The sequence below is a fragment of the Eretmochelys imbricata genome, chromosome 13 (assembly GCF_965152235.1).
Source record: "Eretmochelys imbricata isolate rEreImb1 chromosome 13, rEreImb1.hap1, whole genome shotgun sequence".
In the NCBI taxonomy this organism is placed as follows: domain Eukaryota; kingdom Metazoa; phylum Chordata; order Testudines; family Cheloniidae; genus Eretmochelys; species Eretmochelys imbricata.
Genome location: NC_135584.1, coordinates 14410606 through 14482694, shown reverse-complemented (window position 1 = coordinate 14482694; position 72089 = coordinate 14410606). Strand labels below are relative to the sequence as shown.

The 72089-nt window shown below is 38.6% G+C and overlaps 1 protein-coding gene across 3 annotated transcripts; it reads right to left on the bottom strand.

The window, feature by feature from the left end:
• Window positions 1–16424: 16424 nt before the first annotated feature.
• Window positions 16425–53198, bottom strand: ZNF217 (zinc finger protein 217). 3 transcript variants are annotated; one of them, XM_077832097.1, is made up of 6 exons: window positions 53074–53198; window positions 34014–35801; window positions 28315–28440; window positions 25818–27413; window positions 20083–20211; window positions 16425–18585 (listed from the first exon to the last, which is right to left on the bottom strand). In XM_077832097.1, exons 2-5 carry the CDS (start codon window positions 35422–35424, stop codon window positions 20102–20104), a joined length of 3243 nt encoding a protein of 1080 aa, XP_077688223.1. In that variant the 5' UTR covers window positions 35425–35801; window positions 53074–53198; the 3' UTR covers window positions 16425–18585; window positions 20083–20101. The 3 variants fall into 3 exon arrangements, with proteins under 3 accessions (XP_077688223.1, XP_077688224.1, XP_077688225.1); XM_077832098.1 differs by lacking the exon at window positions 53074–53198 and adding an exon at window positions 52277–52394; XM_077832099.1 differs by lacking the exon at window positions 28315–28440.
• Between the last annotated feature and the right edge of the window lie 18891 nt (window positions 53199–72089).

Here is a 72089-nt window from a genome sequence, read left to right as displayed (position 1 = left end):
ATGACGGATGTGGCCAGCACTGCTCTAGTGATCTAGAGTGCTGGAGATATTAATACCTACCTAGAGCCCAAACTTCCCATTCCTATGACAAAACTATACCATCTCAAGGAGTAAAAGATCCCAAGGCTACTCTGGAACCTCTCTCCCCCTTGTGCTGCAGTGCAAAGTGCAGCCACAAAAACCTGGCCAGTAAGTCATCTTTTCAAAATATATATCTAAGGATAATAGTATAATTTTATATGTAATTGGTAATCCTGTTATTTGGTGAAATTGCCTCGGAATGATACAGTTGAAAAATTAAGTTCTGTATCATTCCGAGGCAATTTCATATAGGTGTAGATTATTAAAATAACAAATGACTCATTGAACTTGGAGATGGAAAAGGACTATTAGATCATTCAGTTCATCTTGCTGTCTACCTATACAGGAGTGTTCCCTATAGAACAGTCCCCATGGCTTTGTCTAGCCTTTACTCCAGCAGTGGGGCTTCTGTGTCACTTAACTTGAAAAACTACTTCCAAGTCTTATGGTTTACAAACACAGAGCTGTAGCTGTTATTCAGGTGAGATTCCCATTGAAGTTAATGGGAGTGTCACCAGTATATGAACTAAACTATAGGGTTTGACCCAACGTATTTTGTACGGATTCTATGAAAAGAAAGAACCTCCTACAGGCTAACCTACTGCCATGTTCTCCATTTGTAGACCAAGAGACGAATTGTGTTCTCCACCCGCAAAGCATGTGGGGTGCCACAAGTGTAAGTGTGTCACAAGAACCCCTACACTGCTTCTCTGAGTCCTGCTGCAAGGCTGCATGTCAGGGTTAGCCCAGGGACAGCAGGAGTCTATGTAGCACACGCTGCTATAGAGTCTGGATTACTCCAAACTGTAGAGCAGCCCATAAGCCGCCATTGGAAGCCTGCTGCAAACTAGAGCACTGTGGAGGCAGCTCTAATCTATATTAGGAGTCTCAAAAGTTGCTTAAAACCACCTTTGCACCCCCTCCCCTTAGGCTGTTCCTCCTGACATCTCAGACAGCATCTCTTCCCCCTGGTTCTATAAAAAAGAAAGAAAAAAGTAGTTAAGAAATTCAGACATGTTGGCAAAAATATTGCTCCAAAATAAAATGTTTCAAACCATCATTTCTAGAAGATGCTATTAAAGTTTCATCAGGTGACAACTAACAAGGTTTCATAGTTTCAGTTCGTGGCCATTAGTATAGGGTGGCCTTACAGCATATTTCCCAGTTCCCTTCACTAAAAGTGTAAAATATCAGGTTGGAAGGTATAAAGAAAACCTTTATTTTTATTCACGTGACTTCCTTTTTAATGGGGATGGCCTAAAGTTTATAACACCAAAAATATCTGACATCTTCGTTTAATAACTTTTTTGCTTCTTTGAGCTAAAAACTTGAATGGAGCTATTATTATACTTTCTCATTTAATTTATAAACATTACATCATTTCCTCCTGAATATATTTAAAAAGAAAATTATGAGTCACATTTTCAAGTATCCAGTAATACTGGGTGTCTTCACTGTTAATGGCTCTACCTGAGCCAACCAGGACCTGATTTTCCAAGATGTTGAGTAATGGGAGTTGTGGTGCTCAGCTTTTCTGAAAATCGAGCAACACATGAGGCACACAAAACACTGAGACACTCGATGTCAGAGAATTTTTTTAAAAAATGTTGGTGAATGCCAATACATTGAGCAAGAGCAGAAGAAATCGATTTGTCCCATAAATTCAACAATATTCATAATCTACTCTTCCCCACTTCCTGAGGCAAAAGTCTGAGAGGATAGATCCTGGGCCTTGCAGCCATTCCATAAAGTTCAACAAGTTCAACAATATCCAAATTTGCTTCAACAGGAAACAACCCATTTCCAACCCAGGTATACAAAGATAGAGATTGTTTGCAACAGCAATCCAATTGACCTCAAGAAGAGCTGTAGTCAAGACCAAACCGTCTAAATATATATTCTGGACCAAATTTTTGAAAACTGAATACCTGAAAAAATATATGTGCACCCACAAAACGCAACAGCCAGTTGTGGGGTCAAACCAGCCCCAGTCAATTTGCACCTGCGTGTCTACTCATTTAAGTATTTGCACCTTTTGTGACCATACTTGAAAATTTGGCTCTTGATCAAGTTGAAATTTTATTTCTGCTTTCTGTTTAGATACTTATGATCATGTATTTAGGAAGCAATGTGTAAGCTTCACACATCCATCTAATACAGCATCCAGTGAAGTTCTTGTGTTCTTATTGACAAAAAGAGTCTAGGAAAGGCAAAAAGGTGATACACTCTTGCAATAATGTTCTAATCTGCCCCTGTATTTAAGAAATGTATTGGAGATAAGCCTGGGCAAAAGAGAAACTTGAGAACTTTGGACAACAGTTCTGCTGAAGGGCAATTTCTGAGAGAGAGTTTTTGATTGCTGGTTTTGATTTCTGTTACTCCTTAAAATTGTCTTTGTTTAATAAACGTTAAGTATTTTCTTAAGGCAATCCAGCTCGGTGTTTTGTGATTCTTCCATACACAACACTAACATTACACCAGTATTCTTATACCATGCAAGTACCCTCCCTGATTAGGGATCATTTCATTCATATCTACCTATACTGAAGGGCTTATATATTAGCCATAAAAATCTGAAGCGCAAACAAACTCCAGGCATAGCTGACAGACTGTAGAGCTCAGGGATGTCTCCAAGATCAGGGGATTGTGGATCAGTGGGTGGGAGGCCATGGAAAAGTCCATGGGACCTCTGAAGAAAGAACATTTGTCAGGCCCTTTGCCAACCTCCAAAGATGAGAATGACACCTCAAAAGATTGGGAAGTTGACATAAGCATCTGCACATATGGAAGCTAACATATGCAAACCGAATTAAACAACTGGGTGAGGTTCACCGATCCACAAGTCTTTCTTCTTCTTTGCAAACTAACTACAACATAGCAGATGCCTACACAATAAGCATGTGCATCTGGAACTAACTTCAGTAACAGCCAACAGGAAAAACATTTCCATAGGAACCATATGTGATCTGCCCTATCTAAACACAAGAGGTGAAGACTGCATCACTAATTCCAATAGTTTATAACATCTTTAGATCATGTGCAAATTTTTTTTAAAAAGAGGGGGCCAGATTGTACTTTCAGATACTCCAGTGAAACTTCACTGGACTCAAGAGCGTGAGACTTGGCTTTACATTTCACAAACCCTATTAACCAGCATTCTCTCCAGTTGCTCTGAAATTTTAACTGGATTACACAGAACAGTCATCAAGGTCTGGTAAAAAATTAGTATCCGTTCATAGCTGATGAGCGAACCACAACCTTAGAAACAGCTTGCAGCCTTGAGAGGGTTTGTGTTTTGCTGTCAAGCAGCTAGACCACTTAGTTGAAAAGATTTATGTTTGGTGGAAAACAAATTTGGGAAATAAACTCTAATCCAAAAAGGAATACAGGATGCTACTTCACTTACACTAAAATACTCCATTTATGTCCTACATTGAATCCTGTGCTGATAATTTACTGCCAAAGTACAGAGGAAGTTTTAATACAAACCAATTTTCAGTGTGTTTTACTAGATTCCACCTCCTGCCCCCAGAAGAAGAAATAACAGAGCAAGAAAAAAAGTCCAATGCCAAGTATGGAAGTTACAGTCTGCTGTGTGTTGGAACAAAGTATTACCACAAGTTTCAGTCTTTCAATGCTACGTGGAACTTCCTGCTCTTGCCCATTTGTGGGAGGTTCCTCCTTGTGGACAGAACAGAGTTTTGGGGAATGAGTCACAAGGACCTGATTTTCAGGGATGCTGCACACCCTCGCACCCTATGGGTTTTAACTGGAATTGTGGGTACTCAGCACTTTGGACTCTGCTTTTGGGCCTGCTTGTCAGCAGAACCAATTTTAGCGACAGGCTCCCTACTCTGGAATTTCCCAGTTTAGAATGAGTGGCTGGGATTTTATAGGTCACACGGTGCCTTACCCACATTGTCTTCCTGCTTCACATGCTGCTTCATAGCCAGATTATGTATCAAACAGGAGGATCATTATATATCCTCAGCAACTCAGTGAGCCATCATTTTCAACATGATGTAAGTACCTTCAGCTAAAGCAAATAAGCTTAGAAATTTAGGACAAGTGTCCCTGAAGGCTGAGCAGAGGGGCTGTGCAAATAACTTACGTGATTTTCAATTAAACTTTTGCTCCTCAGCAGTATACGCAGCACTGTACCAAACAAGGAAGATGATGTGCTTGCAGCTTCAAGGGACTTAAAAGCCTGGCCCTAACATGGGGGCATAATGTGAGAGAAGGAAATGCCCACATGGGCTAGGTACGTCCCTGCCTTGAAGAGCTCACAGACTCCCCACTGATCTGGAGGAGTGCAGTGGTGCAAAAGGGAGAGCAGGGGATTCGGCAAGGGGAGCAAGCTGGACCCCCATAAAGGGATATTGTCCCAAGTACACTCCCCACAGCGCTCCCTGGCATGGGCGCCAGGTTTGTATAATTTTTGATGGTGCCCAGAATGCATCCAAGCGAGCCATCCCATAGGACAGCCATCATAGGACAGACCGGGGCAACCGCCCCAGGCCTAGTGCTTTGCAGGGCCCCGCACTTCAGTGGGATGCAAGGTCCAGGGCAGCCTGGGAGATAAGCAGGGGGCCTCACACCGGCAGCAGTGAGAGACCCGTCCCCAGCCTGACCCACCCTGTCCTGCCAGCTCCTGGTGTTGCTTGGGGGAGGGAACAGAAGCCAGAAAGAGGCGGCGCAGGGGATTGGGGGAAAGGATGGAATAGGGGTGGGGAGGGGCAGAGCAGGGGTGGGAAGAAGCAGGAAGTGTGCGGATCAGGGGTGGGAAGAGATGGGGCGGGGCAGGGTGGAGCAGGGGTAGGAAAAGGTGGAGCAGGATGGGCTGGGTTGCTCACTGCTACCGCTGCCAGGCCCCCTGCTAACCCTCAGAACCCTCGTCTCCCTGAAGTGCAGGGCCCGGGGCGGTTGCCCCGGTCTGTCCTATGATGGGATGGCTCTGAAAATATAAGCCCAAACACTGGTGGAGCCAGGCCCACATTCCTGAATATTGGTGGAAGGCAGACACCACGGGCCCATATTACTCGCTGCCTATGGAGAGGTTTGGAGAAGCAGCCTACATCATACCACCCCTGACTCTGGGATATGCCTAAAATGCACAAGCTAATACCAAATTAGAATGGGATGATAATCTTGAGGTTAAGGAACTAAACTAGGTCTTAGGAATTTAATTCAATTCATCCACTTCTGCTACAGACTCTGTGACCTTAGGGTGGGATCCACAAAGGTACCTAGGAATGTAAGTCCCAGTTTTGGTTCCCCTGCAATCCCCTAAAATTCTAAACTCAGCGCCTAAATTTTCAGAGTAAAAGTTCTGTTGGTACCTACTCTTTTGCCTCAGGGCATGCACACGGCCCCTGCCTCACTGTAAGCATCTAGATACCTATCTTGGACCTAAGTCTGAGTGATTCACAACCCAAGGAAATACAAGCGTATTTAGTGCCTAAGCCACATGAGGGGGCCTATCTGCTGAGCGGCCTCTGTGCCATTTACCCAGGTATCCACTTAACTAGTCAATGGAAGAGATCAATAGAAAGACAGACTCTGTAGTCCAGTGCTTAGAGCATCTGTCTAGGAGGTGGAAGAATTTGGGTCCAATCATCACCATGCTCCAGTCACTCTATCATTATTTAACCAGAGTGCAACAGCTTCAATGGGAGAGGCTGAAGGGAACCCCCATGGCAGAATACCCCATAGGTCTGTAATTGAAGCAGTATTTAGAGAGGTAGGAGACCTCTGCTCAAATCCTCTCCTCTGGCAGATGGGGGGAACTGCATCACCTGTAGCCCCACTGAGTACTCTAACTACTGGGCTACAAGTTATAAGGTTGGCAGCACTACTTCCAGCCACTGCTTGTATGGAGCACCTAATGCAGCCCTGCAAGAAATGCCTAAGTCACCAAATTCCAAGCAGCAGGATTCGTGGATTGCTAAGCAAAGCTAGGTGCCTCTCTCCCTCCCCATTCATTGTATAGGGATCCTAGGCACCTAACTCGGCTTTGTGGATTGCAGTGATGTTCCTGTGATTTTCTAGGTGCCTAAATGTTAGGTGCTATGAAGCTCAGAGTTGCAATGCCCCAGTCCCTTTGAGACTTTTTACTCTCATACTCCCTCTATCCTAATTTTGCATCCCTAAAATTGAGATACTATTTCCTTTCCTCTGAACACATATTTATCTTGTCTAACTGAACTGGGGTCAATTGCCAGCTCTTCCACGGGCCTGCTGGGTGACTTTAGGCAAGTGACTTCATCCCTATGTACCTCAATTTACCCATCAGTAAAATGGATAATACTTACCTCCTTTGTGAAGCTCCTTGAGATTTACAGATGAAGGGCAACATTTTCAAACACAACTAAGTGACTTAGGAGCCTGATGCCAGGTCTACAATAGAAATTTTTGCCAGTATGGTAATGGCTGGTGGGGTGTGATTTTTTAATAACATTTCTATACCAGAAAAAAGCTCTAGTGTGGATGCATTTAGATAATCTAAATAAAATTCTTTTAGACAGCTTAGTTTATTGAATTCAGGGAAACGGCAAAAGTTATACCAAGAAAAGCCCTTTTTTGTCTGTGGAAGCTCTGTCTACGCTAGGAGCATTTGCCGGTCTAGCTAAACTATTATAGCTAAACTGGCAGTCCTTAAGCAGTGTAAACCTGGCCTTAGTTGCACTATTTATTTTTAATCCAAAAGGTACTATAAAAAGGGTATTAGTATTTAACCTCTTTGGTGCAAGGAGTATCTCCTACATGATTAGCATGCTCAGATGCTTTACGAGCTCTGTGATACACAGTCAAAAGTAATTAGACAAAACAGCAATGTCCAGACAGTATCTGGCTAATGAATCTTGCCCAGATGCTCAGGGTTTAGCTGATCGCCATATTTGGGGGCGGGAAAGAATTTTCCTCCAGGGCAGATTAGAAGAGGCCTTGGAGGTTTTTCGCTGTCCTCTGTAGCATGGGGCACGGGTCACTTGCTGGAGGATTCTCTGCTCCTTGAAGTCTTTAAACCACAATTTGAGGACTTCAATAGCACAGATATAGGTGTGAGGTTTTTTGTAGGAGTGGTGGGTGAAATTCTGTGGCCTGCGTTGTGCAGGAGGTCAGACTAGATGATGATAACGGTCCCTTCTGACCTAAATATCTATGAATGTATACACAAATCCTTTTCTTTTTTTTAAGCAGATACTTTAAAACAAGCAACACCTACATATTTATTACCATCATATTAACATTGCCATGGTTCCTCAATGAACAGGCATTAACTTAAGCAATCTGGGATTGTGTGCAAGTATCATTGATCTCTATTTTATAACATTCACAAAATATATTCTCAGACTAAATACATGGGCTGAAATCTCCAGACTTAATATTTTGAGTGCCCAGCTCAGACATATTAAAAGGGCACATGCTCTACACTCTACAGGCATCTTTCAGGTGTCAAGTTGGGAACTCAAAACTGAGGCACCGAAAATCACCTGTCAGTTTTGAAACTAATTGTAGGTCCATATTTGTAATGAGTGATTTGAAAATTCCTATTAACAATAGTCAAGCAGCATAACAAGTTGTTTGTTTGTTTAACTGATGCAGCTAAGTTTATATCAATAGGCTTGGGCATGAACACTATCATTGTGGTACTGAATGCATTTTGGTTAAATCAAATTAGAAAAGCAACAGCTTTTAGAAGAACTGCAATATGGATTAGCTGCCCATGGGAAAAGTCAGACCTTTTACATGACCCCCCTCCCCCCCCGAAAAAAAAAATCTCTTTCTTTAAACAGTTGGTGTTTTAAAGGTAATCAATCCAGGTCTTTGGAGTCAGAGAGGTAAATACCACAAATTCTTACCAGGGAAGAAACAAACTTGAGGTAGGATCTTGTCAAATTGTCGAAGCCTGAAATTTAGAGTTGATTAAAAGGATTCTTACATGCCTTCATTTGAATAGGAATGTTTTGTTCAGTTACTTTTTAAATTTTCAATTAAATACTTTCTGACAGAGGATTTGAACCCAAAACCAACAGTTTTGAGTTAATGCAAGAGAACAAATACTGGCCAGCCTAATTTTTCTGTCCACGCAGAGTGAAATGCAGAGAATAAAACCAACAGTATTAATAGTGAAAAATAAAGTACAGTTGTAAAATTGTTGCATCTCTAGTCATTTAAGGTGGCATTTTTAGTACAGGTAATAATGTTTGTTTTTCTTCATCTTCATTTCTTCAGCTTCAAACAAAGTGCACAGCTACTACTTCTGAACAGAGCCCAGAAAATAGCACACATTTACAAACATGCATAGTCCACTCCTCCTTTCTCCCCACTCAACCTTTTCGCCTCCCCTTCCAGTGATCTGGAAGTCACAAGAGAAGAGCTGGAATCATGGAAAGTGTATTTGCAAAATTTATTCAATGAAGAAAAAATGCATCACAGGTTATTTGCAGAACATTATTAGACAATCTCGACAGCTGGTTTACGAATGAAAACATTTTTTAATAATTCTTAGATTTTTTAATGTCTGAGTACACCACAATTATTACTTGCAGTTAATTTGACCAGCTCTGCCAATGAACAGGGAGAGCTTTCATTAAAATCCAGTCAGAGGGATGTGTGTCACAAAGTGATATGTATTGTTAGATAATACTTTTAATTAATCTTACATGTCTTGAACAGCCAAAAATAATGGTAGCCAGGAGCTAAATTGTGCACTAAGTGTGTTCTGCAGCAACACATTTCAGTAAATATTGAAAAGCTGAAGAGATTAAATCAGAGAACATTACTGTCTCTGCGGGCTTCCTTTTTGGTTCATCTCACTTGTAAGTGAGGGTGTCTGGTTATGTACTGTGATTCCTTTAAACACAAGTCAGTCAAATAGATCAAAAGCTGTGTGTGTATGGTATCTTCTGGGTTGGCTTTATGTTCATCTGTTTTTTACCACGACTCATGCAGCTCTCGACTAATTTAGTAACATAGCATAAGCTTGGCCTTCAGATATACAGTCCCTTCAACATTTTTAGTCCCAATCTTTCTCCATTTAGCATCTGTTCCAGATGATTACTGCATGCTAGTACTGCCACCTAATGCTCAAACACATTCTCAGCCTTTACTGGAAAACAGGAAATCCCAGTGTGTTACTTAGGGTAGCTAGGATACAACTTCAAGTGAATGAAATGAAAGGGAGAGTTCCCCTTCAGCCCTATCTACTTGACCCAGTGATTGAAATGATGTTAGCAATCATCAGTTTGTCTCCTCTCATGCTTCTACCACTAACACTGGTGAACTGCTGAATTAATGGCAGGTAATTTTTAGGAAATTTCCACACTGTAGAGAGAGCCCTAAGACATCAGACAGTTAAAAAGACTGAGCTCAGAACTGGGAAAGAACTCAAGTGTTCCCATTCTCATCTGATATTATTTCTATTATATTGTCTGTTATATTTCTATTATGGTAGGACTTGGAGGCCCCAGACAGAGATTAGGGCCCCATTGTGTTAGGTAGTATACACTTTAGAATGAAAAGATGGTCTCTGTCCCAAAGATTGGATCATTTAAGGTGGATCAACAAACAGGTGGTGATGGTACAAGGTAACAGACTACTATGTTTAGCACTTAATCTAAAGGTTTCAGAGTAGCAGCCGTGTTAGTCTGTATCCGCAAAAAGAAAAGGAGGACTTGTGGCACCTTAGAGATGAACCAATTTATCTGAGCATAAGCTTTTGTGAGCTACAGCTCACTTCATCGGATGCACCTGTAGCTCACGAAAGCTTATGCTCAAATAAATTGGTTAGTCTCTAAGGTGCCACAAGTCCTCCTTTTCTTTTTACTTAATCTAAAATAGTTTAGGCATTAGTAAAGACCCCAGGTACTAACATTGGTTTTGACAGACTTCCTTTGACAGTCAGCCAAATCATTTAGGACTGGATCATCAGGAGAAGGCCTCCAATTTTTCTGCCCTATGTATTTGTACACACCATTTAAGCCACTTTGGCATCTAAAGCGGGATTTGCAAATATGCCGAGTGTTCATCTATCCCATTGAAATTAAGAGTTTTGCTATTAACTTCTTTTGCAGCTGTTAGACTGATGCTGAGCACTTTTGAAAATCACACCCATAAATACTCTGGGGCACCACCTGCAAATAAGGTGCTTAAAAGTACAAGGAACCTAACGTAGGGGTACAAATAATTGCCAGAACAAAATTACATCTGCAGTTACTTGTGCTCACAAAAGTGGAAGCCCATTCACAGCTGGGCTGAACATCTATTGTCATTCCATTTCTGCCTGGGTGGCCCTCTTCAGGGCTAGTGATTTGCCAGACTGAGGGTGGCTGAACTGTGCACCATCCCCCCAACTATATAGAGAATCCAGCAGCTGCATTAACTCTTAACCAGAACCCCCTTCAGTCAGGAGAACCACTGCAGCCCCTCACAAGTCCCAGAGGTTGCTCCATCAGAGGAAGACCTGTCAGTCTGGCTCCACTTAAGCCACACTCAGGGATAGATCAAAACAGGTTCATTAGCCACAAGCACTCTGAGCTGAGGGCCTGGCCTCTCGTGATTGTGAGGGATCTGCAGCTTTGCCCTGTCTCATCCATGAAGGGCGGGGGGGTGGAGGCGGGGAGAGAATCACTAATGGAAGACTAGAGGAATCTAATGGAGTTTCCTGGACCAATATAGGGATTTTTCCTGCATAGGGACACCATTTGGCCCATTATTTATATAGTAACAGATGTGTACATAGATGAATAGATACATAAAACTGGCAGGTCCTTATCCCCAGGAGCTTACTGTAAATTAGCCTCAACAGCAAAGCATGACATAGATGACATGAATGGATGGTGATAGGGAAGAACACAGGTCAATCCATAATCAGGAGCTATGCCATTATTTTTAATCTACCTTTAACTCCTTTTTACAGTACTTTCATATATTATAATTTGGGGGCAGTGTTTTCAAATGGAGACCAAGGTGACAACGTACTAGGGGCTAATTCCCAGTCGTGTGCGCGGTTCAGTACACTGTGGTGCCTGTGGGGAGCATGGACATGACACTACACTAGAGGGATCCACAACTAGTGAATTAAAAAAATATTCCCCTGTTCTTTCACATTGCCCGGCCTCATTAAAAAAAAATTATGTTCAAGGCCTATGTTCCGTCGCATTAGGAATTCTCAGAGATTAAGTCTCACTAAATTTGTCAGTGAGAAACACATACATACAAAAAAATGTATAAACAATTTCACACTTAAATCACATACATCACTGCTGTGATTGCAGTGACATTACAGATTTGAAAAGTGCATACGAGCATGCCTGATTACTGTGCACTCAATTTGCATAATTGGATGTACAAATTATACATTTGCAGTGGCATTCCTGTTTGAAAATGTGGACCATATTTTCCCTAATAAAAGGATTTTACTATATATGATCCACTTTCTAAACTAATTTTTCTTAGGAGCAATGAAGTATGAATGAAGTTCACTAGTTTTTAAACCTATTTTAGTTTATTTTAATGTCATTATGCATGAATGCATTCAGAAGTAAGTGACTTTTCCCCATGAATCACCTGCAATTAAAAAAGCTGCTAATCCTAATTAAATGTAGTATGTTTAAGTGTGCACAAATTAGTGAATGAATACTTTATATCTTGGAAAGATTGAGCTGCAGTGTACTATATTGCCAATTTTCCCCATGTTTTCTTTTACTGTTAAGAAGGGGGGGGGGGGGCAAGGGTGTTAAGCTTTGTAAGTCAGTACTAAACCCTCCTAGTAAGAGAAAATGAATGTTCCTTCCTTATAATTTTAAATCAAAGAATAGAACATTTTCTTTGATTATACAATTTTATTAAAAAGCACAGGGGTGAATTTCTCCAAACAAAATATTACCATTAATGCTATCACCCAAATGATCTGACAGTTATAATTACAGTAGTGAAATCATACATTTTTGTTCTATATTCCAGCATTTTAGACATTACTCAAAGCCCTGTAATGATACTCTGCTTGTAGGTGGAACAGAACATAGTGCTTTGCATAAAAGGAAAAACAGTTACTATGAGAACTCAGAAGGCTTAATTTTGTTTACATATAAATTCTTAGTTTACACTGTGGCTAGTTTAGTGGCTAAAGCAGGAAGTCCTGAATCTAGTTCCTGTTCTCCATAGAGCCAGAAGAACTTCATAGCACGCAATAAAGCCATTCCAGATTTATCTTGGTGTAACAAATGGAGCACAGTGAACAAATCTGTTCTATTTTTGCTCCTGACTAAGGCTATATCTACATACAGCTGATGTCTGCATAACTTATATTGCTCAGGGGTGTGAATAAACCACTTGAGTGATATAAAGTTACACTGACATAAGCTCCGTTGTGGACAGTGCTATGTCCATGAGAGCTTCTTCTGCCAAAATAGCTAGCGTGGCTTGTAGGGGCTAGAGTATTTAACCCACCGGGAGAGCTCTCCCCCATCGGCATAGAACAGCTACATTAGAGAACTTACAGCAGTGCAGTTGAATCGGTGCAGCTGCATCACTGTAAACTCTCTAGTGTAGCTGCACCCATAGTGACCCTGTTCTTTACTCCTTTGCTTCCTCAGCTCTCACCTGGGATAGTGCTCACTTCTCATAGGACAGTGGAAAGGCTTAAAATAATATTGATAAAAGACCTTGGAGGTCATCAAGTAACAGTGTAAAGTAAAAATATATTAACTCACCACAGTTAAAACTGAAGGGCTTACACTGCAATATTAATAAATTCCAGAACACCAAAGATCTGGCTTTGATTTACTGTAATGATATCAAACACCCCCACACTCTCTTCTGGACCGTATTTTCCACTGCATCCCTTTAATATAAACCCTCATTCAAATGTTCCATCTTTAGAAAAAACAATTCACTAAATGAGTTGAATTGGTATGTATCAGTGGTTTGAAATCATAGGCTGCATACACTGATGTGGTCTAATTCAGTGTCTGTATGTAGAGAGCTGGTGAGAAACTGTTTTCCTGTATCATGAGACACACCTTAAAAAAAAATCCTTTATCAAAATCTGAGTCAAAAATCTGAAAAGCTTTCATGAACTAAATATCAAAATATTTCAGAATGGGTCAGTTAAAATGTTTAATCTCAAAGGGACTTTTACATTTCTATTCAAGTTTTATTAAATTTGAAAATAAAAGTTATTTAAAAAAATGTCAAAGTGGGACAATTTATTTTGAAGAAAAAACACAAAATAAGGAATTTGTCAAAACAAACCCTCTCATCCCCCCACAAGTTTCAATCAGAAGAGTCCAGGCCAGCTTTATCTGTATATTAGTACATTTCATGGACAAGAAATGCCTTAAGGACTAAAACAGTGCAGCACATACAGTATTTAAGTGCTAAAATGGATGCCTACTATATAATAATCTAGAAAAACAGTTTGAAATCTTTTCCCCAATTCAGCACATTTCTTGCCGTTTACCTTAATCACCGATTTATAATACAAAAAGCTTAACAAGGCCATTTTAAAAGGCGTGTTTATAATAGACCTGAAAATTGCACTGACATTTTTGTCCTCTTGCATATGGTATTTTCTAACCAAAATTGTACCTAGTATACATTTTATATCAGCTGGCACAATCTCACACACTTTCCGAGCCTACTCCCATCATCACTACAGTGATATTAGTCTCAGGGTCATGACAACTTTCAGTAATGGTGGAAGCAATACTTAAAAGGCTGAAAATAACTGAAAAAGTTCTTACCCGGAGAAAAAGGGTGATTTTGTGCTTAATGCACTGAACTGAGATGCAGAGTTCTAATCCCAGCTATGACATGGAGTTCATGTATGACAAAAGGTAAACCATTTAATCTCTACCTCAGTTCTATCTGAAAAATGGGGTTAATACTTCAATTTTTTCCTATTTATTAGACAAATCTTTGGAATAAGCACAGCCTATTATGTATTTTCAGTGCCTAGCTGAAGGAGCTCCTGATCTTAGTCAAGACGTCTATGTGCTCTAGTGATACAAATACATAAGCAAGCCATGGTGAATACACAAAATTAATAAGTACAGCTGCCTTGGAAAATAGTATTTTGTCAAAACTAAAATGTTTTGTGGAAACTTAATTTGACAAAGTGTGCTTGGAAGGTTTCAGGTGCAACATGGAATTTCTGAGGTGGGGAAAAGAACAGGCAAGTTCCCTAATTACTAGTCTACCAAAGTCAGTCTTCTTTCTGGTCCCATAAATATTTATTTACACAAAGTGGAGCAGCACCCACAGGAAAGACTGAGAAAAGAATGATTGGTGTCCAGTGTTTTTTCAAGAAAAAATTTGAAAGGTCTCTTTTGTTGTGTTGCCAAATGTGAAAAATTTCTATTTTTCACAAAAGGAAATTCTCGTCTGGCCAGCCCAATAAGGGTCTGATACTTATTCGATGGCAGCAGGCCCTTGCAGACCAGAAAGCAAACAAACAATTAAAGCAGTGAAACTGCATACAAGATTTGTCCAACCAGGTGCAAAGGAGAATGCATCAACATCCCTCCTCACTGTGAGTACCTGTATGTGAACAAAGAGCTCCAGTCCTTCACTGGAAAGTAGTCCCCTGAATCTGACCAGTTTAAATCCATTATATTTTTCTGGTGTGTCTCGTAAGGATTTTATCCACATCTAAAAGCAAGAGCTAGCACCCCATATAGCTGCCAGCGACAAGCACCAAAACACTAAGTGGTACCATAGCAGTCCAGTCATTTCAACTTGAGGAATGAATACATGAAAAGGTCAGAGGACCACAAACATTATTTAGGGGCAGATTCTCAGCATTGGTCCACTGCCTTTGTTCAATTCAGGTGCTACAAAGGGAATAGAAACCAGCCACAGAAATTCCCATGCTTTGATTCCCAGCAAGCATAGCTATTTCTGGTACCTCCTTCCCCACAATCCCCAGCAAAGAGGATTTAGGGTCAGGAAGGAGGAATGGTTGGTGCAGTTTTATTCACTTCACCCATAGCTGGTGTCTGGTCCCTTACATCATAATTAAATTCACATTCACATACTTTTGAGGGCCACAATTTAGATCCCCAAAGAGGCACACGTGACTCCTGGACCACAGGCTGCACACCATCAGACTGCAGAATCTCCATATTTGCTTCCCTTCCTGGTCAATTTAAATCTTCCGCTGTATTTGACAAGTCCCAGCTCAGTATCCATTAAAATGGAGATCTTAGAAATATATTGGGCACTTTGTGCCCAGGCATTGGAATTACACCTGACCTGGGGTCTTAGTTCATATATACTATTTCACAGAAAGTTAGTGTATCCCTATGTGGAACTAAAACCTGCGGAAGATATCTCACTCCAGTTAGCAATGTGGGGTGGGGCAGGAGAGAGCGAGAATGGAAGAATAGCAAAACCACACACTTGCAAAAAATCTCAGACTTTAGAAGAGCAAGAGACCCTAAATTAAGCATTTTAGTCATTCCATATATATTATCCACTCTTCATACACCAGGGTGGGTTTATTTTGCTGTTCATATTAAAGGAGGATAGTAATTACATCTTAATGATTGCACAGTAGGGCTTAGAGTAGATCCCATTTGTGCTTCAGTAGGAGACTACAGGATCTACTGCAGACCTCCTTTGCTAGAGTGAATGACAGTCACCTTAAACACACCTTAAAACCAGTGTAGACAAGCCTTAACCACACAGCTGAGGTTCTCATTTTCAAACATTTTAGTTATGAGTGAGAAACAGTCCTAGTCCCTACACGTACTACTTTAAAGAAAGTCATTTTTTCCTCTGATTCCAATGCTTATTTTTAAGCTCCAGGCTTTCCATGGCCTTCTCCTTCATTGACGATTAAAGCCAAGATCCTCAAATGAGTTTAGGCACTTACTTCACATTGATTTCAGAGGGAGTCAGGCATTTAAACACATCATATTTCCAACTCCTGCCCCTCTTCCCCCCCCATACACCCAAATCCAGTTTTCACAATTATTTCAGAAGGCATTTGTCCTCAGTGAACACTAAGTCCATGGCAAGTCTGAAGCTTAAAAGATCACCCCTTATTATCTGAATTATCTATGGAGGATTCTGATCTCTTCCATCCACCGTTAAGAATGCATTGCATAGAGTGTAAATCTAGGAGACGTAATCAAGTGGAGCTAACTGAAGGGGAGTATGGGCTTCTTTTGCAATCTTTCTAGAAAGACAGCTAAATAGACATTCTTCAAATTAGTTGTCTGGAAGCTTGTATTCAACTAACCTTCGATCATTTAAACATATATTATACTCACTATCCAGCGTCACTCAAGTGAAGATTAAAATATTCTGAAGTTTATAAAACAAGACAAAAAGCCAGATTTGCAAAACACCAAATATATATTTACATCCACATGTAATAACATACTCAGCTAAAGTGAAATACATTATAAATTAAATGAGTAATGTGTCTACTGCTTGACAACTTAAGGTTTCAACAATCTTAAAAAAAAATCAGACAAAATAGAATGAAATAAATAAAACAAAATCAACAACTTGTACCTCTATACATGCACTGTTCTCTCCAAAGAAACATATAAAAACCAGTAGTATCCCAATAGTTAATACTGATGGGCAAAAGTATACTTTGAAGTACAGGGCTGTAACTCCATGAAATGGGCAAATCTTTAGGTACATTGTTCTCTTATCCATTCCCGAGAGATTTAGGAGGAGGCCAAAAAATAAAACTTGAAAAAGTGTACCAGCATGAAAAAAAGATTTTTAAAGACAGATTTGGCAATTCAGATTTCATTCTTAATGCAGCCCTGTGGAATTTTTAATCACATATCCCCTTAAAACGTATAAAGACTGTTCCAGCATGCATTCTATAAGACTCATTGAAAGATCAGACAAAAAAATAGATTAGCCATCTTCCAAGTGAATTCATCTTCAAAAAAATAAGCTATAAAAGTGCAAAACTAGGAAAACAATCTAGATTATGTACATATGGCTCAGCTTATGAACAGGAAAAAAAGTAAATAGTGTACAATTTCCTGATACACAGCACTTCATTACATCGCCAGTTTACAGAGACATTAAAATTAGGTTCCATTTAAATTACAGGAACTAAGCCATACAACTAGAAAGTCTCAATTTGCATAATGAAAACAAGAATTTCTATGCTTGGCTATTTTACAATTGCTATATGAAGGGCAAAGAGCAAAATGAACAGTGCAAAAAAAATTATTTTTTTTACTAAAATATATGGAATTCAAAATTAGGTACAGAAGAATCAAGTCTCAATTACAGGCTTTATGTAGAAACAAAAAAAGTCAAAATATGCAACAGCTCAACTGGCAGATATCTGGCCATCCTCTAACAAGTTTAGTTGCCTGTGCATTAGAAAAAACTCCTGCTGTCTTCATAAAAATACAGGGACCACAGTTCTCCCATAGCAGATTGTTCCTTAGTATACTTCCAACACTTCAGTTTGTAATTAAGATGCTAGAAGGGATTTCAAGAAGCTTCTGAGCACAGTCAAGCAGGCCAAACCATGATAAGCCACATCCCCTTAAGAAAACTTCGCAGTTCCATATGGTTTTTATTGTAAGCCTGTTACATATTTATGTTATTTCTGAGTCTGGACAAAATGATGCAAAAATAAAGATACTATGTTTTTCCTAAATGAAAGTGTATTACATTTGGTAAAAACCTAAACACTTGAAGTATTCAAATATTTCCTGTTTGTCCTGTGAGTCCTCCGTACATTCTGCTACTAGAGTTTTTAACAGTTGGTGGAGATATTCATTTCAGAGACTATGAAATTAACATAAGGAGAGAATTCTGACTGTCCTAGGAACACTATGAAAGATCCTGAACAGGATGTGACAAGAACTGCTTCTCTCTTTTGCTTTTTAAGATAAGTTGCTGGAAACATCAATTCAACAGAAGCAGAGAGTTTGCTTCAACAAATTATGGTCCTAGTATGTGCAAGATTGAACAGCAAAGAGTTAGCACCTTAGCTAGGATGATCACAATACTTCTAAACTGAACAATTTAATGTCATAGTTCATTTGAAAAAGTTATTTAAAAACCTAACAGTAATAGCAGAAAAAACGCAAAATGAGAAACTGCCACCTCTATGAAAAAGGAACAGTAGTTAAACCAACATGCTTAGATATTTACAGAGTTTACCTGAGGTGCAAGGATTATATACTATTTCAAAGAGGATCTCTTTTCAGCAGCACTCAAGTACATAAAAATATAATTCCTACCTAATATTTGGTCAATTAATTCTAAAGAAAAATATTATTCAAGACCAACATTGAGATATACATTCTCCACACCTTTATAACCCAACTGTTCAGACTACAATTTTTTATGACTATTTGGTACAAATGTTAACCGAACCAATATTATAAAACTGTAGTGTTTTATATACAGTACAATCACAGCTTAGTTCAGTAGCTTTCACCATTCATTTCTCTCAAGGGATGAACTGCAAGTAATAACTCCACAAAAATTGCATTTGCGTCCTCAGACCTAGAACAAACCAAAAATAGTTTTGTGCTATAAACTAATAAAATTCAAATAATGCAGCTAGAGAAAGATCTTTAAATATTAAAATTGAAATTTATATACACGTTCTTTAATAGGCATATTTAGACACAATGTTTTCACATGAAATGTGGCATCTATTTGGTAGATTAAAAATTGGCAATTAAATCAGCTTTTCAAGACATTCAAACCATGAATAGAAATATAAGCAGGAAATAAAGTTAGACAGACAGATATCCGGGCGGGGGGGAGGAAGAGAAACTTGAGTGGGAGGTATTTAGCAAAAAATGGTCAAAAGAGACCCAAGAGACAGTGCTGTAGCAAAACAATCTAACGTGCAGTAGATATAAAAGCTTTGCTTTATGGACTAGAGGTGATAGTTCAGATCTCTAGAGCACGTAGAACAATATGTAAATTATTGTATAGGTCTGGACACTGCAGCATTCAAGCAGCATCTACCTGAACTGGAAGAAATTCCAGAAAGAGGAACAAAAACAGAGACTAGAGAGAATTAATATATAAAGCAAGAGTAAAAACTGGATACAGAACTGTTTATGTTCATCAACTGAGCATATAAACATGTCAAAAACAGTTCCCTCTCACTGTTGAGGATATGGTAAGAACTACCCTAGATTTTAGTGACTTGAGACAGGTGGATTATGTGACTTGACCAAGGTTACATAGAAATCCCAACTCCAGAGTTACAGCCGACTGCCTTGATTACAAAAGACTTCCCCCTACCCCTCTTGGGGAAATAACTAACTAATAAGGTTATACAACTCCAAGCACATATAATACATGAGGTGTCAATGTCAAGGAGTTGAACATCAGGAAGTGTTTCCAGAGGAATGATATACAGGATGTCATGCAATCTCTATCCAGAAAAACAGTTAAAGTTTGACTCAAGCAGTGGAACTTTAGTTATTTCACACCATCTTGTGAATATTCAAAAATGCAGTGCAATGAACTGGCAGGGAAATTTGTCGGACATGATAGCTTAGATATCAAGTTTAGAGATCAAGTTTTCATAAGTGCATGAATCCTAGCTAATATCAGCTGCCTCCTCATTTGTAAGTTAATTCTCCATGTAGGTTTTTAAACTCACATTTTAACTTTGTGTACATCCTTCCCTTGAACACTTTAATAGACTGATATTGTAACCCTTTAAATCTAGTTTAATAGATTTAATTTAAATATTGTTCATGCTCCCATTTATTTTGGAAAACAAGTTCCTCCACATTTACTATCAAGGGTGAAGGTTCTAAACCAAGTCATTTGGACTTTTCAAAAATACAATCCTAAACACTGACCATGATACTTAGTTAATTTTTCATAGTAAAGGGGACTTTTGTATTCTTCTCACTGACCTAATTCACATCATTTTTTTCCATAACTCTTCTAATAATTTCATGTACCACTATATTTGATGCCAGATTTAACAAATATCAAAAGTAAAGTCATTTAATTAACAGGATTGTTTACCATTTCTTGAAGTAAATAATCAAGTTTTCTTGTCATTTGGTCGAAAACGTGCATTGCCAATAAAACTCTCATAACTTCGCTTTTGTAGCATGCTGTTAGATAAGTGTTGGTATGACACCGGCCTTTTTCCTGATAAAGTAAATTTTAAGAGGAATTAACAAGATTAGTTGGAAAACAAGGCTCATCATACAATTTACTCAATGCCCTTTTCATTTGCAAGTGAAGTGATTTTACAGTGCCTTTTCACCCAATGATTCAAAAGTGCTTTACACAAACTACTTATGTAGGTACGCTTTGCCACTGAAGTGCAGACCGCTATGGAGTAGAAGACAGCACTCAAACCAATGCACAGCACAACAATTTTAAAGGTACAATAAAGACATATTGCAGAAGAACAATCCTAAAAAAGTGGTATGGAATTTTAGGCATCTAAGAAAAAATAAAAACTTAATATTAAGGCCTTATATGAAACATCACTCCCATATACACATAAAGGTTCCATCACCCTTTCATTCTACTAAGCGTATGTAGTCACTACCCACTGGATAGGTGGGCAGCAATCGATCGATATATCACGTCTAGACTAGACGTGATAAATCGACCCCTAAGTATTCTCCCATCGACTCTTGTACTCCAGTGCCGCAGGGAGAGTCGACTCACCGCAGCGGAGACACCATAGTAAGTCGATCTAAGTATGTCGACTTCAGCTACAAAAAGAAAAGGAGTACTTGTGGCACCTTAGAGACTAACCAATTTATTTGAGCATGAGCTTTCGTGAGCTACAGCTCTCTTCATCGGATGCATACCGTGGAAACTGCAGCAGACTTTATATATACACAGAGAATATGAAACAATACCTCCTCCCATGAAGTTGTGTAACTTAGTTAATTCCCCCTCCACTCCCCACCCCTCCCATGTAGACCAGGGCTTAAAGTTTTCCTCTTACACAGATCAGCAACATGTAAGCACAATATAACACGCAAGTTTTTTCAAAACAGCTATTATTTATTAAAAGACCAGTATACTAGTCTAAAAGTGAATATTTCCAATGAACTAGAATCTACATTGCCTTATGTCTACCACAACAACTTTTATTGGGCTTGCATTGTAAACTACTTTACAGACGTGTTCAATTTAATTTATTTTAAAACTGAACAAGTCATCTGTCTTAATGATGTGGTGCTAGGTACAGGATTTCTACCTCCTCTATATGCTTTATATGCATCATTTTCAAACAGAAGTTTTTGATAATTTACTATGCCATGGTAACAGGCTGCATTTCAAGATTAAGTTTCTTTTCAACGTGATAGTAAGTGTACAGAAAGCTTTAGGTTTTTTTTTTTGTTTGTTTTAAATCTTTGTATGTATTTACATGGACAGACTTTGTAATGCCATTACCAAGGCAGTATTGTGCTTATTGATTTAATTACTAAAGGGATCACTCAAGATTTCTAAATACAGGTTTAAATCAATACTTGATCATATTAAATCTTATGCAATGTTTTTCACCTAAGCTAATAAAACTTAGAAAAAGGTCATGTCTGTTTCAAGAACCAATACTCCATTAGGATACAAGAGCTAAACTGTCTATATTCCATGAAAGCCTTAAATGCAGTGTGAAAAAACCAGTAAGGCTTTAATTAAATTTAAATGGCAAAGCTAAATTAATTTCAACATAATCTACAAAATTGCTGGAATGTGTCTGAGCAATTGTCTTCAATTTTCAGTCTTGGCCAGATCAATCAGCCAACAGGTTACACTTGATAGAGTGTTGCCACTGCAAAGGATGACTAATTTGAGAGTAACACAAACTGAGCGGTTTCAGAATGTTTCTGTCTCTTCAGGGCAATGCAAACTGGCACAGTTTACGAGCAATAAACGTGGTTTAATCAAGTTTGCCAAATGGAACATATTCTCATGACAATTTGATCCAGCATTTAACGTGATATAACATGTTCATAGGACCTAAATAATGTTTCCACAAGACAAAACAGGCCATAAAAAGGGGTTTAACATCATGTTTTAGAACATCAGGGAGAAATAAGGGTACCAGAACTTGCAGCTGTACACCTGCAAACTATTTGCATATGCTATCTTATAAAACATATCCCTTAAGAGTTACTAGTTGTTACTACTTTTAGGTACACCTGCATACTTTTAATGTGTAAGAAAGTTTCTCTGTAACTTATACCACAGAACAACAACAGACTTCTTTTCAATCTGCAACCTGTCCATTAAGTGTCTAATATTTAGCACAATTTGGCTGTCTCCTCTTCCCAACCCCAACCCCCGCCCCCAGCCCCAAAAACAAATCCATCTGAATTTACTCATGTATGGGGCACCATCAAGAGGATTATCTGAGAGTTGGAGGCTAATGGGACAAGTCAATGAGATGAGAGTTTGCAAGAGGTTTAATTATTTTTGAATGTCATCTCAAAAATGTATTGGCCTAGAAAGTCTACCTTTGGTTTCTATCTAGGTACTTCTAAGGCTTCTTCAATGTAGTATCTAACTGAGGCCTTTTGACCATTTATGGGGGAAAATGGTGGTTTAGATGACTAAGAAGTGGAAACTACAGAACTTATTTGATGAAGTTTACATTCTCACCTGCAAGCTATAGACCTTACTGCCTCGAGGTGCAGAAAACTGCACCTGTAGGACTGTTCCTATAGATATAGTAATTGCCACATGCTGCAATGTGTGTATTATGATGTCCACAAGCTCAGATTTCAGAAGCAGAATTTCCATCAGATGCCATAAAGTTTTAGCATAGGAAGAGGGCTAGGTTTACAGATGTTTTTAAGAAGCATAAAGGAAGGAGAAAATCCAGGTGAACTCCAACATAGGCATTACAGGAATCTAGATAGAGTTTCTCATGCTTTGTTGCTTCTGTAAGTTGAACTCAATCACACAAAAGGGGTTTGTTGCATTCCCAACCCCTGCAAATTCCCATCCCTTTATTTCAGGGACTCCCTGAAATTCCCTCATTTCCCTTTGTCTCTGGCTGTGTCTGTCTCACCTCCATAACTTCTCCTGCCAACCCATTGTACCCCATTCTGCCATGTGGCCTCCCTTCCCATCCTCTACTCCATGTCACTATTCTTATTATCTCCTCTCAGGCAGAAAAAGCCATTCAGGTTGTCAATATTTTAAACTGAGAGGATTGGCAGACCTGAGATAGATATATACAGATGTGTGCGCACGCATACGCTACTAGATGCGAGCAAGGGGCTTGATGTGTTCCCCTCAATTTCCTCCTCCTGGATTTCACCAGAATCAGTAGGGTTCTATTCATTAATACCTAGAACATTTCTTGAAATTTTGGATTATTGCATGTAGGCCTTGCGTTGCATGGCCAATGATGGCTTCAAGATCCACAGAAGGCCCTCATTTAGACTGAAGGACAGACCATCAGTTTCTTCTGAGCATGTAAACTGAACATTATTCACAAGCAGTTTAACCAGAAGATGAAAGGCCAAGACTGTTTCAGAGTTTATAAATGTGACTAGTGGATGGCTGTTTCTGTGTCTAGCCGTCAACTGGTCAAAGAAGTTACAGGCTCTACCTCTGCTGCCAATGCGGTCTTGTGTTTTACTGAAAATACATAACGGTAGCAAAGTAACGTTTACAGACAGATAACGTCCACATCAAATTAAGGCTTAAATGCTTTCTAAAAGTAAACTCCCACATTAAAAAACTTCAGTACTCAGCTAAAGTTAAGATTTTATCAATAACTTCTGCGAAAAGCCAGGTTACTTAAGGTATTTCGATATATTTCTCTTTTCAAAAAGCCCATCCATCAGACTATTTCCCCCCTTTTACTCCCTTTCTTGTTATTTATATAAGAATGAAGACATACAGCCTCCCAACCCAGAGAACCCATACCCAACTCACTATTTCATGTGTCTCCAAAGCAAGTCACATACCCTAGCAGCCAACGTTAACATTCAAGGCCTGGGCTTGAATGCTTAAAAATTAGATTAACCTAGCTATGTTGCTCAGGGCTGTGAAAAAATGTCATGCCCTGAGCACCATAGTTAGATCGACTTAATGGAAGAATCCTTTTTCAACCTACTTACTGCCTCTCAGAGATGCGGATTAGGTACATTGATGGAGAAATCCCTTCCATCGATGTAGTGTAGTGTAGAAATATCCAACACCTTAGCTGTGCTGCTGTAGCCTACACATGGCAGAGGACACTGCCCATGTGACTAGGAACCACAAATATAATTTCAAACACTCAGAAATGAATCAGATACTGCATTCCACCTCTCATCCATCAGATGAGAAATAAAGCTGTCACTCTTCCTCCCATATTCCCACTAGTGGAGACTAGGTTTACACATCTCTACCCAAAACCACCAACACCCACTATACCTTTCAACTTCCAAATGCAGGTTTAATATGTTGCCATCACCACATCTGCTATAACCTGAACTGGTTCAGCAATATTGGTTACACACCACAATATACTATAAATGTATTACCTTATTTCCACAGAGGACAAGTTGCTGACAAAGTTTAAAGAGTACTTCATACGCATGCTTCCATGGAGCTCAGTGGTTATGAGGCATAATTAAAGTTAAGAAATTCTTTCTATGTCTACAACATTTTGAGAGTTTTTGTAAAAAGCAATTGATATAGATAAGTTGCAAAGATACATCTTTCAAATCGTATGTCAGACTATAAATAGAAAGCCACTGAGTTCTACATAGTACAGCATTTCAACTTTGGTGGCTGTGTTAGACTGCAGTACAAGAGTACAAATAAAAATAGGTGAAGATAGAAATGGCAAGATCCCAAGTTCAAGTTTTTTTTCCCCATAAGTAAATTTAGTGTCTCAAGTCCACGTTGACCTCAGTGGGAGCTCTCAGATGTTCAACCTTTTGTAAAATTAAGCAGGTGCCTAAAAATGGATTCATGCATTTCGCTTTAGGCTCCTGGTTTTGAAAATCTTGGTTAAGAGTGATATTTACCAAATGAAGTTACTACAATAAAATGTTAATACTATTGATTAGTGATGGGACTTTTCAATTTGAATATTAAACAGACACATTTAGTTAGACACATTTCTAATGAAGTGTTCAGCTTCTATTAAAAATTACGTATTAATGTAACCCACTGAAGTTTTTAGTTCAGATGTAGAATATATAGGGTTAAGGCAGACCTGAAGTAAGTTTTACAGGATTTAATATATTTTGGAGGTTGGACTTTTTTTTTTTTAAAAAAATGCTCTTTGGAAGAAATTTGATAAACATTCCATGGGGTCCAAGGTTTCTTTGCATGAGATGCTAAATGTTTAACATTTAGCATTATAATCCTTTAATATACTCTAGAAACATTAACTGACCATCTGCAATGAAGGTTGGGAGTACTAACAGTAGTACATATTTGACATCAAGAATAAGAATAGCTGTCATAGTAACACTTAAAAATTAACCTTTTAGAAAACTTCAGCTTCCTGCAACAGATGTTTGTTATTGTGTATATGAAGCAACAAGTTACACTGATTGAATTTGAAGTCTGAATACTTCTTGTGACCTTAAGTTTATCATAAGCCATTGAATAAGATAATAAAATGCTGACAAACCATCATTTGCACCAGTAGATACTAGTGATGCAGAGACAGCTTTGTGCATTTAAATATCTGATTTGAATCATTTACCTTAAAGTTAGAGCAAAAATTTAAGTTTTACCAGAATTATAGTTGAGTATAAACAGAGAAAATACAGTACCTTCTATTGGAGAGCTGGTTGCTTGGCCATTGCTAGGTCCAAAAGAACCATAAAGTGGTCCAGGGCTATATGGCTCATAGGTTTTCAGAATAGTTAGTACATTTCGAGAATCAACTTCATCTGAATTCAGAAGCCCTTGTTTGGTTGGCAAAACAGAGGATGCAGGTTTGGCATGTGAACATTCCTGAGGTAACAGATTTACATATCTGTTTGCAACACGAGATCTGCTCATGTCATATCTTCTGTAATTAATCCTTGCAGAGTCAACGTGTTCAAGAGCTAACAGATTAGGTTTCACTCTTTTAGAAGATGGTTCACCAAATTCTAAGTTTATGTGACCCACAGATCTATTGCAGAGATATTCTCTTCCTCGATTACTGAGCCAGGCAGATTCATTAAGAGGAGAATCATAGGAGCAATTGATGCTGCTACTGACTACACCAGGTTGAGAAGCTGATATATTTAGAATTTTTGCTTTAGGTTCAGCTTTTTTTACTCTATCCATTACTGAAGAAATACTAGGATTTGAGTATATATCTTGCTGTGGTTGCCGACAGCTACTCGCCTGAGCGCCAATGCTTTGCGGTTTGTAAGACTTCAAGTTACTTGGCGCTGAACTGCTGGGATCTACAGTAGAAAAAACAGGGACTTTGCTCTGTAGAGGGGGACACTGTTTAGTCTTCTCTGTATGCAACTGTTTTGGTTGCATAGATAGGGAAGCCTTGCTTTTATTAGGGTTAAGAGACAGGGGAAGCACATCTTTACCAAGAAGAGCTGGTGGGCATCCAGTACGCCTGGCTTTAGCCAAAGCCTTGTTTCTGTAACCATTTTTGTTAACAGTGTCGGGATTGTATTTATGCATCAACCTCTGGTGTATCATAAGGACTTCTGGATAAAACGTTCTATAAGTACAAAATGGGCAGGTGCTGGTTGCTAACAAGCCTTTAGCAGTTGAGATCACTGAACATTCTTGCACTGTCCCAGTAGATAAATTTAACGGCTTTTCTTGAGAACCCATTATATGCTTGTGTTTGCATTTTTCGGCGCTCTCTCTCATTTCTTCCACATTTATGTCCTTTAAGGCACCAATCAACTGGATATCATCTCCCTCCAATGTCACTAAAGCATCTCTCTCTTTTTTATCAATGGGATCATTTGCCTGAGATTCCATTGCTTTTCCCTCTGCTTTTAGCTTATCCAGGTAAGGAGCGTCTGAGTTCTCATTCATTTGATTTGAGCTATTACCAACTGCACACTTCTTTAAGTCCCGAGTATCATTTTTCATGGTCAAGATGACTGGACCACCCAATATGCTCTGAAAGGAAGACAATATCTCTTTTTGTTGCTTTACAGGTGGGCAGCCCTTTGCATCTTTGGCACCATCAATAAACTTTTTCAAGTTTTTGGTTTCTTGAGCACCATCAGTGGCTTGCAGGAGGTCCATCCCCTGACTCTGTAACAAAACTTTGCTGTCACTTTTCACATCTGTTGTGATATCAGCCTGCTTCTCCTTGTGATGCCTCTCTAAATGATACCTCAATGATGTTTTCTGGGCTGCTGCATACTCACAAAATTCACATTTGTATGGTTTTTCACCTGAAACAGTTTCATCAGAGAAAAAGTTTGATGCATATTGATTTAAAATCTTCAACATAATTAAATGATTCAATGAGTTTTAGAATTCACAAGACTAAGAAAATATAGTGTTCTTCTTTTCTCCTCCCCCTGCTCAAAACACACACATTTCTTATGCAGGCTCCAAATTGATCCATGACCCCTAAGAACTATACCTAGTGGTTGTTTGTGGGCGGTTTGTTTGTCTTTTTGTTAACTATAGTGACATCTTCTGGTTAGGATGAGAGTTTTTCCTACATGTTCAGAAGGTGTACGGATGGCAGTTAGCAATCTGTTGAGCACAGATAAAGGAAATAAGCATAATTAAAGGGACCCCGTTTGATCAATTGCAGCCACATGTCGGCATGGCCAAAGACAACACGGGCTGGTCAGCAAATGGGAATAATATTAGCCAAATGTATAAACAGTCCTTTGAGAAAAAAATAGGGACATTTCTGTTCATTAAATACACTGACAGACAGTTTCTTTGGAGGAGGAGTAAGTATGGGGTATGGAAAAGAAGCTTTACTGAAAACAGGGACAACAGTCTCTGACACAGCAGCAGTGGCACATACTTGGGAGTTGTATTCTGGATTTTTAAAAGCAGTGTGATAATTAGACAAGGGTGAAAGGCAGGATACAACGTTACAAATCAAAGTGTAGCAGAGACATAAGAGTCTAGCGTGAGTCTAATTTACAGTAGATTTGAGTTTAGGAAATTAAAATAAATATGCATCGCTGTTTAAGGCTATGTTTCATTTACACTTCAGTTGCAACATTGGAGATTTTAGATCTTAGTTTTAATTTGTTCTTAACAGGAATCTAAAGTTCCCTCTGATCTCGCTTAAGCAGACCTTCTCCTGAAGAATTTAAAATCCTTTACCTGTATGAGTTCTGAGATGAATATTGAGGTAATAATTTGAGCGGAAATATTTTCCACAATAGCTGCATTCTCTTGAGGCCCCAAGGTTTTTAACTTTTGCTCTTTCCAAGCCATCTTCATTTTTATCTTTGTAAGGAAAAAAAACATGCAAACCCACATTATGAGGAGTAAATGTAAATTTGGGCTCCATTTGTTTCAACCTCAAAAGCACAAGTGTCTGCTAGAAATCACCTCCCCCCCCACCATTTAATTAGGGGGAGGCTAGCTCCCAATATAGATCGGCAAAAACCCCTCTGATCTATTTTACTGCACACTCCTGCTATCTGACTGTCAAGAGAGTTTTAAGAGACTTCCAGTTGTGCGTCAGATAGTATTGTGGTTTGTGACTGATGAAGGATCCATTGGGATTTAAACAAAATCCAAAGCTAGGCCCTAAGAGTTGAACAAATACATTTCATTAACTTTAATCATGTATGCCTCTCTCCATTGTGTATACCATATCTTATAAATCCTTTATGGCCCACAAACAGACCAAATGTTTTCTTTAAGACAGGAATTTAAACTAGACAAGATAAGATACAGGCTTATAGTACACTACTGCAGAAATTAGTTTGCACTAATCAATGGAATATCATGGCTGGGGGAGACCATTTTAGTATCAACAGGTCTTGGTAAAATGGTCTTCATTTTTTGTCCCTGGGAATTATTAATACTTAAGTTGAGATCTGGCAAACATACAGGGGAAAGGAAGTGACATGACTAGTGTTTCACAGAATTTAACATTTTTTTCAAGTTCGCAGTTAGAGAAACTTTGTCTCTTTCTGTAAGTGTAAGCACCAATAGTTACCACTAGAGGGTAGCAAGTGCAGCATAATGTCTAACAAGGAAGAGGAGAAAGTTTTATTCATGAATACTATAAAAGTCAGTCAACTTTTTTTTTTTTTAAATCAGGCTGCATTAAGTACACCTTTGAGAACACCAACTGTCACCACTCAGATCAAAATGGACTAGAAAGGATTTTGTTTTTAGTAAATTCATCCTTTTACTTGGTTAATCACTTAGTTTGTCAAATACCGAAGTGGCTTCAAATGGCTCAAACTTGTGCTGAAAGTATTTTATTTTTATTTTTTAAATTTATATTTATATTTAGTAGAAAATTTTGTGATAGTTTTAAAACACACCCATTCAAACTGATATATGCATTGGAACTATGACTCAACATCTCATGATAACTGTTTTAATGCAGGAAGATAACAGCAACTGAGAAGGAGCAACAAGAAGTACATTTAGCATTTCTTAATTGAATCAGTAACACAGCAGCCAAACTAAGGGTTGTACATTGCTAAAATTGGAAAAAATGCAATAGTGTGTGCCAGGACATTCTGTACACTGTGTCTTGAGGTTATGCAAGTATCCTTTCTTTAAATGCAGACACAAAGTATGTCACATGTAAGATGAAGATGCAAGACCACAGTTAGAAATTCTAACCAGTTAAAATACCATCTTTGCTTTTTTTTTACCCTAATCCCCAAAAGAGTACATTGTTAAAGTTTTAATGTTCCATATATTCCCGTCCTACACAGGATTAGAACTTTGAATCTCAGCAATAACAAACAGTTTGATCCTGACTACTCTGGCCAAGGAAACTGTGTTAGCACTTTTCTTCCAAGTAGTGTATTTAAGCATACCGGTCTCTTAGTCAATTCACATGCCAGTAACTTGCCTACCTTTCCTCTTTCTGGTAATTTAAGGATGTTGGTCCATAACATTGAATTTTGCTAACTTCACATCATTCAAGGGAATATGCTACACACAAGAGCAGTGACCAAATTGTTTAGAGTTAATTCTTCAGTTTTTAAAGTTCTAATATCTGCAGATACTAAACATTAGACTGCTCTGCCTGCCTCCACAAAAGCAGAAAATGAAGAATAACTTTCATTTTACAATATGGCAAGACCATATGGGGAAGAAAAACTGGAAATATTAGTCCATAAGCTAAAATTACTACTTAACTGCATCACAGAGACTGGGTGAGAAATCTCATGGCTAGAATATGGGTTGCTCAGGAAGGATGGGTGGGGGAAAAAAGGAGGTGTTGCATTAGACCTCAGAAATACACATTTGTTTGGAGGTCCAGAAGGAGATTAGAGGCAGACCATTTGAAAGTCTGAGAAAGAGAAGAGAACAAAACAAAACAAAAACAGAAAGAGGGGCTGTGTCATGGTCAGAGTCTAGTATAGACCACCAAATCAGGAGGAGGGGTTATATGAGACATTTCTAGATCAATCAATAGAAATATCCAAAAAACACTAGATCTGATAGTAAGGGAGGACTGATTGCCCAGACATCTGTTGGAAAAGTAATATGTCAAAATACAAAATGCCCAGTACATTCTTGAACAACTTTTTGTTTCTAAAGGTGGAAGTAGTAATTAAGTAGACTTCATTCTGACTAACAAGGAAGAATTGGTTGTAAAGCTGAAAGTGGAAGGCAATTTGAGTGAAAGTGATCGTGAAATTATTGATTCTAAGGAAAGGAAGAAGTGAGAACACCAAAATAAGGACAACGGACTTAAAAACAAAACTAACAAGCCCAGAGAACTGGTAGTTAAGGTCCCATGGGAAGAAAATCTAAGGGGAAAAGAAGTTCAGGAGAAACTGCCAGCTCTCAAAGAGACAGACACACAAAAGCAAACTACTCCCACATGGAGGAAAGAGGCCAGTAGGACTCATTAGGAACTTTAACAACCTGGAGGAAAAAAAACCCAAAAGGAAACCTACAGAAAGTGGAAACACGGACACATTGTTAAGTATATGTACAAAAGAATAGTACAAGCACGTAGGGACAAAATCAGAAAGATTAAGGCACAACGTAAGTTACACCTAGCAAGGGACACAACAAGCAGTAAGAAATGACACACACACACACGTACTTAACAAGAGAAGGATGAAGGAAAGTGTAGGTCCTATACTTAGCAGGGAAGAAGAGTGAACAACAGATGGCTGAGGTGTTCCTATTTTGCTTCAGGCTTCACTAAAAGGGTAAATTGTGATCAGACACTTAACACAATTAACATTAACAACAAGGGGGAAGGAATACAAGCTAAAATAGGAAAACAGGTTAAAGAACACTTTAGTTAGATGCACTCAAGTTGGCAGGGCCTGACTGAATGCACCCTAGAGTACGTCAGGAACTACCTGAAGGAATATTGGAACCATAAGCGATTATCTTTCAGAACTCATGGAGCACAGGTGACGTCCCATAAGACTGAAGAAGGGTAAACATAATACCTATCTTTAAAATGGGTAACAAAGAACTTGGGAATTGTAGACCAGTCAAGCTATCTTCAATACGTGAAAAGATACTGGAACAAATGATTAAACAATCAATTTGTAATTACCTAAGGGATAACAGAGTTATAAGGAATGGCCAATATGGATTTGTCAACAACAAATCATGCCAAACCATGGCATTTCCTTCTTTGATAGGGTTACTGGCCTGGTAGATTAGGGAAGTTGTAGATGGGATATATCTTGAGTTTAGTAAGGCTTTTGGCAGTCCAATGTGATATTCTCATAAACAAACAAGAGAAATGTGGTCTAGTTGAAGTTACTATAAGGTGGGTGAAAGGCCATACTCAAAGAGTAGTTGTCAGTGGTTCGCTGTCAAACAGTGGAATTGTATTGAGTAGGGTCCTACAGGGGTCTGTCCTGGGCCCAGCACTATTCAATATTTTCATTAAATGACATGGATAAAGGAGTGGAGCATATGCTTAATAAATTTGAGAATGACACCAGGTGAGAGAGGTTGCAAGCACTTTGGGGGACTGGATTAGAATTCAGAACAGCTTTGACAAATTGGAGAAGTGGTCTGAAATCAACAAGATGAAATTCAGCAAAGACAAGTGCAGGGTTTAATAGGTTTAACCGGCTAGTAGTAGCAGTAGTACTGCTGAAAAGAATTTGGGGGGTTACATAGCATCACATATTGACTGAGCCAACTATGTGATGTAGTTGCAAAAAAGGCTAATATTCTGGGGCGTAAAAACAGAAGTGTTGTAAATCAGACACAGGAGGTAATTGTCCCTCTCAACTCAGTAGAGGTGAGGCCTCAGCTGGAATATTGCGTCCAGTTCTTGGCATCACACTTTAAATTGTGAAAAAATTGGAGAGATAATCCAGATGAGAGCAACAAAAATTAGAAGTTTAGAAAACCTGACCTATGATTAACCGTTAAAAAAGTGGGTAAGTTTAGTCTTGAGACAAGACAACGGGGCAGGGGCGGGCTTGATAATTGTTTTCAAATATGTTAATGGCCGTTATAAACAGGATACGATCAACTGTTCTCTATGTCCACTGAAGGCAGAACAAGTAATTGGTTTAATCTGTAAAACAAGCTGATTTAGGTTTGATATTGAAAAAGACATTCTAACTATAGTGATAGATAAACACTGAAAAGTTACAAAGGGAGGTTGTGGAATCCCCATTATTGCACGTTCTTAAAAACTGGACAGACAAACACCTTTCAGGGATTGTCTAGATGACCGCCTGAGGTCCCTTCTAGCCCTACATTTCTATGATTTTTCAAAAGAAAGTCACTATATTTGGACTATAGTTGCTAAGCAGTTTCTCAAGAAGAATTCTCTTCCTAGATAGGTTTCAGAGTAGCAGCTGTGTTAGTCTGTATCTGCAAAAAGAACAGGAGTACTTGTGGCACCTTAGAAACTGACAAGTTTATTAGAGCATAAGCTTTCGTGGGCTACAGCCCACTTCATCAGATGCATAGAATGCAACATATAGTAAGAAGATATATATATACACACATACAGAGAAGGTGGAAGTTGCCATACAAACTGTAAGAGGCTAATTAAATATTAGCCTCTTTTGTACAGTTTGTATGGCAACTTCCACCTTCTGTGTGTATATGTAGATACACACACACACACCTTCTTACGATATGTTCCATTCTATGCATCCGATGAAGTGGGTTGTAGCCCACGAAAGCTTATGCTCTAATAAATTTGTTAGTCTAAGGTGCCACAAGTACTCCTGTTCTTCCTAAATAGTGCAAAAAAAAAAAAAAAGAGTACTAACTTAAGCTTGTACATTACACTGCATTTCATTTTAAGCCTGCAGTGACAACTAATTCTTTTTCCAGTGGCAATCAACTATTTAAAAGTCTATTTTTTTAAAAAAAGAAAAGGAGTACTTGTGGCACCTTCGAGACTAACCAATTTATTTGAGCATCACCGATGAAGTGAGCTGTAGCTCACGAATGCTCATGCTCAAATAAATTGGTTAGTCTCTAAGGTGCCACAAGTACTCCTTTTCTTTTTGCGAATACAGACTAACACGGCTGTTACTCTGAAACCTTTTTTTTTTTAATTTTTTTTAAACCAGTTATTTTAGTAAATTTTTTCCCTAACCATTACCTGCACTTGCTATCCAGTTTGGTAAATTAATTTACCATCATAATTTCCTAAACCCAAAGCATAAACAGAAGGACATTAAATATTTTATATATGTTAATGAGATCTCAAAATGGAGATACCACCCCCTGGCATTTTATATCATCGTCTGGTCATTGTTTATGATGGACAAATTAGGCAGATAATTTAACATTTCCTTGCTTAGTACAAAAAAAACAAAACAAAGATATCTATGCTATTTTAATCTAAAATGTTCATATATACTTCTTACCTAAATGAAGGGTGTCTGGTAGTCCATCTTCAGATCCATCTTCAGAGCCTCCCTCTGTTCGATCTACTACTCCATTTTCATGTAGGGTTACAATTAAGTCTGCACAGTATGTTCTAGAAGTGGCTGAAGTCTCTGTATCAGTCCTCCTATCTCTCTTATGTACTCTTGAATGAAGAACTAGCTGGTGGTATGTTCTAAAGGCTTTGCCACACTCTGAGCAGTGTGTTGGTTTCTCCTTGTTTTGTGACAATTTAGGATCCATCTCCATAGAAGGCACTTCAACATTGGGATGTTTCAGTTTGTCTTGGGACAGGGTACCATTTCCTGGACAACTGCTACTTTTATTTACTTTTGACCTCCCAGTACTTTCAGTCTGACTAACCTGGCTACCTTTATTTGTATTCCAAATTTCACCAAGTTCTTCTTTATCAGATGATGAATCATCATTGTCTGTACTTCCTTCTTGCCCTGGTTCTTTAATCTGTCCATGGCCAACAGCAACTTTACCTTTGGTAGCGAGCTGCCATGCTTGATATGTATTGAATGGATCCAGTTCAGCTATCCATTTCACAGGTTTTACTGATCTACTCTTTTCTGAAGTCACATTTGGTCTTAAGTTCAAAAATTGCAGAAATTCTTCTCTCTGAGCCAGTCCTCCTTTATTGGCTCCATCAGTGACTTGTGGGCTCTCACCATTGGACGCCGACTCTTTGGTGTGCACTTTACTGTGCTCAATTAAGTTTTCTTTATTGAGAAATAGGAAACCACACACCATGCAGATTTTGTAAGGTGATGTTACACTTTCAGTTACATGCTCCTGTACCACCTCATTTATTGTTACTGGGCTTTCAGAACCTTGTTGAAGCTTATTTCTTGAACCAGGTTTACCAGTATGTGTTCTCATGTGATTTTTGAGGAACCAAGGCTCTTTAAATCTTCTTCCACATACATTACACCAATATGTGAAAGAGTCCTTATGCTTTTTCATGTGAGTCTCAACATCAAAAGCTTCATCAAATGTTTGCCCACAAACTTCACAGCTAAATTCTTCATTGTCCTTCTCATTGTTGTTTGGTGATGGCAAGTCTGTTCTAACTTGACATTTATCGAGAGGACTAATATACTCTGCTTCGACACGCAGAACTGCTGGTTCACAAAGCGTTGGTCTATGTTGAGTTAAGACATGCTTACCAAGTTCTTCAGGGTGTTTAAAAGTCTGATCACAAAACATGCAATCCAAAGGCATACACCCTTCTGCTTGCATCAAGAACTTTTCTTGCACGTTTTTGTAAGAAATTGTGTTGGTCCCTTTTATCAGCATTGAGGCATCATTGTTCTCCATCTGCACACCAACAGTACTGGCTATCCCATCTGGTCCATCCATATATACTAAAAGGGGTTGAGTTGGCATATTTCCGGGGTTTCGTTCCCTATCATGTATTAACGTGATGTCTCAGTTCTTCCTGGGACGTTCTCCGGTCACAGTAAGGACACTTGTAAGCTTCTCCTCACATATGCATGCAGATATGCTAGGCTAGAAGACTACTGCATGGAAGTCTTGCTACACGTCAAAGGAGATTGATTTTTATCTGTATTCATACACCATTAAAAGTATACCCATTGGTTTGGTTTCCTTGAGCTACTTTTTCAGCTGTTTAAGTTCACTTAACTTTAAAGAGAGTCTGTAGAAGTCATCAGTTGTACTTACTTCTCCCTTCATAATATTTCAAATACTTCTATTGTGCAGGACAGAGTCAAGAGGCTCAGTAGAACAGAGAACTCTGGCACCTATAGAAACAGAACCACAACTAGCTTTTAAAATTAAATAAAAAATGAAACAAGACTTTTTAAAGAGACATTAAACATCATATCTCAAATACACAGATAAGTTTTATATTGAAGAAGTCTTTAGCACTCATTCAAAATACAAGCTATGTTTCCAATATGCCATAAAGAAGGGTTAGGGAAATACCTGATTACATCTCTTCCCTGACCTACTGGGAATAAGCAGCATAATCTTGACACCAACTCATTTTTTTCTGATAATTTCTATACTAATTTGTTATATAAAAAGTGTTTTACCCAGCTACATTAAAAACTCACAATGTCTCATATTTCAGATTACAAGTCTGCTGAATCCATATTTCAGTGAATATATTAATGCATTTTTAAGTGATGCAACAAGCTGAAGTAGTTACACATTAGTGCTGTGAAAACTGCCTTTGACAGAGAGAGACACTTTAGATTTTATCCTTATGGCCTATGAAAAGGAAGGAGGAGAATTCTAAACTTTTCCAAACTTAAATCAGCTTGAAGTTATTTTCACATTACTGGCAGATAGTATAAATTCCTGTACTAACAATAGCCTCACTAATGCCACTATTTAAAAGTCTGTCACTCTGTTGCAAAAATCTTAAAGAATTAGATTGTACACAAAAATGAACTAGGTATTGTGTTTAAGTGCATAAACTGCAGACACTTCATTTTGAATCCCATTTTACATATCTATTTTAGATTATACACACACAAAACCCCCAGCAACTTCTAAATGTAAACACAAATGCTTCCAATTTAGAATTGCTTAAAATAATTTGTATGTTTTTAATCTCATTTACCATTTAAATAGTATTTAAAATTTTTGATGTAACCAGTTATACTTACTGTAAGTTTGTAAACATAATTACATACCAAATTAAATCTATTCACTGCAATAAGTCACCTTCTTTGAAGAGTCAAAATAAAAATGATATGGCGGAGTCCAAAGCACTCTTTTTTTTTAAAAAAAAAAGGAACTAACACACACCACCTACTTATTTTGAATGCACTGCTTTCTTCAGATGTGCGGAGTTCTGGAATTATTTTGTTTGCCTTAAACCATGAAGTTTCACAAGTTACCACTATTTATCAAGAATTTCCCACAAGAGATTCAGAAGTTACAACTTGAATTACTATGCTTCAAAGCAGACAGTTTGTGCATGGCACATTATTATGCCCCACATAATGTCAGTTCTCATAACGGTATCCTGAAAATAGTTTTTTTGAGTTTACACTTCCAGGAGTTTATCTGGATGAGGAGAAGTGGTCAAATTTAGGTTGGGCTTAACTAATGCACTACCTAAATCCAACCTAAACTTACACTGGATTTAATCATTTTTTTCCCCGAATGTACTTGACGCCTTCAGTATTCTAGCACATGCTGTTTGTAACATTCTTTACTGTGCCATCATTCATCTGAAAAACTCAAAGAACACTTTCATAAACAATGAGCCTTAACATATTCCTGTAAATTAAATATTTTATGCTTTTTATCGCTTGTGAAATTGAGGTAAGAAAGATTAAGCTATTTGCCTAAGATGGCTCCAGAGCCTCAAATAGAATTCAGAGGTCCCAATTCTCAGTCCATCACTGCCACAAGGCAACTCTTCCTGTCTAAATACAGTTTTGGAATTCTTGTAATAACTAAGCAGGTTGAACCTATGACATGGTAAACTTAAATTTTAATTCTCTTTCTTTTCTGAGAGTGAACTTCAGTCATAAAGATTTCATTTATTAATTTTGACTCTAGTTAAAAGTCAGGTCCACTAACAATAGTAACATAGGGCCGGCTTTGTTTTTAGAAAATTTTGGTGCTATGCACAAAATTTCTCCGTGGAGATAAAATATTGAAATATATTACAAACAAGTGAACTCACCAGTAACTTTTTATTTCATATTTCCACTTGTTGCTTTGTTCAGTGTCTTCAGTAATTTTGTAAGCTGTATTTATATACTAGTGATGGATCCACAGTTTTGCCATTCAAGTTTATCGTTTTATGGTAAGTATGAGGAAGGGTGAGTGAATGCATATGTCGTGATGGGAGAAGTGTGGATTTGCGTGGATCTCAAATGAGTAGTGTCTGCTGCAGTGAGGGGCTGTGTGTGTTTGGGGTAACTGTGTGCATTGGCTGTGTAGATCTGTGGGCGTGGCGAATGAGGGGTATGTGTTGTTGTGAGGGGCAATTTTGTTTGCTGCTTGTGGTGTTGTGCAGGTGGTTGTGTTGATCTGCATGTAGGGGATTTGCGCAGGTGGCAACTGAGTGCACGGGTGTGGCAGTTGGGCAAAGTAATTCACCATTTGTGCTGTCTCCTTCATACAACCAATGGGACTGTTGCATGCAAATCAGCCGTAGAATAAAGGCCTTTGGTGGGGTTAACTGATATCACAGTGGTCTAAGACTCTTTGCATGGTACAGTTACTTGGTACAGGCCTTACACTTGTGTGGCGTACAGTTGCAGTAATTCATAAGATAAAATGGTCAAGAACTTGAAAATTGGGTGGTAACAGACCATGAAATTCAGTGATGATTCAACCTGGTGATATTCTGAACACACAAAAAAAGCTCTCAGCTATGCTTATAGCTGCTTCCATCACTTCACACGGACTCGGACATTTTAGGCTTTGGAGTGACACACACAGCAACATCCCTGGACTGTTATTAGAAACAGGACAGGACGGTATTCTGTGGCAGAGCTCAGATGTGATCTTTGTTGTATAATGGAAGCTGCCTAAATGAAGGTGTTATTTGTAAGACAGATGAATAGGCAGCTTGAAAATCTGAGCAGCTAGTAGCACAATATCAGCAAGCCACTTAGGTAAGAGGGCTATCATCAGGTGTGGATTTTTTATTTATTTATTTTTTAAAATATGTTTAACCCTAATTCTTTAGTGAATATTCAGGCAAGATATAGAAACTGGCCCATTTTAGAAACAGTTGCCATTCATTAATACTGTGTACATATTAAGTTCCTCTGAAGTGTATGAGAGAATCATTCTAAACAGCAACTGCCACATACTGACATATGTTCTAGGTCAAGCTGTCAGTGCCAGAGACGGGTTAAGAACCTACTTCATCTAGACAGTCTCAGTTTGTTGTGTAGCAATGAAATTCTAGAAACACTCAGTTACAGGGAAAGCATCTTTTCGATGTAGTTTCATCTACATGTCATTTTAGCAAATATTCAGAAGACAAGGATGTTCCTTCTATCTTTCCTTTGATCCTTCTTGCAGTGTACTACATAACTGAGAAATACCAACATGAAACTAGTAGCAGACCAAAACCTGCTTTCACCAACAGCGAAAAATACTTTCTTGTAGAAAGTGAAGGCCTCCATACCGAATTCCAGGGCCAAGTTTAGTCCCAAATTCCATCCAACAAGATAACCAAAAACTCCTTGCAGACTGGAACCATTTAGAGACAATGAATTCTCTGGATGTGTTGGGAAATAGTGGACTGAATTTTTGAAATTTCACAAACACAAGTTTAATAATTCACTCTTCAGAATCCAAGCTCCAAGCAAAAGCTGGAATATCTATACCACTTTAAGCGCTGTAGCACAAGCCCAAGTCTATAGGCTCAGACTCACTGCCATGGCACCTGGCTCGTTTGAAGATTTAAGATGTGATTTTCAAAGTACTTTACACATTTAGGCCAGATTTTTAGAAGTTCTTAGCACCTAGTCGCTTCCATTTTTCTTAATGCGCGCTTCCATGCGAGCACTTCTGAAAATCTGGCCATTACTAACCCTCAACACATCATTCTGAGGAAATATAGCATGCCTTACTATTTCAATGTCTGAAATATTTCTCTACCACCAGGGCAATTATTGCTGTCAAAAGAGATGTGGTTCAATATGACAAGAGCTACTTTTAGAAAAGAGCTTCTCACCTGTAATTTTTAGATCATGAAATCTAGTCACAGATAACATTTTTGGTAAAAAAACAAGATGTGGACTCTGGTAGTTTGAATCTAATTCAATCTACCTGGAAAAGATAAGTGAACCGTAAATGTTAAAAAAATAAATAAATAGAGTAAAAAGTTGAAGGGTGAGCTTTAAAACAAGACTGAGTTTTCCGGCTGATACATTTCAGACTTCCTTCATCAGTCAGAAAGATCTTAAAAGTAGGGCATGCCTTTTATGTTTGGAAACCAAGTATTAATAAATCAATACTAGACAAGGGTTTAATTCAGATAAATAGCAGCACCATTTCCTACTGCTATGAAGGAAATCCTTTCCCAAAGGAATCAAAATATTAAAAATTATTCAATTATTAAATAAAAATGTACTTTTAAAATCAGAATTAAAGCATTGTTTTACTCTATCTAGAACTGACACACAACTCATGGTCCATGGACACATTCAGAATACTGTCCATCTAATTTAGTTATACAATTACTACTTTTTACTCTTGTGAGCACTGCAGAGACAGACTAAATTGGGATCCATTTTGGTTCAATCAACAAAATTATATGAACTCCAAATGCAAGGCCAATCCTGCAGCTACAACTGGGCAATTCCACTGGAAACAACATTAACCCAAGGTAGAATCTGGTTGGCAATAGTATTAATACTTGTGATGATAGATCAGACAGAAAACAAAGAATACAGTTTGACTTTCAGATCGTAGATTGAGTTTAATAGAACTGGCAGTTATGAAAACACTTTTACTTCTAAACTGAACTAAGTAAATTGGGAAGTCAGTGAGGGACAAACATGGAATCTGTTTACAAGTACTTACTTTCAGAATAAGACTACATTGATACAACAGAACATTGATCACAAAAGGGCCAATAGCACAACCTGCCATTCCTCAGGGGGAAACCCCAAATGGCTGACTCCACCAGCAGAAGCACCAAGGAAGAGTTGACTACAAGTTAGCTCACAAGTGGTTAAAATCCTACCCTGGCCGAGGCAGTTTGTAGTTTTCACCTGTGTTCGCTGGGCATGGTAAACGGTTGTCTGCTGTAACCTGCTAACACAGGTGAAAACTACAAACTGCCTTGGCCAGGGTAGGATTTTTAACCACTTGTGAGCTAATGTGTGATTTTTTAAAAAAAAAAGTTTTTCCCCTAGTGAAGATAAGGTCTTAGAGTCAAGGACCAAAAATGATGTTTCCCTGCACTGCAGCTCTTCAGAATCCTTTGGGCAGCAGTTAAACTGTCAAGAATCACATCAGTTTAAAACAGGTGCTACCTGGGAAAGCTATGAGCTGCAGTTTAGATATGCACAGGAGTTGCTCTTGACTGGAATGCCAAAATGCAGACTAAGGGCTAGTCTTCACTAGAAGCAGTGCATCAACACAGCTGCAGCACAACAGGTGAAGATGCTCTATGCCTACAGGAGAGAATGCTGTTGTCAGCATAAGTTATGCAGTGCTTAGGTCGCTGTAACTTGCGTCACTCAGTAGATGGCTTTTTTTCACATCCCTGAGCAACATAAGTTTGAGCAACATAAGCAGTAGTGTAGACCTGTCCTAAGAAAAGGATACAGTAGCTAAGTTCTCTTCACTATTTGTTCCTCACTGCAGCCACCAGGCTGGGGGAGAGGTGATAATGACCTAGCAGCCTCAGAGCAGCAGTCGTCTCTGGAGTGGGGAAATGGAAGTTTTTACTTTTAATAGGTGGGGGAGAAAAGTTACAAGTCTGAAACCTGAGTTCAAAGCTGATAAATATGTATTTTCCTACCTTCACAGCAGAGGGGCAAAGGGAATCTGGGCTTCTTGACATCCCTTCCCATCAGCTTCTAAACAAACCCTAGTAAGTGTCTCAAGATCCAGTCAGAGCTCAAACGCCTTATAGACTGATACTGCCTCCATCACCCATCCATCCCAGAAGATAAGATGTGCTAAGCAAGATTCTTGGAATGGTCAGTGAAAACAGTTTTACTGACCAAAAGCAGCAGCAAGTTACTCTCACCTGAGGGATGCTCCCTACTGAACTTGATCCCTTCAAAAGTCCACCAGAGACTGAGTTTAGCAAACTTTAGTGCACAACACATTTGCTTATGTGACCCTTAGACAAACAAATCAGGTCTACAGGTTTATAGCAATTTCCAGATTCTATGGTGATGAATATTCTAGGATTATGGTTATGAATGGCTGAGATCAGTGTGTTTTCATTTTAGTTGTTGTTACCTAACCTAGATAAAACAAAAGCTGCTACATAAAAATGCATTAAGATGACATTCAAAGCATTTCCGAAAGTCTAGTGAAGAGGCTTGATTTCCTTTTATTAAGTTACACAAACTATTTTATACTGTATTCAAAACGGTTCTTTTAGAGATGACCTACTGGGACTAATTTCATTTCACTTGTTACTCCTTTCTGCTTCAAAATTCTCTTTCTCCCCCACCCCAAGAGACGTGTCAAATAAGACCATCCTTTGAGTTTTCTGTTATAGTTTAACACACACCAAAGATTAGCTGAAGAAAAGGAGGCATGACTATGTGCCTAGTACTAAAGCAGTTGTTATACTATGCTACTAGTAAAGTTATGTATTGTTCAACGTAAGTTAAAGCAGGAATAACAATCAATAGCCCTATTAAAGTTTTATTTATCCCACAAACACCGCAACAGCTGTTTAAAAACCAAGACCATACCAGCACTTCTAGTTTTCCCAGAGGAGATACAGGAGATTGCCTCAAAAACAGTTAAAATTAACAGACCCTTAAATCCAAGAGCTGGATTCAAAGCTATTCTGTCCTCTATTTCTTTGATATGCTGAGCTTGTTTTGCTATCTTAATACAGACTTAGAGGGCTTCAAAAGTCCTCCATAATGCCAGCATTGAAAAAAATCTTGTTAGTAATCTGAAGCAACTGAATGTTTTTGGCACTACCGAAACAGTACCATTTGTATTACTGGCTACTAATATGAATCCACAGATAAACTACTGATATCACCTTATTCCATCTCTGGTGCTTTATTTTATTACAATCAGTTGTTTATTGGATACAACTTGGAGAGCCTAAACAGCCTAATACTCTCATCAGGTGTTAACGGGCCACTTCACCTTAAACAGTCACTTGAAATGTATTAACTATTTATGCTAAGCAATCTGTTTCATCTTGTATTTAGCTGTGACACTCACAACAGGTCTATGCTTAAAAGGGTGCATTGGTGCCTGCTATTGCACTTAAGTGAATTAATCCACCTTCTAGAGCAGCGGTCACCAACCAGTTGATCTTAGAGCAGGGGTGGTCAACCTGTGGCTCTTCAGATGTTAATATGTGGCTCCTTATATAGGCACCGGTTCTGGGGCTACAGGTGCCAACTTTCCAATGTGCTGGGAGGCGATCACTCCTCAACCCGTGGGTCTGCCACAGGCCCTGCCTCCACTCCACCCCTTCCCACCCCCTCCCCTGAGCCTACCATGCCCTCGCTCTTCCCCCTTCCCCCCAGAGCCTCCTGCATGCCACAAAACAGCTGATGGAAGGTGCAGGGAGGTGCTGATTGACCTTTGGGGAAGGGGTTGGAATGGGGGAGGGACCGGGGTTCATGAGCAAACCTTCCCACCCCCGGTTGGAGTGTCCTCTTTTTTGAATGTTCAAATATGGTAACCCTACTTAAACTTCGCTTTATGCTACATAGATATTCAAGTACAAATGGACCAAATACAGCCCAGGCATGAGTAACTGCAACTCCACTGAAATCAATGGAACTGTACCCGATTAGGCCAAGGCTCAGTTTGGTCCTATATTTCTAGAGTACCTCTGAGAATATTGTTTACTGTACTTGTACATGATTGTTATAAAGCCAGTTGTGCCACATTACTTCTAATTATTAAAGGATCATTAAGTTTATAAAGTATCCCCAAATAGTAGCCAAAACTAATATTTAAAGAATTCAGAATGGGCAAGAAAAAAAGGGTATATTATTTGTATGGTGTAGTGCCAGGAGGTCCAATCAGTTATCAAGTCCATTGTTCAAGGGACTGTATGCATATCAGATTGAATGCTCATAGGCATTTCATTTATAGTTCAAGGAGTTAGGCAGAAGAAGATTTTGGCATTCTACATTTAGAAAGTAATCACACCGTCAAGCAGAACGTTAACCAAATGTCTATCTGGCACTTAATTCCAAATTTGTCTTTTCACTCTTCGGATCCCGATGGCAAATCCACAACCTGCTTTCTGCAGTAAAACTCCAGATAAACAGAAATCAAACATCTCCCATACCACAAAACATTAAAAAAACTTCATGCATTTTGGATATAATGTTATCCTTTCTTCATCTTGTAAGCATTAACAGCAGCAGCACAAGTCTCTAGAATGGCATACACTTACTGTATCAAGGACAAAGGTCATAACCCATGCAGTCAGCTTGACACCAGCAGCATGACTTAAGCAAATGTCTTGAAAGTTAGACTCAGGAGGTCAGTATATTTAAAAACTGACTTTGCAGAAGGAAAGATATAAACTTTTCTATTTAATATGAGTATTTATTAAAATAGTATTAAATAAGTAAGATTGAAAGTAACATTTGAGTCTTACTCAAATGTTAGTATTTACAAAAATTTGGGCTTATAATGGGAGAAGATGTAGGCTATCTTTTCATGGTAAACAGTATTGCTCATACACTCCAACCCCATCTTTGTGTAATGAATTAATTCATTAATTTCTGACACATTCTTCTCACCTACATAAAAAGGTGATTTTCAAATAAGCCATGTGTTTAATTCCACAAAAGTCCTTTTAAATAAAAAGCTCTTTACAGATCAGTTTGTATGATAAAGAACAATATGAGCACTTGTAGAGGAAGGAGGGTATTTGGGGATAGGGGGTGGTTCAGCTGCAGAAGACATCACAATAAAAGACTGTCTCTTTTCAACCTAAAAGTTACAACATATGACCCCAATTTAAATGTTCGTACAGTGCGCCCCCGTTGACAATGCAAACACGGCTCTTTGGGGATACAAGTTTTTTGTTGGCAGGAGAGCTAACAGCTACACTATGCGATTTTTAGTGGCACGGCTATGGCAACACAGCCATGTTGCTAAAAGCTATGTAGTGTAGACACAGCCCTAATGAACTATAAAATTAAGCTTCATGGACAGTTGAAGAGAAATTTTATTTATTGGTCTTACAATTAATCCTCCATGTGTAAGTTTCTCTAGAAACAAAATTTAAAAGCTCATTAACTAAACCAACCCCCTTAAGAGTGGTTCAAGTTTTTCTTTTTTGCAAGAACTGTTAGAAAATCAGCTATGATTAGATTGTCCAGTCTGACACCATTGGGTTGCCACAACGATATTAATATGGATATGAGGGGGCAGAAGCCAACCCATACAAGTTTTCACCACAGTATGCATTATACAAGAGCTGATATGAATTTTTAACACCAGTATCATGTCTGTCCCTCCTTTATAGGGCAGAGTCATGGAAATCTACATCAGAAATTGATCAGATCAATTCATTCAAAAGTAAATGCTCATGCAAGATCTTTGGAGTCTATTGGAAAGAATTTTTTGCAACATCAGAAACTCTAAGCAGAACAAACCAATCTAAAACATCAAATATGATAAGAAAACAATGGACATATTTAGGACATGCTTTAAGGATTCCACTAACATGGTTTCCAAGGCAAGAAATAATACAGACACCATCTGAAAAGAGGAAAATGAAACGTGATACTGAAGAATAGAGAAAGAAGCCAAATCCATCAACATGACACTCAGAAGCCTGAACAAACCAGCAAAGACATGGTGGAAACTGGTGGATACCTAGGCACCTGAGGGTGAGGGAGGATAAAGAAGAATATTCAAACATCTCTTAATACTGGTGAATACAGTTAGTGAACTTCTCTACTTTATAATTTTACATAAAGTTCATGGGTATACCAGACTGCATAAATGCAAGTCAAAGACATTTTCCTATAGGTAGCCGTGTCCTCCAATTGGAAATAACTAGCAGAGAATGAGTTCTCCCACCCATTTTGGGGTCTATACTATAGAAACAAGTATTTGCTCTCTGAAGGTATTCCCAACAGAGACCTCTGTGTGGAATCTCTTTTTAATGTTTTGAGAGACAACAGAACTTCTGCAACTCAATGGATGAAATGACTCTTAACCAGGAAGATCAGAAGTTTTCTCTTGCTGAAGATCAGAAGTTACAGGTTTGCACAAACTTCCCTTCTGCATCCAAGTATCCACTGAGCAATACTGAATGTCAGTATCCACTTCTTGGTATTTTGGCTAAAATTATACAAGTTAAGGATTTGTTTTTAAAGTTCACAAATGTTGTTCTGACCGCCAACTTTTCCTTTCTCTCAGATTTGGGCAGAAGGATGGAAGGATTTCTTATAGTCCATGAAACAAAACATACTTTAGGCATCATGAAGAGGCGAATACATGTACTAAGAATCATCAGAAAGCACTATACTGATCACTGTTTATAAGTCCTATGATACAATTTCACTGCTGCCATGAGATGATGCAATTCCATTAAGTCAAAAAATTTCACACATTTAAACCAGCACCAAGACTTTACCTTTCAAAATAGCTATATTGTTCTCTCCACGCAAGGCAGCCTTGATGAAGCAAGAGAATTTAAACCTGATCTTTCATAGAGAGTGTATTATATTTATTCAGTTCATTCAATTGGAGAAATATCCTTTACAAGGATGTAACAGGATTGGACTTCTCTGCTTCTTAGCCATAAGACGTTAGCCCCGCTTAGTCTCACTCAGTGGATGAGCTGGTAAGCTGCAGTTCCCTGAGTTGGGCTCAAAGCCTTACTACTCTATTGAGAGACAACTGCTTTCCTGCCAAGGGTATCCAAGAGCTTCTCCAGAGCTCCTAGTATGGGGCAACTTGCATACCATTACACTGTACAGCTAAAGAGGTCATAGGAGCATCCAGAGTTACTCTTTGCCTTGGGAAACTACTTTTCACCCGTGGAGGAACCACTGTTGGCAGACACTAATCTCCTCCCAATACTGCCATCTGACTGCAACTCAGACCCCTTCCTCAACAGAAATCTGAGAAGAGGCAGAATATGCACTCAAACAAGAAGCTTTAAGTGAGGATCATTTTTCATACACCACCTGAATTTGGACCTATGGTTTTCAAGGCTTATCCAAAATTGTGTTCTGGCTACACCATAAAAAAAGTGCATGGTCTCTAAGGCAGACACTTTCTCCCTCACAAATCAGCCACAGGGTGAGAGACTGATGATGTTAAGAAAACAGAAACATGCTAGAAATGTAGCTAGAAGACACATCTAGTAGCCTTCTTTTTCTACCCAGGAAGTAGATCTTATAGCAGAAACTCATGGATTGTCCTTGTTCTACAGAAATATAGATGTGACAATTCTGAATTGCCCCTCATATCAGAGGCATCAATTTACTAGTGTCAAACTGATGGATATATGCAATAAAAGAATAGTAGCAGTTCTCAGTTTTATATTATGAAGTCAAGCTTACAAAGCTAAACTACATTGTCTACTATTTTCCAAGAGCACGATTTTAAAGAAAGGCCCCAAAAATGTAAACCTTTAAAAGCATTAGACAGCAATTTAAGATTTAAAGTTCTATTTTACTTGGGAGGGAAGGGGAAGAGGAGGAATGAATATCGCAACAACCAGTTAAAACCATGTTTCCTCAGCTCTAGCTTATACTATTCCCCCCACAACACCATACTCAAAATGAGATTGTGGATTTTAGTACATCCCCTCCCCCAAACCACCACACCTCTCAAAAAAAAGTTTGGCATAAATTAGGAATTTCCCCAACACCTGTTTCAGGCAAACATGACTACAGTTAAAGTAAAGTTTGGATACAAGGACAATGATGAGTCTTCAGTTTTCCACATGCAGTTTATATGATGTGATAAGCGATGAATTGCACTTAAACATTTTTCTGTGTAATAAAATGTTAGAGTGCCCATTGTGCATAAACAAAATTAGACTTTGATACTTTAGTTTAGTTGCACAAAATCTACAATACCTATTAGGAAAGTAGTTATCCAGTCATTTATTCACTTACATCCCATATTTAGAAATCCACCCAAGTCACTAAGCATGACTTATCAAAATAGGCTTTCCCCAAATATTCTACATATTATATCCAATTGTGACGTTTTCTCTTATGCTTTTTCTTGAAATAGCCACTTAAAGGCCATTTGATAACTCATTCTACTTAATTAAATTATCTTTTTAACCTGTTTCTCATCTGTATTCATTCTTATAGGATTCCTCACCGAACACATATGCTGCAAACACCTTATCACCAGTCTAATTTCAAATCAAAAGGGTACTTCACATCACTTTCTAGGCTCATCAACAAATATACCAAAAAGGAATAAAACATTATATGAATACATAATAGATTAGTAACTTCATCCTTAATCAAGTCATATGACCACAATGAAAGTTTTCCCAAGACAGATTGCAGCCACCCATTTAATGGGTACCAAACTTGTCATGTGATTGTGTTTTGAGCAGCAACGAAGTGAAAATTTAAATATTTTCTTTCACTTCAAAAATGAAATTAAAGCAGTTTGTTTTGTAAAGTAAATTTGATTCCAAACCCTTCAAGAGCCACTTCCTTCTATGACACCTACAAGAAATTACACAACTAAATACAGGCTGAGAAGCAGTTGGGTATAGTTGATGTGCAATTTTTATTTATATAACATATTTTAGACTTAAACTATGTATATATCCTCTTCCCCACATTGTATCTCAGGTTGTAAAGCTCTTAGGGCATGAACTATGTCCTTCTAAGTGTTTGTACAGTACCAAGCACAATGGGGCCCTAATCCTGCTAGTGCAATAGAAATAGAAACTCTAACTTTTTAAAGATACTTTTTGTCACGGAAGTTGAGAGAGTCCTTAGAAATGATTAGGAGTTCATTCCAAGTAAATGGCATGTTTGAGACAATTTGGAGTAACAAATGTAATTATGTGAAGCAGAAACAAGTATCTTATTAGACACCTGACGTTCTAATCAGGAGTCTCAAAAAATAAACACAGGGTGGTAAACCTGGCTAATGGCAGCCCCACTGTGGCAGAAATGTGCTACATTTACTATATTTAAAAACTGAACAGTTAGGTATTAAAAAAGATGAAACAAGATAAGTGTAAGACCCTGGCAAATATCCTTAGTTATTTCATCATCCTGAAAGCAGTGTGGAAGTGTGCATGCAAGTTCAAAGGTCAAACTCCTCTTCCAGATTCCCCTAAAGAAAGGAATTTTACCTCTAAAGGGTAAGGAGAAAAAGCAGTTCTTCCACACATTAGCAATAGTGTTAATGTTTTTGTTTTGTTTTTAAGTATAGAGTGTTCTATATCTTGTATAGAAGTCTTGTACTAAGTCATTACTCACTGCAACAAAAATTAGGACAGGAAAGACTAGACATAAAAAGGTTAAATCTTACTTAACATTGCCCCAGAGCTTCTTAATTACAAAGCTTCAGATTCTTGTAACTCAAAGTTTACAGTAAATCACCATTTTGAAAGTCAAGTGAAATCCAGTTTTCTTTTAAACCACTTTCTCTGCAAAACAGCGATAACTTAGCACTTGATTTCGCTCTAAATTCACAAGATTATGAATAAGGAGATACTCTAGTCAAATATCTTGAAGATTAGTAAGAAGTATTCAGAAGGTAATTATGGGGTTTAAAGGAATCTAGAAGCCAAAATGAAGTAACCTTTTGTCAGATGGTCTGATAAAGGTGCTGAAGTTTATTAGCTTCCTCTTTCTACCCGCCCTCACCCCCCCCTCTTCCTTACCAAAACAAAGCAAAAACCCCAGAGCTATCCATTTAGAATCTAAAACAAGTATTCCTGACCCAAACTTCTAAAACCTAGAAGCTATTCTATAAAGCCTGTTATAGTAGCCTTGTTTTCAAGAAACAAATATAGGCCACTTAATGTAAATAAACCCAGAAAACAATTTCACACCCACTTATTTACAACAAAAGTGTGTTTTCATTTTGACAAATAAGAATGTAGGTCAAGAATATAATTTTTTTTAAAAAAGCAAATATGATACGTATTACCTGAGAATATGTTTAATGAAGGAAGTGAAAAAGCCCTCAAAATGTGCAGTGATCCTTAATGACTTTTTTTAAATAAATTCTGATTACAGTATGGTAAAATTATTCTTCTAGGCCTTACAGTAAGTTTTCAGAAAGAATGAGTCCAGTCAATGTAGTAATATTTGTCTCACTGGAAATTCTGTATAAAACACCTACCTAAAACAAACAAGACTTCTCTGCAAGAATCGTCAGCTGCCATTAATGACACACCTTAAAGTTCTTACCACACAGTAACTAAGCAAGTACAAACTAGTGGTGAATGTTTGTTACTTTTTGTCTGAAAAGTTAATGAGATAGATCCAGTAGTTAATATCAGATCTTAAAAGATGATTTTTGTCTTTTTAAAAACAAACATGAACATACAGAACTTAAGTATGAAATGTATTGTTAGAATGTTCATATGATATATCATGAATATAAACATTAACATTTAAACTTACTTGACATCACACAATACTAAAAGGTAAAATGCCTTCCTTCTAAGAGCACTAGTGCTCCAGTACTAGAAGGCAGCTGTTGTTCCCCTGCCTTTTCTTTTGTTGTGCTTAATCTCACGTCAAGTCATTCAACCAACTCCAAAGTGATGAAGACATAACTGAATCAACCTTAACTAAAATCAGATCTACTGTTTTTAAAATAGTTATGTACACTTTAATGATTCCCCCCCAAAAAAAACCCAACTTCCCTACCCCCCAAAAATTATAAATATATATTTTTAAAAAATCAGCAACTCCAGCATGTGCAGAAGTTTCCTGGCTGTAAGTCAGATCAATCAATTACTGTAATAGCCACGTTTCTGAAGTTATTTGCTATTCCTCCTTATAAGTATAAAAATTACAACACAACCTGAAATTTCAGTGATTTAAAGAAAAGGCCAAAAGATTTAATGAATTTCAAGCATTAAATCAGAGATGTAGTATTCTCTGTAATTTAGAAGAACCGTTAATATTAGATTAACTAAGTCATTAATGATCCATCACGCACTAGCATTGCTACCGCAGATATTAAATATTGACTCATCAGTTCACAAAACTAGTGGGGGGGGGGGGAATTCACCCTTCCCCCTTTGCTGAAGAATGCAGTTTATCTTACTTATTTGGAACTGCCCCTTCACATTATCAGAGAAAATGCTTAAATAGATCACAAATTAGAGTATTAGGTTTGGGAATCAAAGTACAGTTAATAAAAGAGCTCATAAGAGTAATAAAACATGGCGTGAAAGCATTTGCAAGCTATTGTCATAGCCCTGTGCTCTGCTACCTTTGCAGACACAAAACCAGCCCCCAACAATGTAAGCGTTGGTCAGCAAGTCAATGCTTGCTATTCAACTTGTAGTTAGGCGTTTTAATTTCTGTGTCTCCCAGATCATATCAGTCCTGCATTAAAGGCCTAATAAAATGTGAAGAATGATATCCTCTCATTGCATTTGAAACTGCGTTATTTCCCCGTTCTTTCTCATACAGACTTACAGAAACTTCCCTTTTCACATACTTCTATGAGAAAACATTTCACTGCATCTACTTTAGTTCCTATTTCTATTTTCGCTTTGCAATAGATCCTTCTAGTGCTGCCTCCCCTCAAACCCACCGAGTAGAAACTGATGTAGCTTTTAAACTCTCAAGGTCATTTTAGAAATAAAAAAACTAACGATACATTGAAAATAATAATAAAAAACTTCACACACACTAAACCCTAAACTAAACCCTTTTCAAATTCAAACGCCTTTCATCAGTAGATCAATAACCCAACAGATTTTGTTGGCCACCACTTCAAAACTATTACACTTCAGTTCAAACACTTACAAGAAGTCACACACCATATTTTATGGGATGGCTCACTAGAGCGCATACAGAAGAGCTTGCTTTGGCTTTAGAATTTCTATATGTCAAAACAAACAAACATACATCACACATGCCCAGGAATAGAACGGTATATAACTTTTTTAAAAAAAAATCCAATACCTCCCAACAAATATTAAGAATCGGGAGTGAAATCAAATCTCCAAACACTTAAGGAATTGTATTGTCCTCGTTTGGAAACGTCTTTTGTTGTTGTAGAAACCAGATGGGGTTTATTTATTTATTTTTAAAACTTCCTATTTCCCCTAGTTTAAAGAAAGAGAAAAAAAATACCAAATAAATGATCTGGAGGCTCTTAGACTTCACATAGCAGGCAGTAAGATGAAACAAAAAGAAACTGACAAGACTGATCAATAAACTTTTCATTACCAAATCTCTTCTCCTCCGCCCCCCGATAAGCCACACACACTACAAACCAAACCCTTCTTCCAGGAACATCCCTGACTCACAAAGAAATGTTCTCTCCCCCCGCCCCGATTAAAAAGGTCGACATTTTGAATATTTAAAACAAATACCTAGGTATATAATGGAAGTTTGAAGCACCTACTTACACAGAGGGAGAGAGAGAATGGGGGGCGGGGAAGAGGTGATCCCAGGCAGCAAAGAGGGAAATCAGAGAGAGCGACAACTTTATAGGTGGGAGGGAAGAGACGAAAGAAGATATGCTCATTCTTCATCTGCCTTTTCTTTTTTCTCCTCTTCCTCCCTCCCAGGGGGTTCTGGGATGAAGATCCGACCCTGGAGAGTGTATGGGGGGGGGGGGCAGGAGGAGGAGGAGAAGCGGTTTCTTTACCTGCTGCTGCTCCTTCTCTTCCATTGCCTGGTGGAGGATGAAACTCTCACTCTCACACACACAAACACACGAGTTGGGGCTTGAATGAGAAAGAAAGGAGAGGGAGACAGGCAGGGAGGATTGGGGGCTGCTGTGCTTTACTTCCACACACCTGACCCTCTTTACGCCTCTGCTCAGGCGTCATGTCCGTGGGGTGGGGGGGAGGGTTATGTCCCCCCACAGACATACCTGCCCCCCCACCTGGGGAGGGGCCAATACCCCTACCCCACCTCCATGGGAAAGAAGGTGCCAAGATACCACGGTGATGGGCCACCTTGCTGATTTAAGATGCAAAACACCCCCCTCCCCACCTGCCTCTTCTCACGGTGGGGGCTCTGTCCCCGTCTCAAGGGGCGGTTAGTCCCCCTCCAAAACGCTCGCCCCCCCCTCAAGATGGGCTGAGCCCCTCCCCCCCCTTTCTCCTCATGGGGGGGGGGGTAAGAGCTGTGTCTCCTCCAGGCAACCGAGCAGCTCTGACCCCTCTGGGGGTGCCCTCAGCTGAACTCCCGCCCTCACCTGGGAGCGAGCCGCCTCCCCAGCCGGCATCCTGAGGGGGAGGGGGGGTCTAGCCGCCCCGCTGTGGTGCTGCTGAAAGGAGCCCGGACTCCGCTGCGCCAGCGCGCTCGGGCCACTGTTTGTAATAAATTACTCCCCTCTGTCTGCAGCTGTTGTGCCGTGCTCCCCCCTCCCCTAGAGCCACGCCCCCTCCCGATAGCCCCGCCCACTCAGGGGCCCCGAACCCGCCCCCTTGCAGCGCTCGAACAGAGGCGGAGCTAGGGAAACGTGCTGGACAAGTGGGAGGTGTCAAAACCAAGGCACTAAGTGTTGGAGTAGGGGGGAGAGCAGGGAGTGAGCTGGAAGGGGCAGAAGAGGGAACGAGCAGGGGCAGAACAGATAGAGCAGGGGAGATGAAGGGGCTGCGGGGGTCGATTGGGGGGGAGCAGGGGAGGTGGAGGGGGTAAAATGGGGAACAGTAGGGATGCAGGGGCCCAGGAAAGGGAGGAAGTATAAGGGGGAGAGCAGGCGGGAGCAGATGCAGAGTGGAATGTTTTTTTAAATTGTAAATACACTGAATAATAGGAGGCAATGGAAACAGACCTGAGACCATTAAAGTGCTAAGGAATATCTAATTGCTCCTGTTTGGCCTGATTCCCAGAGATGCTGAGCCGCTACAAGTCTTGTTGACTTCAACGGGTGCTGCTCAGCACCTCTGAAAAATCAGACCAATTGTCTTTAATGTTGCTATGAATGGGGACCATTAACACCATTTGAGTTGTTTCCTTTGTGCTACCAAGTAACTCCATTTTGAAGGAGCTGTGTAAGAATGGGATTACTTGCTTTTATATTTCTCTTAAACAGCTAAGAAATCAAGAGCAAATTAGTTTTCATTCTTTTATGTGTTTTGTAATTCAGGAAGATAGATAGCTAACTTCCTGAATTACAAAACATATAAAGGAACTATTATTCTAGAATACTGTGAGGCTTTATGTATAATATGCACTCACAATATTCTAGACTAATAGTCCACAATAACAGTATTATAAGGCACATTGTTTTGGACTATTACTATGGTATATTTTAATGGAAGTTAGCAAATGTAAATAACATACATATGAGTATTTTTCATTAGTTTCCTGTTGTGATCATTCTGGGAAAACAGCTAGAGATATTTTTTCTGTCTTGCTAGTATGCTCCAGTTGACCACTAGCTACTGCAGAATAGTTTACATAAATAAAAGTTTAGAACAAACTCACATTTTCCACAATAGAGAAACACACATACATAAAAAAGGCAGCAGATAGACAATGTGTTGCCAGTCATAGCCTTACTTAGGAAAATTAATGAAAAATTAACGAAAGAAGATTTTGGAACATACCTAGTGGAAAGAAATGGTAACACTTAAAAAAAGAGAGAGGGAGAACATGAGCTTATTCCATACTCTTGCAACATGTTGTGATGGTAGCTCACATATTTGCTCAGTTGCTGAAGTTGGTGGGTTGTTACATTTCTTTAAAAAGATATTAGCATGTATGCCAAAACGGAATGAACTCAGCAAAGTAGCAAGTAATGGGGAGTTTAAAATAATATTTTTAAATGTCTCAGCTCCAACTGAGTGGTTTAGATGCTATAATTAAATAGAATGCATAATACTGTTAGCAAAGCAGTTAGCAGTCTCTGGTAAACCCTGAAGTTAGCACCTTATTGAAGTGAATGGTGTAAGGGAGGGGTGAGTTCCCAGTTATGTTGCTTCTCTTGTTTTCCTCGAGACAGTTTAAGAGACTTGAGCTGCAGCTCTTTGAAGTCAGTCCCACACTTCAGTGGGCTTTGGATCAGACCCATGATACTATTAGGCCCTGTCTGCATCATTTTAAATTAAATCAATTTTAAAATTATTCTGGTTTAAACAGAGGAAATCCCTAATGTGGAGGCACTTAAACTGGTGTGTTAGCTAACAGTTTTTAAACCACAATTTGTTTTCCTAGTCTAAACTGGGCCCCAATATTCAACTGGAAATGAAAGTTGACAATTGTGCAAATTAAACAAACATGGGATCAAGCAAAAACCTTTTTCAAAGTTTTATATGCTGTCTCACCTCCCTGGATTTTTACCTCATAGGTGTCTCTGAGCAAAGGGAATGATGGTCACTGGCAAACAGAGAGCTATACTACTGGATGATCCTTAAAGAACCATACTTTCCTTACTTGTGTTCTATATTCCATTAGCCACTAGCTGGGAAGGACCTCTAGTGTAACCAAGGCAATAACTTGATAACAAGGGCTAACTTTAAAGTTTATTTATATTCCTATAGCCTGGCCCTGTAAACTGGTCAGATAGGTGGACCCCACGTGCCCACATGGAGCACCTTGAAGTCAAAATCTCCCCATGTGTATCAGTTTACAGGATTTAGGCCCTTTGGGTTGTTAATTCAGGGTTTTGTTTATGTGTTTTTTGCAACTTTAAGCTTCAATCTTGCTATTGACTTTGTGAGGAGTCTCACTGGAAGTTCTGTGTGGGTGCAGTGGTTGACCCATTCAGACTTAATTGCTGGATCAGCATGTTAGGGGTTTTTTTAACTCTTATTTATTTAGTGATATGCCTGAGGTAGGTGTTTGTGCATCTTTGTAGAATTTTGTAGCATGTTGCTTGTACTTCACAATGGCAGAAGCATGGCAAAGCATTAAGTGGCATACGATAGCCTTAAGCTGTGTGTGTGACATGTCAGTGGTGCCAACTCCAAATGTTTTAAAGCTTTTAGCATTCATATTTGCAAGTTTCAGGAAAATACCATATGTCATGAGACACAATAAAATTGCGAAAGTTGGCAACATTGCTTGCACTAGAGACATATGAACACGTGTTGGGTTTTTTATTTCTTTCTTTTTTCTTTTATTTTTTTTTAAGCTTTAACTCTTTTGGGATGAAATCTTGCCTTATTGACGTGAAGGGGGATGTTGCAATTGACTTCACTGGGATCAGGATTTCACCTATAGTGACTGTAAATATGACTTAAGAGGAAATGCAGAAGCTGCATATATTTGTGTCCATTATGATATGTGATAATTGGGGAAAAGGTTGTGTTGTTGCAGTGCAATATTTGTTTCTATATAAATTTCAGACCTGTGCTCTGATCCTACAACCACATGCATAACTTGTTGGTGTGAGTAGTCCTCTGTAAATGAATGCCACTACTCACATGAGTTGTGCAGTTGTATATATGTGTTTGCAGAATTGGGGCCTAACATTTTGAATACCACTATGGACCACATTCAGCTGTCCAGTAAAGCAGATGCACTTCCTGCTGATGTGAACAGAACCCGAGGCTGAAGAAACAAATTTTACTACATGTGTGGAAGAGCACCACAGAATGAAAATGTATGGTCAACTTCTGCCCTTGAGATATGTGAGCATTTGAAGTCAATGTAAATACAAATAAGTGCCAAATCAGTGGATTTGGGTCCATGTATCTTCTGGCACAACTTGGCCTGTTTTTTGTTTGTTTTGGTTTGGTTTTTTTTTGAGACTGGCTAAACTGTAGCATGCTAATCAATATTACAAATAGAAATAAATGCAGGTCAGAGAGATCAGGTCATCAGCAGATAGTGATGAGTAAGAAAACAGAAAGATTGTTTCAGGAAAATCAAGAAGCCCAGAACAAGTTAACACTTTTGTTAAATGCAACATATAATATTACATTAGAAATCTGAAATGAAAATATTATTTATTTTTACAGATTAGCCACTATGGCCTCTATGATTTTTACTTGTGGGTCTGGAAATGTTTGATATCAGGCAAGGGGCAACTTGTAAAAATCATATTTTCTTCCCTTCGTTTTGTCTTATGTTGACGATATTTGCTGTCTTTCTGCAATCACAGCAACCATTTCATTTATGTGTTATGTGTGAAGTGAAAACTTCTAGTCTAATGCACAGGGAGGACTGATAGGACAATCTTTGTAGTGTCATGCTATTTGTTGATATATAGGCTCACAAAATTCAGTTTAGTCACAAACTAGAAAAACTGCAGCAAACCCAGAAGAGAACAGAGAAATAAAATAAAGTTGCTTTTCCTCCCTCAGTGTTCCACTTCCCACCCCATACAAATCATTTTAAAATTTATTTTAAAAAATGCATTGCAACACTTTTTAAAGCTTTTGGTAAAGATCTGGGTGTGTGCATCAAAGGGAAAACACTGTCCGAGAGACACTTGACATCAGAGCTGCTTGAGCAACAGGAAGCCTTTACCCAAACTTAAGTCTGTCATAGGTTAATTAAATTATCCACTCTGTACCTCAGAGTAGGAAACCTGCCTGATCACTCTTTTGGATGGGAACTCCCTTACTTTAGATTCATATGTAGGCAGCTGTACTATCTTGTGCCTGATAAAGTGGAATGGATTTAGGACAGGGGTTCTCAAACTGGGGGTTGGGACCCCTCAGGGGGTCGCGAAGTTATTACGTGGGGATCGCAAACTGTCAGCCTCTACCCCAAACCCTGCTTTGTCTCCAGCATATATAATGGTGTTAAATATATAAAAAAGTATTTTTAATTTATAAGAGGGGTCACACTCAGAGGCTTGCTATGTGAAAGGGGTCACCAGTACAAAAGTTTGATAAACACTGATTTAGGAGACTTGAGCTTAGTCCCAACTCTGCCACAGACTTCCTGTATGATATTAGACATGTGTTGTTAGTGTTGCCAATTCTTACAACGTTATTGTGAGTCTCACACAATTTGGTGGTTTTCCTAAAGCCCCTGCTCTTGGAGGCAAGTGATGAGAATCTCAGCTTTCATTTTTTTTAAAAGTGTATTGTTTCTAGGTCTCATGGTTGTGGAGAAAAGCTTGAAGACGTGACTCATGTAATTTAAAGGCTCAAACATCAGAAGGCAAATAAAAAATAAGACACGTATTTTTTAAAAAATCATGATTTTGGGGGCCTGCTTCATGTTTTTGATCATTTGGGGTTGGTAAGACAGCTCTTCATCTCTGTGCATCCCATTTGTAAAATTGGATAATAATACTTCCCTACTTCCCAGAAGTGTTGAAATTCACTTAAGTTTGTGAGGTGCTCAGATAGATACTATAATGATTGGGACCGTATAAATACATAGACTCTTGTGATGAAGGCTTTTGCAATGTTTTGTTTACTTGTCTTTGACCTCTCTCTTATACAAATTGCTTTTTTATTTCAGCAAGGAGTAAAAGAAAAGCCAATCATGTGTCAGCTGACTTCTATGTTTTTGCCTCACACAGTACTATGTTTACAGGAAATGCCTGCTACAGAGACAGTTTTGTACAGAGAGGTGGTGTCAGATTTGACTAACATGCTTACATGATTAGGTTTACTAAGTGAAGACCCAGATGACACAGTGATGAGAGACTTGCAAGCAATCAGGCTTTTGCAACATCAATTAATCCAAGAAGCGATTTTATGCTGTACCTCTTTACTGATCGGTAACCATGCATGAGGTTACACGTCCCCTCCCCCACCAAGAATGTGCCTCCCTGCTGCATTAGTAACTATCTCTTCAACACATATTCAGTTACCAGTCTCCCTCTATAATCAGGAGCAGCTTTTTTTTTTTTTTTTTTTTGGCATTCTAGTAGACTAAAAGGACTGCAGTCTTTAAAAATGCACTTTGTAGGTATTTTAATACTTGTCCAGAATGTGTAGGTTCAATTACATTGTGTAGTGAATTTAACATGAATCATCTTATTTTTATCATGCAAAATAAACGGTAGTGTTTCTTTCAGTGATATACACACGCTGTGAATGAAAATGCATAATTTCAAGTATAGGCAGGTATGTTTATAATACCTTTACTGTATATCTGAAGCTTTACATTTGTCTTTGATATTTTTTTCTGATGAATTTTATTTAACAGATTGAAATATTAAGTGTCCTCTAACTTCCTTGTTTACTTATCACAATGTACATGACGTATGATATAGCAAATGCAAGCAGAGCTTTGATAAACATGTTTACTTTGAGACATTTACAAGCTATCAAACTTGCTATTCTTGCAAACTCAAGCTTTTGACCACCCACCTATCCCCCAAAGCTTTCTTTCTGTGATGGTAGCACTCCACCGTGTCTGCATATGTTCTGTTTTCTGCTGAGTTGTGTTTTTAAACTGTAAGATATTTGGGGTCAGGAGTCTGTTATTTATTCACCACAGAGTACCTGTGCAATTAATACAAATAAATTGGTAAAATGTAAATTATGCAAAAAAGTCTGCCTGAGGAAATATGCTAAATGGAGATTATAAAACCACAGCTATTTGCCAGAATGCATTCAGCTATCAGTACCTGAGACACTGATAACTTTTGTTATTGGTCAGGTTCCGACTTTTCTTTCCTAGTATCACATGGCCTTTACTCTGGATATCAAGAGTCAGATCTGGGAACAGACTATTAATCCCGGCTCTTCCTTTTTGTCTTATTAGTTTGGGGTTTACAATACTCTTGCTGTTAGTTTATAAAATCCTTTCTTTTGTCTATAGAAAAGCAAGAACATAAACATGTTTATGATTACATATCTCCATTTCTTTTAAAAAATCTTTCTTTTAATATTAAGGCCCGATTCCTGAAAACACATGCGTAACTATGGGACTACTCACATGCGTAAAGGTAAGCACATGTGTAAGTTGTTATGGGATCAGGGCCTAACACGTTACTGGTTTCAGGGGCCTGTACACTGAAGTTCTTTATTTGTCTGCAGAACAGAGACAGCACAGTGCAGAGTTCTTCATGACATCCCACCAATATATGTGTAATATTCATAACAAGAGTAGTAGTGAAGAAGTCCATACCAAAATTCCAGATCTGAACAACCCTGAATAATGGGGAAGTTTGCATCTGGATCCACATCTGAATTTTGCAGCTCATATCATTCTCTAAGTGAAATATAAAACTACTTAAAATCAGTTCTTTTTTTCCTCTCTTATTATGTACTGGAAAATGGATTTGTTTCCACCAAAAAACCTGTTGAGTTAAACTTTTTTTAAACTGGATTCCCTTTGGGGCACTGACGGCTTACACTGCAAAAGTGAAAATTTGCTTTATTTGCATGCTTTGATGTTAAAAAGAGATTTTTTTTTTTTTTTTGGTCAAAATTTCATCGACATCTACAAGAATATGTACAACATAAAAGAAGAAATGATGGAAATATTCACACAAAATTTCACAAAACTCCCCAGTTCTGGGGGAACCACCTCTGAAAATGAAAAGGTGCTGTAGTTATATTTCATGGTACATTCACTCTACATTCAAAGGCTGAAACTGCCCAAGAAAAAAAAAGAAAAGAAAAGCAACAATTATTGCTAATTGTGATTGTATTTTTGTGATATGGTGAGATCTTTAGGAACTGGACCAAGGACACCAATTCAAACAAGCAACAAATATATACCCACTTTAAAATAGCGCATCCGATGAAGTGAGCTGTAGCTTACGAAAGCTTATGCTCAAATAAATTTGTTAGTCTCTAAGGTGCCACAAGGACTCCTTTTCTTTTTAAGATTATGTGTGCATATTAATTTAGAGTAAAGAAAGTATTCATTTTGTAAAGGTTCTTTAGGTGTAAGATTACACAAGGCCATATGAGATGCAATCCTTAGCGTTAGACACAATGTGGTGAGGTTTTTAGTCTTACTCTAGAAAAATATTTACCTTAGAAGCTGCCCTCTTGCTCAATTGAAGTGCCACTGCAGTATTTATTGATAGGATTCTAGGTCAAAGAGGATGGGATGCAAGAGGCACTTTTACCAAAAAAAACCCAAAATAATAATAACTTTCACAATATAAAAAAATGAATCATCTGTCTTTCATAAACTAGAAGCACCTATCGTGTGTTAATTGGTAAACTGCACTGAGATCCTACAGAATGAAAGATACTATATAAATGTAAGATGGTATTGATCAGTCCTGAAGAGGCACGATAATTCTCATAGGTTTCAGAGTAACAGCCATGTTAGTCTGTATTCGCAAAAAGAAAAGGAGTACTTGTGGCACCTTAGAGACTAACCAATTTATTTGAGCATAAGCTTTCGTGAGCTACAGTTCACATCATCTCATAGGCCTTCAACATTCTTTCTCCCCATAGTCTCATAGCAGAAAGAATTCCCTGAGCTCTATCTTTTATTATTATTATTATTTTTCTTCTTACAGCCGCTGCTGTCCCTTCATCAGCACTTCTGTCTCAGATCTCCAATGCAGCAAAAATCCTGGTGCTTCTGAACATTTTGAATGCCTTGCAGTTGATATGATAAAAATGTGCATTTGAAAGGATATAAAGAGATGAGTGACTGTTTAAAATGGGGCATTAGCATGACAGTTGACAAAGGCATGGTATATTGTTGGATCCCACTGGCTTCTAATGCTCGTTAATGAGAACAAGTATTCCTTGATCAGAGTCAGAGATAGTTGCTTCAAATATACTTCACATAGACATTGAATGTATGTCACATTTTGAAAAGATTGTATATATGTTCATATACCTTAGGCACACATCCCTTTGCTTCTGAACATTACGGGTTGTTTTCTTTGGTGATTGACTAGTGACCTGAACCTTTTCCTGTACTTTTGTTGTGTTTATTTGATTTTTTCCCCCTTTCCTGTAGTTGCAGGAATAATGCTCTGGCATGCATGTGCAATGCTGTACAGCTAGAGATCTCCAATAAAGAGTCTGAGTAGGGCTGAGCATCGGCAATGCCATTTAGATCAAATTACTTTATTTGCGCTCTGAACACACTTAGCTGCTCCAGGAAGCTCTCAGCAACTTGAAAGATTAGGTTCTACATGCAGTTTCTTGGCCGAAATTGCAGATTTTAGCCATAATGCCTGACAAAATCTCACAGATATGGGCCCAAATCTCTCACACAATTGCACAGATTTGAGGCAAAATCTGCACAGATGTTGTTAATGGTCCCAGCTGATTTCTATTACCCCAGATCATATGCAGATACTTTATGAGAGAAAGATAGCACAGGAAAAACTTGCCAAATTACAGTAAGTATAGCATAATACTAGTTCCTCTTTACACAATAGCTATATCTTCGCTAGTATTTGTCTTCAAACTTCTCACTGTTACACTGCCACTGGCAGAAGACTACCAGTAGTGTCAACAATAGGAACTCTAGTATAGACAAACAGTAGGAACAATAGTGTAGATTGACTGCTGGCTTTAAAACTCTAGACGCCACCAGAAACTTGTCTACACTTATCTGTTCCCACTATTGCTATCAGCAGCGGGGTCAGCATGAGACCAAGGCTGGGAAATTTGAAGGGAAATGTTAGTGTAAACATGGTTGCAGTGGTGCCAGCAAGAAACAGTTTAGATATATGCATGGACCAGATTTTCAGCTGTTGCAAATCAGCGCAGTGCCATTGACTTTCGTGGAGCTACACTAATTTATAGCAGCTGTGAATCTAACTCCAGGTTCTAGCATGCTTAGAGAGATTTTTTTTTTCTTGTGAACATAAACCTGTGTCTGTTGTTGGGAGCCCCAGTCCTGCAATGTTGGGCAGAATCCCATTGCATGGAGGCTTACTGGAGTCAGAGATCCTCCAAGGGGGAGTTTATTCCGGGACTGAGGCTTAGAATGTTTCAACAAGGGTGGTCTCCACTCAGATAAATAATGCTTCAGGATTGGGCTCTTAGGGATTTTCTGCAAATCTGGTAGGTATACTGAATAGGACGACATTCTGTCCTCAGCCTACTCACGTTAGGCTGTTATTCAGAACAATCCCTGGGTAGATTTGCCTTCTTTTAGCCTTTTCTGTTAAATGAACATATTTTTAAATGGACACCCATGTCAAATATTATTCCAGATTCAGGTTTTTCCTAAGATAGGTTTTCTCCAAAACTTCCCAACATTAGAAATATTTCCATGATTTAAAAAAAAACAACAACAACAAAAAAACAGGAAGAAGAAAATTTTTCAGAGAAGACCTTGAGGTGTTATACTAATATGTGAGAGCCAGAAAGGTGAAACTTATACTAGGGATTATGTATTTTTGACTATAAACAAAGATGAAGGTGACACATTTTCCTGTCTAACTGGTGATAAATGAAAATAAATAAATAAACAGCATGTACTGTGAGTGAGGTAATATATTATATTGAACCAACTTCTGAAGAGCTTGTCTGAAGAGCTCTGTGTAAGCTTGAAAGCTTGTCTCTCTCACCAACAGAAATTGGTACAATAAAATATATGACCTCACCCACCTTGTCTCTTTAATATCCGAGGAACAACACTGCATACAGAATATATGGAGAAAAATAAATTTAAAATGCAAACCTATTTCAGTTTATTCATCTAAAATATTGTTAGTCACAGCTTACATAGGGATTTTAAATGTTTCTAAATGGGTTTTTTTTTAGCCTACAAGTGTTCCTTTGAGGTTTTGACATCATATTTATCCCTCCAATATCACAGTCAATCCAAACTGGATAATGGTATATGCGTAAGAGGTCTAATCAGGTGTCTGATGAACCTTCTTATTTCATAGAATATCAGGGTTGGAAGGGACCTCAGGGGGTCATCTAGTCCAACCCCCTGCTCTAAGCAGGACCAATCCCCAATTTTTGCTCCAGCTCCCTAAATGGACTCCTCAAGGATTGAGCTTACAACCCTGGATTTAGCAGGCCTATGCTCAAACCAGTGAGCTATCTTTCCACCCCCAAGGTTGACAATTCAGGAGTGACACAGCATGTTACAAATTTCACAGCTCCGTGTGTTGTCTGAGTTAGAGTCCAAGATTGCAGAACACTACTTTCTTCTTTCTCACTTTGCTTCCATCGTCTGGAACAAAGCCACTTCATGTTGAGCTGCGCCCAGTACCACCTATTCCCTCCAAATTGGATGGGATTCTGTGCGCTCCTCGCAGCTTTCTGTATTGATGTTGAACGACTTCATATCATTTTTACACGTAGTAGTATTGCCATAAAGAGCCATCCCAAATCTCACTGTACAAAATATTCTTGGGGATACCTGTGTTTGGTATTTTGTCGTCTCACTTTATTTTCAGAATCTTACACAGCTATTTCATGTAGAAGCTGTTCAGTTTGCTGATGTGGCAATGATATGTAGTCATGGTTTTTGAACCATAAAGCAGGGATGACTGCACACGTCTCATAGATTCACATCTTCACCTTTGTCTATAATTTGCTGTTACTCCATGCACGGTTGTGTAATAGCCTGAAATTCTTAGCTGCTTTTCCGATTCTATTAGTCAGTTCAGTCTGAAGCTTAAGATTCCTTCTGATCGTATAAAGCAAGTAGCAAAAGCTGTCAACAATGGCAAGAGATTTACCTTCCAGAGTGACATCAGGCACTGGTTTTTCCACTCCTTGGTACATGATCATAGTCTTCTTGAAACTAATTGTTAACCTGAAGCTTTTGCATGATGCAGAAAATCTACCCAAGAGATTTTGCAGGGAAGATTCACTGTGGGCAATCAAGGCCACGTCATCCGCAAACAGGAAATCTCTCATAACCAGCTCTTTCCCCTTCGTTTTCACTCTGAACCTTGCAATATTGAACAAGCCTCCATCTAGTCTGGTTCGAAGATGAATGCCATCACTGCTGTCCTTAAATGCATGAAGAAACAGGAATGAAAGGTAGATGTCAAAGAGCCCGGGAGCTAAGACACATCCCTTTTTCACCCCATTGTTAATCTCAAAGGCATTTGGTTCTATATTTCCATACACTACAGTTGCCCTCATACCGTGATGTAAGGAACAAATGATGTTCAACAGTTTGTGGAGGACAACCCCATTTCTTCAGAACAATAAAAAGGCCCTCTCTGTTAACCACATTGAAGGCCTTTGTGAGATTGAAGAAGGCTATGTACAGTGGCATTTGTTTTTCTCTACACTTCTCTTGCAGTTGCTTAACTGAAAATATCACATAAATGGTGGAGTGTCCTGAGAGAAAACTGCATTGACTTTCAGGACAGAAATAGTTATAATGTAAAAGTCAGTCAGTATTATATTCACACAGTTCTTGTGACTGTGACTGTCTCTAGGAAGGCAAGTCATTTATAAAAAATATCCAATTCAAAGGCACCAAAGTTGGATTATATATAATACCTGGAAAGTACTTGTGCATGCATACTTACAGGGGAAAAAAATAAAAAGTATTGTGTGTCTACTGTGTAACGCAACAGCTATTGGTATTATTGGAAAGCAGATCGGGCCCATCGTTCTGCTAACATCAGACTTTAGTGCTGACAATGTCCTTGACTAACAGATGCAACTATATCTTTATCAAGGGCTTCTAGTGACATTATAAGCCATGAGAGTGAAAAAATGCTTCCTGCTTCAGACTTCCTGCTTCTTCTGCAGGAGGAGCACAGCAAAGTTTGTCACAGGCATTATATCATTTTCATACTGTATGGTAAATTTAAACTCTTTGAAGCTGCACCACAGAAGCCTAGAAAAGCTGGTAAATTGATAATGCATAGGAACATTTAACAGTGTTATGTATGTACATTTACATAACAGCGCTGGCAAATATTGAGACTTAACAGTAAATGTGACTGTTTTATTAAGTGTGAGAAACAAAGTAATATGTTCAAAAGCGGGAGATGCCAAAACTCACACATTGGACATGCAAGGCCAGACTTTCAAGCAAAGTTGTGAATGCAGTTGAGTATGCCAGATGTATATATACATGGACACCTACTTTGTGCATGTAACTGTCAGAGTTGTGCATGGAAACCAGGTAATTGTGAATGGAAACCAGGTTATTGTACATGGAAATAGCTAATTTGGTATATTTGCATGCACCATTACCTGTTCTGTACTTATGGTAACCATGCAATCAAATCACTGTGCAGCCAAACAACTTACTATGAAAATGTGGTCCCTTCTCTCCTATATTTTGTGCCTGCACCATCTCCAAAACATTCTAAGGTTCTATATCCTGCTATTAACTCCTATACAGAACTTCCCTTTGAAGTAAGGAGATCATATAATTTTCAGACCCGTTTTGCAATGCCAGTTTTCCATGATCCCATTCTCTTTTCGTGCTGCCCTTAGGGAGCACAGCTTCTCTGCAGTCCTCCTCTGTCCACTCCCACGCTTACTCCCAGTTCTGTTGCTTTTGGAGTTTTTATAGACTTCCTTTCCACACCCTCAGTGCCTCCAGTTTGCTACTATTTGGGCCTTTTTGCACCTATGTAAGGGGAAGAGAGGAAGCACACGCTGTTTCTCTCTGGTTGTGTATTGAGGGTAATTTCTGATCACGAGCTACAGTAAATACACTTTATTTGTATGCAGGAGTGTGTATGTATACAGAATATGGGATACATGAGTATTTAATGATTGTCAATAACCATTTTATGGTAGTCTCAATTCCCATAGCCCCAACAAAATACTGGCAATAAAGAACTGCCATGTGCAGTTCTCCAGCTGTCACCACTAAGCTCCTCATCTGCACTCCAGAGTGCAGCCTTCCCTTGGTTTGTTTGTTTTTTGCTTTAGAAAGAAAACTACAATTTGTTAAAATTAAAAACAAAAAGAGAGAGAGAGAGAGAAGGGAACAAAAAAACTTAGTAAGGAAAGTCACAAATCCCATCTGTCCTGCAGACATGTGCTCCTTTCAACACAGCAAAAATGCAAAGGTTCACAGCGAGTGGCACTGGCTGGATTGCTCTGAGAAAATGAGGTTAAACCACATGCTACATAGTGAAGGAACTGCTTCAGTAAATATGTTTTTTATTGAATATAATAATAATAAATGGCTATGTAAAATCCATGTTAATGCACTAGTTTCAAGATCAGTGGTGGGCAACCTGCGGCCCATCAGAGTAATTTGCTGGCGGGCTGCCAGTTTGTTTACATTTGCACAGCCGCCCACAGATCCTAGTGACCGCGGTTCGCCATCCCCGGCCAATGGGAGCTGTGGGAAGCGGTGGCCAGCATGTCCCTGCAGCCCACGCTGTTTCCCACAGCTCCCATTGGCTGGGAACAGTGAACCACAGCCAGTGGGAGATGTGGGCAGCCGTGCAAATGTAAACAAACTGTCTGGCGGCCCACCATGGCCCACGTGTTGCCCACCACTGCTCAAGATACACCTACCCCAGATAGCTATCACTTAAGTTTCATAAATACTTTCCCTGAATAAAATGCTTATAAGCAAGGAAAACTTCTCTGAACTGACCTAGCCTTTGTTGATTTGGAAATCTTTCAAGGGACTAAACAGAGTTTTGTGTGTGTGCGTATATCTAAACAAGATTTGAACAGTAGGACAATAGTGACAAGTACACTGGATCAGTATTCTAGACTTATGTGTTGTTAATTAATTATTATTATTTTATTATCTGCTAGGAGCTGTAGTCATGACCCTGGACCCCATTGTGGTGGGCACTGTACACACACAGACAAAAAGAGTGTTGGATTTAAAAACAGGCTGAAAAGTAAGCAAGTTTTGTGGGGCCTTTTAGTTTTATGCAGGGGTGGCCCATTTATAGAGCCACAATTCAATTATTGTGGGATAAACCTTAACTAAGATACCACACCATTTAATTAAAATTCATGGACAACTTTAACAGTAGAAGTACTTGTGCCTAGAGTTCAAAGGGCTTTACAAAAGGTAGGCAAGTATCTCTATCCCTGTTTTACAGATGAGGTCTGGAGAGATGTGTGGCTTGACTAAGGTCTCTCATCAAATCAGTGGCAGAGCCAGTAAACCGAGCATAGAAACCCATTGAAGCGCACTGCATAATCCTTGCACATTTATAACCTTCTAAGGAACCCAAGCTTCATGTCAGTTAAGCCACAGGAAGAATCGAGTTTGGAGCAGCAGCACAGTGGGATCATCCCTACAAAAGGAAGCAAGTACTAAATAGTTTGGGGTCAGGGAGATATGCATCGTTTACCCAGACAATATAGTGTATCTTTTCTGCACTTCTGTGTGCAGGTATCTCCTTTTTAAGGGGCAGGGTAATATTACTCCAATTAAACTGAACTTCCAGGGAGTGGCATTACCAGGGGCCAGATATGTTAGAGGCACAGAATCTCGCTGGTCTTCTGCTGAGCCCCTATGACCCACACAGATCCATGGGATCTGTTGGCGTTGGGGGAGGGTCCCATGGCCTTGGAGCAAACCCCATAATCCCCAAGCAACAATCAGGCTGCAGGGGAACCTAGTAGAGAGCTGTAGCTCACGAAAGCTCATGCTCAAATAAATTGGTTAGTCTCTAAGGTGCCACAAGTACTCCTTTCCTTCCCAGGAATGTCACCAACCCTGAGCTTCACTGCCTCTGCTTGACTGCTCTAGGCTTGCACGGAACAGGGGATGATTCAGCTCATTACTCTTTTTAATCCTGAAAAATGTTCCCTGTATACCCAGGAAATGCAGAGTAAGCCATTTCTTACCTGAGTGAAGGTACAGGGTGTAATCAAGAATTGGGCCCACTGCTCTGGCAATAGCAAAAGAATTCAATTTTTAAAATAGGGTACAAAAGAAGATCATATTTTAGATGGAAAATTGAGGCGGATTTAACCCACTGGGGAATTTCTCTCTTTTTGGAAGAAAAATCCATTAAAAAATGTCACCTCTCCACATTAAAAAACATCCCTTAGATTCTTCATTTAGTTCACAGAGACCAGCAATTTAAAAGACAAACAATCTGTACAATATTATTTTTAAATAAATCTGACCTGCTAAAAGGACAGTGGATTGACCTGAATAGAGACAAATCCTGTTCACATGGCTTAGGAAATTAGTCCCAGTCAAGTGGATGGATTTGGCCATTACTCATTTAATATGATACAGAATAATAAAAATCAGACGCATAATGGTGCTGCAAAACAAGAAATTCACTGAAACAACATATCTGTTGACCTGCTTCACCCAAGACTATGTGAAGATAGTTTTAGTTTGATTGAAATCCTAGAAACTCAAGTGACAATTTAGAATTGCCTCAGTGCAGGTTTATTTTAAATAACACATTTTCCCAATAGACAAACTGTAAACACCACAGAAGCATTTACAAAAAAAGAAACAAAAAAACCCCCACCAAATCCCCCCTCCTCCAGGTCAAATGTCTCCACAAACTGAAAAAATTCAGATCTAGTTCACTTGTAGTGTTTTCCTTTCCTTTATCTTTTAATTTGCTTAATGATCTCAGAGAAACAAACACATGCACATTTAATTAGATTTGCAAATCAAAGGTGACAGTTGTTTAGTAACCTGTATTATTTCTCCATTGTAGTAAGCTAGAAAAATACAGGAAAATTTATTTATTGACTGTTTCTGTTTTGCAAGGACAGCCAACGTTATATTGATCTAGCTATCAAAAATCCTGTAGCAGGGGCAATAACATTCACGTGTCAGTGTCTCCACATAATCACTATTCTTTACTCTCTCTGCCCCTGTGTGATATCCTGCATCTCTCACAGAATATGCAAATACACCCATCTCTCAGCCTTTACCTACACCCTTCTCTTGCCATCAGGAAGGAAATTCATTGTTATAGATTAAAGAGAGAAGAAAGAAGAGACCTTCCTTTTTACTTGACATCTAGGTTGCTTCTTTCAGGAACAGTGATAATTAGTCACTGGTTTTGCATCTTTCATTATATTTTGAATAATATTTCCCCCACACACACATCTATGAATCTTTCTTTGTACAACTGGATACCCTGGTCCTCATACCCATGCTCATGTGAGTAATATTATTGAAGGCAGTGGGATTGACTCTTGATGTCCTTATACCCCAATTCTGCAAAGACTTAAGTACATGCTTAACTGTAAGTACTCGTGTAGTCCCTTTTGACTTCCCATGCTTATGCATATGTGGATGTCTTTGCAGGATCGAGTTCTTAACTTTCACTGAGGCAAACTGGACCTCAGGATTTGGTCCATTGGGATAACTCACTGGACAGTTACTCCTGTGAATTAGGGTAGCAGGTTTGGTTCCCTTCTTCTGTATTCAGTTAACTGTTTTGTAATTCTGAGCAGCAGTGGAAAGGAAATGGTCTTCCTGAGGTAATGATGTTCCCAGACCTCATGGCAAAGACCTTGGGGGAGGAAGCAGAAAATAATTGGTCGAAATTAAAAATTACTTTGTGAAATTTAAAATACCAACCCTCAATGCTATGGTGAAAACAATAAAATCTGGGGTGCTGATTCACCTAAATTTCACCTAACAAAATCAGTCTTGAAAGTAACACTGGATATTCTGTGGCTGTAATGATGGGGATCTGAGAGACTGAAATGAGCATGGAATATTGTTATACTCTTAATGTTTCCTATGTTCTAATGTGCATTTTTATCTAAATATTAATTACTTCCAGACCTCCTGATGAGCCAGATACTTAACTGTTATTGAAACTATTGGGAGCCAAGGACACTGACCACCTTGCAGGAAGCAGTTGGTACTGAGTAGGATCAGAGTCCTTTCTTTGTAAACTAACAGATAACTAAGAGTAAGGAGCCAAATTTTCATAATTGCATTGCATGGTATACATGCAAATAGCTAATTAAATATATTTGTATAATGCAATAACCTCAGCATACCAGCAGTTTAGGAAAGCAATTAAGCACATGGTTAAGCCCATCCCCGTTAAGGCAGCACCTAAGCACATGTTCAGTTTTAAGTATAATAATACTTTTGATCAGCAGATCTCAAAAGGCTTTACAAAAGAGGTCAGTATCATTATCTCCAGTTTTTCAGATGGGGAAACTGAGGCAGAGAGCGAGAGAATTTTGCTTAAGGTCATCTAGCAGACTAGTGGCAGAGCCGGGAATAGAACTCTTGTTTGCTGAGCCCCAATCCAGTGCATGAGCTTATAGTTAACCACACTTAACACATAAGAGCTGTCCTGAACAATCACAGCAACTGCAGGTAAATATTCTACACGTATGTTTTTGTGTGTACAACTGCGTATATGCAGTCATGGAAACACAGATATGTCTTTCTTCTCTTTTTAAGTCCTAAGTTGTATGTGCTCTACAGTTTGGTAGTTGTTTCTGGAACAATGGTCTCTTTTTCTGAACATTCTATTAGTGAGATACCTTCATCCCCATAAAGAAGGATGGACATTTAAAAAATCTCAGATGTGTATTCTTAGTTTTATCATAACATTTACTATAAGGTTTTCTTCCCATGACGATTGTTTCAGATTAATATACAAATGCAAAAAGAGAATAAACATGTTCTTGTACATTGACAGTTAATAAGAATAAAGGAAAATAAAACATTACAAACCACTGCTCATACTAGTTATGTAAATACAGATAGCTAATATTTTGTATCTCCTCTTGAATATGTCCCAAGCTTTGTTGCTGGAGAGAGGAATCTCTTTTCTTAAAGCTGGTGTGAAAATATAGCCACATGATCCATCACCACAAGCATCAGAAGGAAATGATTCACCACAATACTGTAACTGAAACTGCTCTAACAGCTGATTTCAAACAGCAGGCCAGGGGACTAATTAGCAACTTTACCTGCACAAAGACTTTTACAATGCATGGGGCACCTCACATGTTGTTATTCCAACTGTGAATTTTCTACTACTTTGACTCATTATTATTGATGGAACTATACTCTGCACCAGGAAGTATGAGGTATAGTTTAAAATGTAGATACATTTGATAGTGATGAAAGATGTCGAACGATAATTCTTAATTCATTAAGGCCAGGATTCAGAGCACAATGACTTCAATGGGACTTGAGCATATGCTTAAAGTTAAGCATGTACTTAAGTCCTGTTCTGAGTATTGCTGCTTTTGGCCTTAGGGTCTTCCATTGACTTCCATGAGCTTAGTATCACATGCTGTATTCTTGAACTTTGTAAAACACGTCGAGATACTTGGACTGAATTAATACATTCATAGATATTAAAGCCAAAAGGGACCATTAGATCATCTAATCTGACCTCCTGTATAGCACAGGCCTTAAATTTCACTTAGTTACCCTTGTATTGAGCCCAATAACTAAAGCGCTGTATATGTTTATTATTATTATTATTAAACTTTAAAAACAAATTAATATATTCCTAGCAAAGCTTTTATATATACTGAT

Excerpts from the sequence above, each read along its gene's own strand:
- ZNF217 (XM_077832097.1), bottom strand. The coding sequence starts at position 35,424 with ATGCCAACTCAACCCCTTTTAGTATATATGGATGGACCAGATGGGATA. Across the intron at positions 27,414-28,314 it reads TCATCTCAGAACTCATACAG|GTGAAAAACCATACAAATGT; the intron begins GTAAAGGATTTT and ends AAACTGTTTCAG. Across the intron at positions 20,212-25,817 it reads AACCAGCTCTCCAATAGAAG|GAAAAAGGCCGGTGTCATAC; the intron begins GTACTGTATTTT and ends TTACTTTATCAG.